The 72,089-nt window shown below is 38.8% G+C and overlaps 1 protein-coding gene and 1 pseudogene across 1 annotated transcript; both read left to right on the top strand.

The window, feature by feature from the left end:
* The first annotated feature begins 21,116 nt into the window (after positions 1-21,116).
* Positions 21,117-21,268, top strand: LOC142356417 (5.8S ribosomal RNA; annotated as a pseudogene).
* Positions 21,269-25,719: 4,451 nt separating this feature from the next.
* Positions 25,720-53,453, top strand: LOC142356416 (uncharacterized). The gene is made up of 5 exons (XM_075408331.1): positions 25,720-25,951; positions 26,023-26,134; positions 28,446-28,597; positions 29,783-29,919; positions 53,048-53,453. The coding sequence occupies exons 1-5, from the start codon at positions 25,720-25,722 to the stop codon at positions 53,312-53,314; spliced, it is 900 nt and encodes a 299-aa protein (XP_075264446.1). The 3' UTR covers positions 53,315-53,453.
* The last annotated feature ends 18,636 nt before the right edge of the window (positions 53,454-72,089 follow it).

Raw genomic sequence — 72,089 nt, 5'->3', positions numbered from 1 at the left:
CGCTCCCAAATGGCCTAACAGTGGCAGCCAATCAGAGTGCGAGAAAAGCGCTCCCAAATGGCCTAACAGTGGCAGCCAATCAGAGTGCGAGAAAAGCGCTCCCAAATGGCCTAACAGTGGCAGCCAATCAGAGTGCGAGAAAAGCGCTCCCAAATGGCCTAACAGTGGCAGCCAGCTAGAGCTAGCTTAAGTTAGCTTGGGTTAGCTTGAGTTAGCTTTAATTAGCTTTAATTAGCTTAAGCTAGCTTAAGTTAGCTTGGGTTAGCTTGAGTTAGCTTGAGCTAGCTTGAGTTAGCTTGAATTAGCTTGAGTTAGCTTGAATTAGCTTGAGTTAGCTTGAGTTAGCTTGAATTAGCTTGAGTTAGCTTGAGTTAGCTCGGGTTAGCTTGAGTTTGACTTCATTAACCCAAGTTAGCTTGGGTTAACTTCATTAAGTTAGCTTGAACTAGCTTGAGTTAGCTTGAGTTAGCTTGAGTTAGCTAGCTTGAATTAGCTTGAGTTAGCTTGAGTTAGCTTGAATTAGCTTGAGTTAGCTTGAGTTAGCTCGGGTTAGCTTGAGTTTGACTTCATTAACCCAAGTTAGCTTGGGTTAACTTCATTAAGTTAGCTTGAACTAGCTTGAGTTAGCTTGAGTTAGCTTGAGTTAGCTTGAGTTAGCTTGAGTTAGCTTGTCTTAGCTTTAGCTAGCTTGAGTTAGCTTGAACTAGCTTTAGCTACCTTGAGTTAGCTTGAGTTAGCTCGGGTTAGCTTGAGTTAGCTTGAGTTAGCTTGAGTTAGCTTTAGCTAGCTTGAGTTAGCTTGAGTTAGCTTGAGTTAGCTTGAGTTAGCTTGAATTAGCTTGAGTTAGCTTGAGTTAGCTTTAGCTAGCTTGGGTTAGCTTGAGCTAGCTTGAGTTAGCTCGGGTTAGCTTGAGTTAGCTTGAGTTAGCTTTAGCTAGCTTGAGTTAGCTTGAGTTAGCTTGAGTTAGCTTGAGTTAGCTTTAGCTAGCTTGAGTTAGCTTGAACTAGCTTGAGTTAGCTTGAGCTAGCTTGAGTTAGCTTGAGTTAGCTTGAGTTAGCTTTAGCTAGCTTGAGTTAGCTTGAACTAGCTTTAGTTAGCTTGAGTTAGCTTGAGTTAGCTTGAGTTAGCTTGAGTTAGCTTGTCTTAGCTTTAGCTAGCTTGAGTTAGCTTGAACTAGCTTTAGCTACCTTGAGTTAGCTTGAGTTAGCTCGGGTTAGCTTGAGTTAGCTTGAGTTAGCTTGAGTTAGCTTTAGCTAGCTTGAGTTAGCTTGAGTTAGCTTGAGTTAGCTTGAACTAGCTTGAGTTAGCTTGAGTTAGCTTGAGTTAGCTTGAGTTAGCTTGAGTTAGCTTGAGTTAGCTTGTCTTAGCTTTAGCTAGCTTGAGTTAGCTTGAACTAGCTTTAGCTACCTTGAGTTAGCTTGAGTTAGCTCGGGTTAGCTTGAGTTAGCTTGAGTTAGCTTGAGTTAGCTTTAGCTAGCTTGAGTTAGCTTGAGTTAGCTTGAGTTAGCTTGAGTTAGCTTGAATTAGCTTGAGTTAGCTTGAGTTAGCTTTAGCTAGCTTGGGTTAGCTTGAGCTAGCTTGAGTTAGCTCGGGTTAGCTTGAGTTAGCTTGAGTTAGCTTTAGCTAGCTTGAGTTAGCTTGAGTTAGCTTGAGTTAGCTTGAGTTAGCTTTAGCTAGCTTGAGTTAGCTTGAACTAGCTTGAGTTAGCTTGAGCTAGCTTGAGTTAGCTTGAGTTAGCTTGAGTTAGCTTTAGCTAGCTTGAGTTAGCTTGAACTAGCTTGAGTTAGCTTGAGTTAGCTTGAGTTAGCTTGTCTTAGCTTTAGCTAGCTTGAGCTAGCTTGAACTAGCTTTAGCTACCTTGAGTTAGCTTGAGTTAGCTCGGGTTAGCTTGAGTTAGCTTGAGTTAGCTTGAGTTAGCTTTAGCTAGCTTGAGTTAGCTTGAGTTAGCTTGAGTTAGCTTGAACTAGCTTGAGTTAGCTTGAGTTAGCTTGAGTTAGCTTGAGTTAGCTTGAGTTAGCTTGTCTTAGCTTTAGCTAGCTTGAGTTAGCTTGAACTAGCTTTAGCTACCTTGAGTTAGCTTGAGTTAGCTCGGGTTAGCTTGAGTTAGCTTGAGTTAGCTTGAGTTAGCTTTAGCTAGCTTGAGTTAGCTTGAGTTAGCTTGAGTTAGCTTGAGTTAGCTTGAATTAGCTTGAGTTAGCTTGAGTTAGCTTTAGCTAGCTTGGGTTAGCTTGAGCTAGCTTGAGTTAGCTCGGGTTAGCTTGAGTTAGCTTGAGTTAGCTTTAGCTAGCTTGAGTTAGCTTGAGTTAGCTTGAGTTAGCTTGAGTTAGCTTTAGCTAGCTTGAGTTAGCTTGAACTAGCTTGAGTTAGCTTGAGCTAGCTTGAGTTAGCTTGAGTTAGCTTGAGTTAGCTTTAGCTAGCTTGAGTTAGCTTGAACTAGCTTGAGTTAGCTTGAGTTAGCTTGAGTTAGCTTGTCTTAGCTTTAGCTAGCTTGAGCTAGCTTGAACTAGCTTTAGCTACCTTGAGTTAGCTTGAGTTAGCTCGGGTTAGCTTGAGTTAGCTTGAGTTAGCTTGAGTTAGCTTTAGCTAGCTTGAGTTAGCTTGAGTTAGCTTGAGTTAGCTTGAACTAGCTTGAGTTAGCTTGAGTTAGCTTGAGTTAGCTTGAGTTAGCTTGAGTTAGCTTGTCTTAGCTTTAGCTAGCTTGAGTTAGCTTGAACTAGCTTTAGCTACCTTGAGTTAGCTTGAGTTAGCTCGGGTTAGCTTGAGTTAGCTTGAGTTAGCTTGAGTTAGCTTTAGCTAGCTTGAGTTAGCTTGAGTTAGCTTGAGTTAGCTTGAGTTAGCTTGAATTAGCTTGAGTTAGCTTGAGTTAGCTTTAGCTAGCTTGGGTTAGCTTGAGCTAGCTTGAGTTAGCTCGGGTTAGCTTGAGTTAGCTTGAGTTAGCTTTAGCTAGCTTGAGTTAGCTTGAGTTAGCTTGAGTTAGCTTGAGTTAGCTTTAGCTAGCTTGAGTTAGCTTGAACTAGCTTGAGTTAGCTTGAGCTAGCTTGAGTTAGCTTGAGTTAGCTTGAGTTAGCTTTAGCTAGCTTGAGTTAGCTTGAACTAGCTTGAGTTAGCTTGAGTTAGCTTGAGTTAGCTTGTCTTAGCTTTAGCTAGCTTGAGCTAGCTTGAACTAGCTTTAGCTACCTTGAGTTAGCTTGAGTTAGCTCGGGTTAGCTTGAGTTAGCTTGAGTTAGCTTGAGTTAGCTTTAGCTAGCTTGAGTTAGCTTGAGTTAGCTTGAGTTAGCTTGAACTAGCTTGAGTTAGCTTGAGTTAGCTTGAGTTAGCTTGAGTTAGCTTGAGTTAGCTTGTCTTAGCTTTAGCTAGCTTGAGTTAGCTTGAACTAGCTTTAGCTACCTTGAGTTAGCTTGAGTTAGCTCGGGTTAGCTTGAGTTAGCTTGAGTTAGCTTGAGTTAGCTTTAGCTAGCTTGAGTTAGCTTGAGTTAGCTTGAGTTAGCTTGAGTTAGCTTGAATTAGCTTGAGTTAGCTTGAGTTAGCTTTAGCTAGCTTGGGTTAGCTTGAGCTAGCTTGAGTTAGCTCGGGTTAGCTTGAGTTAGCTTGAGTTAGCTTTAGCTAGCTTGAGTTAGCTTGAGTTAGCTTGAGTTAGCTTGAGTTAGCTTTAGCTAGCTTGAGTTAGCTTGAACTAGCTTGAGTTAGCTTGAGCTAGCTTGAGTTAGCTTGAGTTAGCTTGAGTTAGCTTTAGCTAGCTTGAGTTAGCTTGAACTAGCTTGAGTTAGCTTGAGCTAGCTTGAGTTAGCTTGAGTTAGCTTGAGTTAGCTTTAGCTAGCTTGAGTTAGCTTGAACTAGCTTGAGTTAGCTTGAGTTAGCTTGAGTTAGCTTGAGTTAGCTTGTCTTAGCTTTAGCTAGCTTGAGCTAGCTTGAACTAGCTTTAGCTACCTTGAGTTAGCTTGAGTTAGCTCGGGTTAGCTTGAGTTAGCTTGAGTTAGCTTGAGTTAGCTTGAGCTAGCTTGAGTTAGCTTGAGTTAGCTTGAGTTAGCTTTAGCTAGCTTGAGTTAGCTTGAACTAGCTTGAGTTAGCTTGAGCTAGCTTGAGTTAGCTTGAGTTAGCTTGAGTTAGCTTTAGCTAGCTTGAGTTAGCTTGAACTAGCTTGAGTTAGCTTGAGTTAGCTTGAGTTAGCTTGAGTTAGCTTGAATTAGCTTGAGTTAGCTTGAGTTAGCTTTAGCTAGCTTGGGTTAGCTTGAGCTAGCTTGAGTTAGCTCGGGTTAGCTTGAGTTAGCTTGAGTTAGCTTTAGCTAGCTTGAGTTAGCTTGAGTTAGCTTGAGTTAGCTTGAGTTAGCTTTAGCTAGCTTGAGTTAGCTTGAGCTAGCTGAGTTAGCTTGAGTTAGCTAGCTTGAGCTTGAGCTAGCTAGCTAGCTTGAGCTTGAGCTTGAGCTAGCTGGCTTGAGCTTGAGCTAGCTAGCTTGAGCTTGAGCTAGCTAGCTAGCTAGCTTGAGCTTGAGCTTGAGCTAGCTAGCTAGCTTGAGCTAGCTATCTAGCTTGAGCTTGAGCTAGCTAGCTAGCTTGAGCTTGAGCTTGAGCTTGAGCTAGCTGGCTTGAGCTTGAGCTAGCTAGCTTGAGCTTGAGCTAGCTAGCTAGCTTGAGCTTGAGCTTGAGCTAGCTGGCTTGAGCTTGAGCTAGCTAGCTTGAGCTTGAGCTAGCTAGCTAGCTTGAGCTTGAGCTTGAGCTAGCTAGCTAGCTAGCTTGAGCTTGAGCTTGAGCTTGAGCTAGCTAGCTTGAGCTTGAGCTAGCTAGCTAGCTTGAGCTTGAGCTTGAGCTAGCTAGCTTGAGCTTGAGCTTGAGCTAGCTAGCTTGAGCTTGAGCTTGAGCTAGCTAGCTTGAGCTTGAGCTTGAGCTAGCTAGCTTGAGCTTGAGCTTGAGCTAGCTAGCTAGCTAGCTTGAGCTTGAGCTAGCTAGCTTGAGCTTGAGCTAGCTAGCTAGCTTGAGATTGAGCTTGAGCTAGCTGGCTTGAGCTTGAGCTAGCTAGCTTGAGCTTGAGCTAGCTAGCTTGAGCTTGAGCTAGCTAGCTAGCTTGAACTTGAGCTAGCTAGCTAGCTTGAGCTTGAGCTTGAGCTAGCTAGCTAGCTTGAGCTTGAGCTTGAGCTAGCTGGCTTGAGCTTGAGCTAGCTAGCTTGAGCTTGAGCTAGCTAGCTTGAGCTTGAGCTAGCTAGCTAGCTTGAACTTGAGCTAGCTAGCTAGCTTGAGCTTGAGCTAGCTAGCTAGCTTGAGCTTGAGCTAGCTAGCTAGCTTGAGCTTGAGCTTGAGCTAGCTAGCTTGAGCTTGAGCTTGAGCTAGCTAGCTAGCTTGAGCTTGAGCTAGCTAGCTTGAGCTTGAGCTAGCTAGCTTGAGCTTGAGCTAGCTAGCTAGCTTGAGCTTGAGCTAGCTAGCTAGCTTGAACTTGAGCTAGCTAGCTAGCTTGAGCTTGAGCTAGCTAGCTAGCTTGAGCTAGCTAGCTAGCTTGAGCTTGAGCTTGAGCTAGCTAGCTTGAGCTTGAGCTAGCTAGCTAGCTTGAGCTTGAGCTAGCTAGCTAGCTTGAGCTTGAGCTAGCTAGCTAGCTTGAGCTTGAGCTTGAGCTAGCTAGCTTGAGCTTGAGCTTGAGCTAGCTAGCTAGCTTGAGCTTGAGCTAGCTAGCTTGAGCTTGAGCTAGCTAGCTTGAGCTTGAGCTAGCTAGCAAGCTTGTGCTTGAGCTAGCTAGCTAGCTTGAGCTTGAGCTTGAGCTAGCTAGCTTGAGCTTGAGCTAGCTAGCTTGAGCTTGAGCTAGCTAGCTTGAGCTTGAGCTAGCTAGCAAGCTTGTGCTTGAGCTAGCTAGCTAGCTTGAGCTTGAGCTTGAGCTAGCTGGCTTGAGCTTGAGCTAGCTAGCTTGAGCTTGAGCTAGCTAGCTTGAGCTTGACCTAGCTAGCTAGCTTGAACTTGAGCTAGCTAGCTAGCTTGAGCTTGAGCTAGCTAGCTAGCTTGAGCTTGAGCTAGCTAGCTAGCTTGAGCTTGAGCTTGAGCTAGCTAGCTTGAGCTTGAGCTTGAGCTAGCTAGCTAGCTTGAGCTTGAGCTAGCTAGCTTGAGCTTGAGCTAGCTAGCTTGAGCTTGAGCTAGCTAGCTAGCTTGAGCTTGAGCTAGCTAGCTAGCTTGAACTTGAGCTAGCTAGCTAGCTTGAGTTTGAGCTAGCTAGCTTGAGCTTGAGCTAGCTAGCTTGAGCTTGAGCTAGCTAGCTAGCTTGAACTTGAGCTAGCTAGCTAGCTTGAGCTTGAGCTAGCTAGCTAGCTTGAGCTTGAGCTAGCTAGCTAGCTTGAGCTTGAGCTTGAGCTAGCTAGCTTGAGCTTGAGCTTGAGCTAGCTAGCTAGCTTGAGCTTGAGCTAGCTAGCTTGAGCTTGAGCTAGCTAGCTTGAGCTTGAGCTAGCTAGCTAGCTTGAGCTTGAGCTAGCTAGCTAGCTTGAACTTGAGCTAGCTAGCTAGCTTGAGCTTGAGCTAGCTAGCTTGAGCTTGAGCTAGCTAGCTAGCTTGAGCTTGAGCTTGAGCTAGCTAGCTAGCTAGCTTGAGCTTGAGCTTGAGCTTGAGCTAGCTAGCTTGAGCTTGAGCTAGCTAGCTAGCTTGAGCTTGGGCTTGAGCTAGCTAGCTTGAGCTTGAGCTTGAGCTAGCTAGCTTGAGCTTGAGCTTGAGCTAGCTAGCTTGAGCTTGAGCTTGAGCTAGCTAGCTTGAGCTTGAGCTTGAGCTAGCTAGCTAGCTAGCTTGAGCTTGAGCTAGCTAGCTTGAGCTTGAGCTAGCTAGCTAGCTTGAGCTTGAGCTTGAGCTAGCTGGCTTGAGCTTGAGCTAGCTAGCTTGAGCTTGAGCTAGCTAGCTTGAGCTTGAGCTAGCTAGCTAGCTTGAACTTGAGCTAGCTAGCTAGCTTGAGCTTGAGCTTGAGCTTGAGCTAGCTAGCTAGCTTGAGCTTGAGCTTGAGCTAGCTGGCTTGAGCTTGAGCTAGCTAGCTTGAGCTTGAGCTAGCTAGCTTGAGCTTGAGCTAGCTAGCTAGCTTGAACTTGAGCTAGCTAGCTAGCTTGAGCTTGAGCTAGCTAGCTAGCTTGAGCTTGAGCTAGCTAGCTAGCTTGAGCTTGAGCTTGAGCTAGCTAGCTTGAGCTTGAGCTTGAGCTAGCTAGCTAGCTTGAGCTTGAGCTAGCTAGCTTGAGCTTGAGCTAGATAGCTTGAGCTTGAGCTAGCTAGCTAGCTTGAGCTTGAGCTAGCTAGCTAGCTTGAACTTGAGCTAGCTAGCTAGCTTGAGCTTGAGCTAGCTAGCTAGCTTGAGCTAGCTAGCTAGCTTGAGCTTGAGCTTGAGCTAGCTAGCTTGAGCTTGAGCTAGCTAGCTAGCTTGAGCTTGAGCTAGCTAGCTAGCTTGAGCTTGAGCTAGCTAGCTAGCTTGAGCTTGAGCTTGAGCTAGCTAGCTTGAGCTTGAGCTTGAGCTAGCTAGCTAGCTTGAGCTTGAGCTAGCTAGCTTGAGCTTGAGCTAGCTAGCTTGAGCTTGAGCTAGCTAGCAAGCTTGTGCTTGAGCTAGCTAGCTAGCTTGAGCTTGAGCTTGAGCTAGCTAGCTTGAGCTTGAGCTAGCTAGCTTGAGCTTGAGCTAGCTAGCTTGAGCTTGAGCTAGCTAGCAAGCTTGTGCTTGAGCTAGCTAGCTAGCTTGAGCTTGAGCTTGAGCTAGCTGGCTTGAGCTTGAGCTAGCTAGCTTGAGCTTGAGCTAGCTAGCTTGAGCTTGAGCTAGCTAGCTAGCTTGAACTTGAGCTAGCTAGCTAGCTTGAGCTTGAGCTAGCTAGCTAGCTTGAGCTTGAGCTAGCTAGCTAGCTTGAGCTTGAGCTTGAGCTAGCTAGCTTGAGCTTGAGCTTGAGCTAGCTAGCTAGCTTGAGCTTGAGCTAGCTAGCTTGAGCTTGAGCTAGCTAGCTTGAGCTTGAGCTAGCTAGCTAGCTTGAGCTTGAGCTAGCTAGCTAGCTTGAACTTGAGCTAGCTAGCTAGCTTGAGTTTGAGCTAGCTAGCTTGAGCTTGAGCTAGCTAGCTTGAGCTTGAGCTAGCTAGCTAGCTTGAACTTGAGCTAGCTAGCTAGCTTGAGCTTGAGCTAGCTAGCTAGCTTGAGCTTGAGCTAGCTAGCTAGCTTGAGCTTGAGCTTGAGCTAGCTAGCTTGAGCTTGAGCTTGAGCTAGCTAGCTAGCTTGAGCTTGAGCTAGCTAGCTTGAGCTTGAGCTAGCTAGCTTGAGCTTGAGCTAGCTAGCTAGCTTGAGCTTGAGCTAGCTAGCTAGCTTGAACTTGAGCTAGCTAGCTAGCTTGAGCTTGAGCTAGCTAGCTAGCTTGAGCTAGCTAGCTAGCTTGAGCTTGAGCTTGAGCTTGAGCTAGCTAGCTTGAGCTTGAGCTAGCTAGCTAGCTTGAGCTTGAGCTAGCTAGCTAGCTTGAGCTTGAGCTAGCTAGCTAGCTTGAGCTTGAGCTTGAGCTAGCTAGCTTGAGCTTGAGCTAGCTAGCTAGCTTGAGCTTGAGCTAGCTAGCTAGCTTGAGCTTGAGCTTGAGCTAGCTAGCTTGAGCTTGAGCTTGAGCTAGCTAGCTAGCTTGAGCTTGAGCTAGCTAGCTTGAGCTTGAGCTAGCTAGCTTGAGCTTGAGCTAGCTAGCTAGCTTGTGCTTGAGCTAGCTAGCTAGCTTGAGCTTGAGCTTGAGCTAGCTGGCTTGAGCTTGAGCTAGCTAGCTTGAGCTTGAGCTAGCTAGCTTGAGCTTGAGCTAGCTAGCTAGCTTGAACTTGAGCTAGCTAGCTAGCTTGAGCTTGAGCTAGCTAGCTAGCTTGAGCTTGAGCTAGCTAGCTAGCTTGAGCTTGAGCTTGAGCTAGCTAGCTTGAGCTTGAGCTTGAGCTAGCTAGCTAGCTTGAGCTTGAGCTAGCTAGCTTGAGCTTGAGCTAGCTAGCTTGAGCTTGAGCTAGCTAGCTAGCTTGAGCTTGAGCTAGCTAGCTAGCTTGAACTTGAGCTAGCTAGCTAGCTTGAGCTTGAGCTAGCTAGCTAGCTTGAGCTAGCTAGCTAGCTTGAGCTTGAGCTTGAGCTAGCTAGCTTGAGCTTGAGCTAGCTAGCTAGCTTGAGCTTGAGCTAGCTAGCTAGCTTGAGCTTGAGCCAGCTAGCTAGCTTGAGCTTGAGCTTGAGCTAGCTAGCTTGAGCTTGAGCTTGAGCTAGCTAGCTAGCTTGAGCTTGAGCTAGCTAGCTTGAGCTTGAGCTAGCTAGCTTGAGCTTGAGCTAGCTAGCAAGCTTGTGCTTGAGCTAGCTAGCTAGCTTGAGCTTGAGCTTGAGCTAGCTAGCTTGAGCTTGAGCTAGCTAGCTTGAGCTTGAGCTAGCTAGCTTGAGCTTGAGCTAGCTAGCAAGCTTGTGCTTGAGCTAGCTAGCTAGCTTGAGCTTGAGCTTGAGCTAGCTGGCTTGAGCTTGAGCTAGCTAGCTTGAGCTTGAGCTAGCTAGCTTGAGCTTGAGCTAGCTAGCTAGCTTGAACTTGAGCTAGCTAGCTAGCTTGAGCTTGAGCTAGCTAGCTAGCTTGAGCTTGAGCTAGCTAGCTAGCTTGAGCTTGAGCTTGAGCTAGCTAGCTTGAGCTTGAGCTTGAGCTAGCTAGCTAGCTGGAGCTTGAGCTAGCTAGCTTGAGCTTGAGCTAGCTAGCTTGAGCTTGAGCTAGCTAGCTAGCTTGAGCTTGAGCTAGCTAGCTAGCTTGAACTTGAGCTAGCTAGCTAGCTTGAGTTTGAGCTAGCTAGCTTGAGCTTGAGCTAGCTAGCTAGCTTGAGCTTGAGCTAGCTAGCTAGCTTGAGCTTGAGCTTGAGCTAGCTAGCTTGAGCTTGAGCTTGAGCTAGCTAGCTAGCTTGAGCTTGAGCTAGCTAGCTTGAGCTTGAGCTAGCTAGCTTGAGCTTGAGCTAGCTAGCTAGCTTGAGCTTGAGCTAGCTAGCTAGCTTGAACTTGAGCTAGCTAGCTAGCTTGAGCTTGAGCTAGCTAGCTAGCTTGAGCTAGCTAGCTAGCTTGAGCTTGAGCTTGAGCTTGAGCTAGCTAGCTTGAGCTTGAGCTAGCTAGCTAGCTTGAGCTTGAGCTAGCTAGCCAGCTTGAGCTTGAGCTAGCTAGCTAGCTTGAGCTTGAGCTTGAGCTAGCTAGCTTGAGCTTGAGCTTGAGCTAGCTAGCTAGCTTGAGCTTGAGCTAGCTAGCTAGCTTGAGCTTGAGCTTGAGCTAGCTAGCTTGAGCTTGAGCTTGAGCTAGCTAGCTAGCTTGAGCTTGAGCTAGCTAGCTTGAGCTTGAGCTAGCTAGCTTGAGATTGAGCTAGCTAGCTAGCTTGTGCTTGAGCTAGCTAGCTAGCTTGAGCTTGAGCTTGAGCTAGCTGGCTTGAGCTTGAGCTAGCTAGCTTGAGCTTGAGCTAGCTAGCTTGAGCTTGAGCTAGCTAGCTAGCTTGAACTTGAGCTAGCTAGCTAGCTTGAGCTTGAGCTTGAGCTAGCTAGCTAGCTTGAGCTTGAGCTAGCTAGCTAGCTTGAGCTTGAGCTTGAGCTAGCTAGCTTGAGCTTGAGCTTGAGCTAGCTAGCTAGCTTGAGCTTGAGCTAGCTAGCTTGAGCTTGAGCTAGCTAGCTTGAGCTTGAGCTAGCTAGCTAGCTTGAGCTTGAGCTAGCTAGCTAGCTTGAACTTGAGCTAGCTAGCTAGCTTGAGCTTGAGCTAGCTAGCTAGCTTGAGCTAGCTAGCTAGCTTGAGCTTGAGCTTGAGCTTGAGCTAGCTAGCTTGAGCTTGAGCTAGCTAGCTAGCTTGAGCTTGAGCTAGCTAGCTAGCTTGAGCTTGAGCTAGCTAGCTAGCTTGAGCTTGAGCTTGAGCTAGCTAGCTTGAGCTTGAGCTTGAGCTAGCTAGCTAGCTTGAGCTTGAGCTAGCTAGCTTGAGCTTGAGCTAGCTAGCTTGAGCTTGAGCTAGCTAGCTAGCTTGAGCTTGAGCTAGCTAGCTAGCTTGAGCTTGAGCTAGCTGGCTTGAGCTTGAGCTAGATAGCTTGAGCTTGAGCTAGCTAGCTAGCTTGAGCTAGCTAGCTAGAGCTCGACCTATGAAAAGCTGCGCAAACACTTATTCTATAATAATTGCGAAAATTAAAAATTTCACAAGTGAAAAGCTGCATAAACAGTAATTCTATGTGTGGGGCATTATTAGGGGGAGGTGTCTTGTCAAAATATGGCTGGACTAAAGACCTCAACCCAGATAGGGTGGAAGGCCCTATGATCGGTCTGTTACTAATCGGTGACCGATAAAGACCTGACCAAGGCCTGTAGTAAGCTTGGTTAGGCATTACAGGAGATAACACTAAGACCGAGGGGTCTTAGAGAGCCCTCTAGCGGGGCGAATAGAGCTAGATCGAGCCTTGGGAAAGCTAGATCGAGCAGGACTGAAGCTAAAGGATAGACCGAGAGGTCTGTCTGGTCCTCCTAGAGAGGCCAAGAGAAAGTACGAGAAGCCAACTAAAGCTTGATCGGGCCTTCAGCAAGCACGACCGAGCTGTACCGGAGCTAACACTAAGACCGAGGGGTCTTAGAGAGCCCTCTAGCGGGGCGAATAGAGCTAGATCGAGCCTTGGGAAAGCTAGATCGAGCAGGACTGAAGCTAAACGATAGACCGAGAGGTCTGTCTGGTCCTCCTAGAGAGGCCAAGAGAAAAAACGAGAAGCTAACTAAAGCTTGATCGGGCCTTCAGCAAGCACGACCGAGCTGTACCGGAGCTAACACTAAGACCGAGGGGTCTTAGAGAGCCCTCTAGCGGGGCGAATAGAGCTTGATCAAGCCTTGGGCAAGCTAGATCGAGCAGGACTGAAGCTAAGCAAGAGACCGAGAGGTCTGTCTGGTCCTCCTAGAGAGGCCAAGAGAAAGTACGAGAAGCCAACTAAAGCTTGATCGGGCCTTCAGCAAGCACGACCGAGCTGTACCGGAGCTAACACTAAGACCGAGGGGTCTTAGAGAGCCCTCTAGCGGGGCGAATAGAGCTAGATCGAGCCTTGGGAAAGCTAGATCGAGCAGGACTGAAGCTAAACGATAGACCGAGAGGTCTGTCTGGTCCTCCTAGAGAGGCCAAGAGAAAGTACGAGAAGCTAACTAAAGCTTGATCGCGCCTTCAGCAAGCACGATTGAGCAAGACCGGAGCTAACACTAAGACCGAAGTGTCTTAGAGAGCCCTCTGGTGGGGCGAATAGAGCTAGATCGAGCCTTGGGAAAGCTAGATCGAGTAAGATTGAAGCTGAAAGAGTGTCAGAGGAGCAAATGAACCTCCAAAAAGTGAAAATCAAATTTTAGAAAAAACACAAGTTAAATACTGCATGGACAGTATTTCTATGTGTGGGGCATTATTAGGGGGAGGTGTCTTGTCAAAATATGGCTGGACTAAAGACCTCAACCCGGATAGGGTGGAAGGCCCCATGATCGGTCTGTTACTAATCGGTGACCGATAAAGACCTGACCAAGGCCTGTAGTAAGCTTGGTTAGGCATTACAGGAGTTAACACTAAGACCGAGGGGTCTTAGAGAGCCCTCTAGCGGGGCGAATAGAGCTAGATCGAGCCTTGGGAAAGCTAGATCGAGCAGGACTGAAGCTAAGCAAGAGACCGAAAGGTCTGTCTGGTCCTCCTAGAGAGGCCAAGAGAAAGTACGAGAAGCTAACTAAAGCTTGATCAGGCCTTCAGCAAGCACGACCGAGCTGTACCGGAGCTAACACTAAGACCGAGGGGTCTTAGAGAGCCCTCTAGCAGGGCGAATAGATCTAGATCGAGCCTTGGGAAAGCCAGATCGAGCAGGACTGAAGCTAAACGATAGACCGAGAGGTCTGTCTGGTCCTCCTAGAGAGGCCAAGAGAAAGTACGAGAAGCTAACTAAAGCTTGATCGGGCCTTCAGCAAGCACGACCGAGCTGTACCGGAGCTAACACTAAGACCGAGGGGTCTTAGAGAGCCCTCTAGCAGGGCGAATAGAGCTAGATCGAGCCTTGGGAAAGCTAGATCAAGCAGGACTGAAGCTAAACGATAGACCGAGAGGTCTGTCTGGTCCTCCTAGAGAGGCCAAGAGAAAGTACGAGAATCTAACTAAAGCTTGATCGGGCCTTCAGCAAGCACGACCGAGCTGTACCGGAGCTAACACTAAGACCGAGGGGTCTTAGAGAGCCCTCTAGCAGGGCGAATAGAGCTAGATCGAGCCTTGGGAAAGCTAGATCGAGCAGGACTGAAGCTAAACGATAGACCGAGAGGTCTGTCTGGTCCTCCTAGAGAGGCCAAGAGGAAGTACGAGAAGCTAACTAAAGCTTGATCGCGCCTTCAGCAAGCACGATTGAGCAAGACCGGAGCTAACACTAAGACCGAAGTGTCTTAGAGAGCCCTCTAGTGGGGCGAATAGAGCTAGATCGAGCCTTGGGAAAGCTAGATCGAGTAAGATTGAAGCTGAAAGAGTGTCAGAGGAGCAAATGAACCTCCAAAAAGTGAAAATCAAATTTTAGAAAAAAACACAAGTTAAATACTGCATGGACAGTAATTCTATGTGTGGGGCATTATTAGGGAGAGGTGTCTTGTCAAAATATGGCTGGACTAAAGACCTCAACCCGGATAGGGTGGAAGGCCCTATGATTGGTCTGTTACTAATCGGTGACCGATAAAGACCTGACCAAGGCCTGTAGTAAGCTTGGTTAGGCATTACAGAAGATAACACTAAGACCGAGGGGTCTTAGAGAGCCCTCTAGCGGGGCGAATAGAGCTTGATCAAGCCTTGGGCAAGCTAGATCGAGCAGGACTGAAGCTAAACGATAGACCGAGAGGTCTGTCTGGTCCTCCTAGAGAGGCCAAGAGAAAGTACGAGAATCTAACTAAAGCTGGGTCGGGCCTTCAGCAAGCACGACCGAGCAGTACCGGAGCTAACACTAAGACCGAGGGGTCTTAGAGAGCCCTCTAGTGGGGCGAATAGAGCTAGATCGAGCCTTGGGAAAGCTAGATCGAGCAGGACTGAAGCTAAACGATAAACCGAAAGGTCTGACGGGTCCTCATAAGAGGCATGGAGAAAGATCTGATACTAAAGTACCTCTCGGAAGTAATAAAATATGCCTGATGAAGCCGGGTATGATGTTTGTTGTTTGATGGCATTCATCGATTAGGTCTGGTGGATTCCCCATTACTCCGAGTGGTACTAGTAGAGGCTCCTACAGGGGTGAGCAAAGCGAGATCAAGCCTTAGGCAAGCTAGATCGAGCAGAACTGAAGCTGAAAAGCAAAATAAATGACAGGTCTGTCCAAATCAATAAACTTGAAATCCAGTGTGGTCACCACGGGTCACGAGGTGAATTCCTAGCGATTGTCTGCTGAACGTATAGGAAGGCCCGAAACGAACGATAATTTCATTGCACAGTGGAGATACTATACGTTCAGGAGTAGCATACATCGGGTTTGATCTATGATCATGTCTGGTCTCCGAGGATCCACCGGGTTACCAACTGGCACCGCTGTACTGGGTGTAAAACTGGGCCACCTGAAGTCCCGGGTGTAAAACTAGGTGCCTCTGTGCCAAAGTAGCGGCTTGCGTAGTGCATTATGCCTCCGGCTTGCGAAATGGTTATAAGCAATAACAACAGGACGCCGCGGGGTGTTCACTTAAAGGAGTAACGTTCTCTCAAGGGAGGGGATCTAAAAATCTTGATAAAACATTTATTCTATGCAAAATTTGTGCGCAAATTTTGCAAAGTAAAAAGCTGCACTGTAGCAAATTCTATGTGTGTAGCATTATTAGGGAAGTGTTGTTTGATGGCACCTCTCTACTTGATGCACCAAAGAACTACCTTGATGGCTCATGACCGCTGGTAATCTGTCGTCGCTAGTAGTTCGGAACTGAGAACAAATATGTTCGCAAATTACAACAATTATACAGCATATTGCTGAATAAAGCAGAACCGAATAATACTCAGTGACTTTACACCAAGACTGACTAATGTCTGGATTGTATCGTCCTACTCGAGTAAGGCGAAGAAAAGCTAGAAAGATACGCTTTTCACAAAGCAGGCTTAATGCATGCAAACCAAGGAGGAAGGAGTGATGCCCCTCCTTATAATAAGCAGAACCAAATAAAGAACAGACAGCATCATCTGTACAGTGACCAAGAAGAGGTGAAACTTCTGTATGTGAAAAGGCAATTTGAGCGAGATTTATTAGCAGACTAGTATTATGTTGTTTCTAGTAGGCGAAAGCCGAAACATCAACATGTGAAAATCTGATATTAAATCCTCAATCATTTTCCCTAGTATTATACAGCTATGAGTAACCTTAATTGGACACGGCAATTATTGCTGACCGGTGAAACTTTCGCATGGGAAAGACACACACACTTCTTGACAAAGCAATAAGTATTATGCTGTTTCTAGTACGCGAAAGCAGAAACATCAGCATGTGAAAGTTGTGAAGTTGAAGAATTTTTGTGTTGAGTACGATGTTGTTACTAGTAACCATGTCGACAGCTGAGAACTGTTCTCTAACCAATAGAAGGTGAAACTTCTGTATGTGAAAAGGCAATTTGAGCGAGATTTCTTAGCAGACTAGTATTATGTTGTTTCTAGTAGGCGAAAGCCGAAACATCAACATGTGAAAATCTGATATTAAATCCTCAATCATTTTCCCTAGTATTATACAGCTACTAGTAGCCGTAATTGGTCAGGGAAACATTGTTGACCGGTGAAACTTCACATGGGAAAGACACACAAATTACTTGACAAAACAATAAGTATTATGCTGTTTCTAGTATGCGAAAGCAGAAACATCAGCATGTGAAAGTTGTGAAGTTGAAAAGTTTTTGTGTTGAGTACGGTGTTGTTACTAGTAACCATGTCGACAGCTGGAAAGCTGTTCTCTAACCAATAAAAGGTAAAACTTCTGTATCTGAAGAGGCGGCGTGATTGAGATTTTTAACAGACTAGTATTATGTTGTTTCTAGTAGGCGAGAGCCGAAACATCGACATGTGAACATCTGGTTTTTAAATCATGAGTCAATTCTCCCTAGTATGATACAGTTGTTAGCCGGTATTGGTAACAGTAGAACAGAGATTTGGAGGGCAAAACCTGCTCATGGGAAATGCTCACAGAGCGCTATCTACCAGTACACATAGTATTATGCTGTTTCTAGTACGCGCGAGCCGAAACATCAGCATGTGAAATGTGTAATCGTGGGTAACTCTAAGTGTGTAGAGTACTGTGTAGTAACTAGTAGCCATGCCAAAGCATGCATTGAAACTCTTCGTGATTTAAAAAGCTCAAAGCAAGATTGACGAGGCCGCAAGGCTATGTCTTTCTAAATTCGAACAAATCGAAAGATTGTTCAAAGTACAATTAAACTGATTGATCCTGTCAGTTGCCATATGCTTGTCTGAAAGACTAAGCCATGCATGTGCAAGCGAAGCTTGAAAAAGTGGAACCGCGAATGGCTCATTAAATCAGTTACTATCTATTAGTTGATTTGCAAGCTAAATGAATAACTGCGGTAACCCTGCAGCTAATGCATGCTGATTGTCCGACACTGTCGGAGACTTTTACAAGACTACACCGGGTGATTTGCTAAGTACAGACACATCCCGTGATGAGTCCTAGTAACTGAAAGATCCCAGATAGCTTCGGCTTGGGGACGGAACTTCCGAATTTCTGACCTATCAACCTATGATGGTAGTGTAACGGACTACCATGGTTGTGACGGGTAACGGGGAATCAGGGTTCGATTCCGGAGAGGGAGCCTTAGAAACGGCTACCACATCCAAGGAAGGCAGCAGGCACGCAAATTACCCACTCTCCGCACGAGGAGGTAGTGACTAGAAATAATGATATGAACCTTTATGGTTTGTAATCAGAATGGAATGGACTTAAAAGCTCCATTGATGAACGAGTAGAGGGCAAGTCTGGTGCCAGCAGCCGCGGTAATACCAGCCTCTACAAGCGTATGCAATAGTTGCTGCGTTTAAAAAGCTCATAGTTGGATCTGTTTGAGTAGAACGGCAACATGGTCTTCAGTTAAATCTGTTGACTCGTTCCGCTCATCCTTCGCATCGAAGAAATAGTTTGCACTTAAATGTGACGAACTGTGGAAACGGTGTTTTCACCCTGAGAAAATTAGAGTGTTCAAAGCATCCTTTGGGATCGAATAATAAAGCATGGAATAATGGAGAATGACCCGCTACTCGATTGATGCCGGTTGGCTGAGTGCGGTAATGATTGAAAGGAACAGACGGGGGCATTTGTATTGCTACGTTAGAGGTGAAATTCTTGGATCGTGGCAAGACAAACTACTGCGAAAGCATTTGCCAAGAATGTTTTCATTAATCAAGAACGAAAGTCAGAGTATTGAAGAGGATTAGATACCCTCGTAATTCTGACCATAAACTATACCAACCTACAATTTGTCAAAGTCGATCTTGACTTGGCAAGAGATTAACCGGGAAACCAAAGTTTATTGGTTCCGGGGGAAGTATGGTTGCAAAATCGAAACTTAAAGGAATTGACGGAAGGGCACCACCAGGAGTGGAGCCTGCGGCTTAATTTGACTCAACACGGGAAAACTCACCCGGTCCAGACATCTTAAGGATTGACAGATTGAATATCTTTCATGATTATATGGGCGGTGGTGCATGGCCGTTCTTAGTTAGTGGAGTGATCTGTCTGGTTAATTCCGATAACGAACGAGATCTTCTCCATCTAAATAATGAAATTCACTATATGTGAATTCAAACACTTCTTAGAGGAACTATGCGGAATTAAATACCGCAGATGAAGTGAGGCTATAACAGGTCTGTGATGCCCTTAGATGTTCTGGACTGCACGCGCGCTACACTGTGTACTTTTAGATTGAGTACTCAGCCCTTGGTCCGAAATGGACTGGGCAATCAGAGAAAAGTACAGCGCTTCAAGGGGATCGTCTGTTGTAACTTGCAGACGTGAACCAGGAATTCCTGGTACTTATGAGTCAACAACTCATAGGGATTACGTCCCTGCCCTTTGTACACACCGCCCGTCGCTACTACTGATTGGATAGTTAAGCAAGAATTGCAAATTCCTACTGTTGGGACTTCGGTCTCCGGCAACGGGATGAAGCGGATCGAGCTTAATTGTCTAGAGGAAGTAAAAGTCGTAACAAGGTTTCCGTAGGGGAACCTGCGGAAGGATCAGTGATTGATTCCTTCGGGCATGGCTGCTGGTAGAGGCCATGTCTGTAGTGCGCATGACGCTCTGTCGCTAGAGATTGCTTGGCAACCAATCTCGAATTATGTATCGAGCTCAAAAACTACTTGTGTGGATACATAGTTCAGCAGTCATGGCAAGGGACTGCTTAAAGGGAGACTAGTTAGCAAAAGCAGCCTAGCAGAACTGCAGCTATCTAGATCTCAGAAGCTGGGTTATAGAAGCCCAGCTATAGACTTGTGAATGAGAAAGGCCTAAAAAGGTCCACAAGTCGCGTGGTTAGAACCGACACGCAAAAATCCCAGCGAGTGACAGAGCGTTGCGCTGTTCAGTGGGAAAGAGTTGAGCTACTCGGGGCGCCCACTGAACTTGCTCCGAGCCAAAGGCTCGAAAAAACACAGCTTAGCCTCAGATCCTTTACATAGAAGGCTAGCTAAAATAAACTTACCTTGGACGAGGGTAGAGTTTAGTCAGTTCTTAGGGGAGAGTAATCCACAGCTTCTCGCCCTCTGAACATTCTCCCAGATATGTAGGTCTGGGAGAGTCTCCTCCTGTTCTTCGGAATCTGGAGGTAGACAAAGACAGTACGATACGATCTTGCATCGGGATGACTAACCGATAATGATCATAATCTGACAATTTTTCCGACTTGAGGCACCGGAGTCAGATTAAAGACACATACTGAACTAAAGGCGTATGTGCAAAGCTTGTCGGAGTGTAGAGAGTCAAGCTGAGTTGACTCGTCACGTGGTGATGACAACAGCCATGTGCAAAACACTCACAACTTTATCGTCTATGTGGAAAAGGTTGCTAACAGCGCTCTCTATGAGAGGCCCTCGCATATAACTATACGAGGAAAAGGCGATAGAGTTGTTTGAATGTGGGGCAGGTTCATCGACAAGCTAAGTTGATCACATTCTTGTTGTGGCATCCTACTAGAATTGGTCACGGTCTGCACCAACTCTCCCCAAGTTGGCCAGACTTAAAACTAGAAATAAGGTTTGCAGCTATGTGAACCTAGAAACTGTAAAGGAGTTGAAAGAACTTAAAGGAATTGAAAGAGGCCTTGAGGTATATCCTCTTGGTAAAGACCCACAAAAGCTCACAAAAGTGGCTTCGAAGGGCAAAACTGGTTCATCCAAAACAATTGGAGAGCTTAAAGCAGAACCAATTCGAATGAAACACTATTGGTGAAACTTCATCATGAGAACGTCACAAGCTGATCACGCTCTATGATATGACTAGTATTATGTTGCTTCTAGTAGGCTAAGCGCAAGCCGAAACATCAACATGTGAAAGTCGTAGAATTTTGCAATCAAACTGTGGCTAGTACTGTGATGTTACTAGTAACCTGGTGTTCCGTCATATGGCCAAGAGAGCATTTGAAGGCGAAACTTCTGCATGGGAAAGCTGCATCATGATCAAAATTTTATATCGAGTATTATGTTGACGTTAGTAGGCCTTGGCCGAAAACGCAGCATGTGAAAGGTATAGATAAAAGTTATTGTTGCAGTCAGTACTGTGTAGTTACTAGTAGCTGGATTTAAGCTCAAAATGAGACACTGTTGGTGAAACTTCATCATGAGAATGTCACAAGCTGATCAAGCTCTATGATATGACTAGTATTATGTTGCTTCTAGTAGGCTAAGCGCAAGCCGAAACATCAACATGTGAAAGTCGTAGAATTTTGCGATCAAATTGTGGCTAGTACTGTGATGTTACTAGTAACCTTGTGTTACGTCATATGGCCAAGAGAGCATTTGAAGGCGAAACTTCTGCATGGGGAAGCTGCATCATGAACAAAAGTTTATATCGAGTATTATGTTGACATTAGTAGGCCCTGGCCGAAAGCGCAGCATGTGAAAGGTATAGATAAAAGTTATCGTTGCAGTCAGTACTGTGTAGTTACTAGTAGCTGGATTTAAGCTCGAAATGAGACACTGTTGGTGAAACTTCATCATGAGAACGTCACAAGCTGATCACGCTCCATGATATGACTAGTATTATGTTGCTTCTAGTAGGCTAAGCGCAAGCCGAAACATCAACATGTGAAAGTCGTAGAATTTTGCGATCAAATTGTGGCTAGTACTGTGATGTTACTAGTAACCTTGTGTTACGTCATATGGCCAAGAGAGCATTTGAAGGCGAAACTTCTGCATGGGGAAGCTGCATCATGAACAAAAGTTTATATCGAGTATTATGTTGACGTTAGTAGGCCCTGGCCGAAAGCGCAGCATGTGAAAGGTATAGATAAAAGTTAGCGTTGCAGTCAGTACTGTGTAGTTACTAGTAGCTGGATTTAAGCTCGAAATGAGACACTGTTGGTGAAACTTCATCATGAGAACGTCACAAGCTGATCACGCTCTATGATATGACTAGTATTATGTTGCTTCTAGTAGGCTAAGCGCAAGCCGAAACATCAACATGTGAAAGTCGTAGAATTTTGCAATCAAACTGTGGCTAGTACTGTGATGTTACTAGTAACCTTTTCTTACGTCATATGGCCAAGAGAGCATTTGAAGGCGAAACTTCTGCATGGGGAAGCTGCATCATGAACAAAAGTTTATATCGAGTATTATGTTGACGTTAGTAGGCCCTGGCCGAAAGCGCAGCATGTGAAAGGTATAGATAAAAGTTATCGTTGCAGTCAGTACTGTGTAGTTACTAGTAGCTGGATTTAAGCTCGAAGTGAGACACTGTTGGTGAAACTTCATCATGAGAACGTCACAAGCTGATCACGCTCTATGATATGACTAGTATTATGTTGCTTATAGTAGGCTAAGCGCAAGCCGAAACATCAACATGTGAAAGTCGTAGAATTTTGCGATCAAACTGTGGCTAGTACTTTGATGATGCTTGTAGCCAACCGAATTGGTTGAAAAGCCCAATAAGTAAGCTAACTTGGGAGAGCTTGTTGGAAACCAAATGCTACTAGATTGGTCCAAATACATCCTTCAACAGGGGATCACTTGGCTCGCTTTACGAAGAGGAGCACAGCTATATGTGTTAATTCGGTATGAATCGCAAGATTTGTTTACCGACCTCTCTAACGCAAAAGGCGGTCTCGGCTTCGGCTGTTGACTGCGTCCGATTCAGGGTTATATAACTCTCGATTGAACACATTGATGTTCTATTGTTGGTGCTTCCAATAAAATTGGAACACTTAAAGCAGAACCGATTCAAATAATAGCATTCTGATCAATGATTGCATTCCTTGATCAAGAACTGCTGGAGTCATTGTGATGGCGAATTTTCTTCATAAGAAAATTGCAAAGAGACGGAACTTAATGAGACTAGTATTATGTTGTTTCTAGTAAGCGGAAGCTGAAACAGCAACATGTGAAAATCAAGTTTTGTTCAATGATCTCGAGGCGATAAGTACTATGAAGCAACTAGTAGCCTAAGCATGACTCAGATTTGAGACAGTCAAAAAGACTGGCGAAACTTCTTCACATGAAAGTTACATAGAGAACTACAAATGTATACAGCGAGTATTATGTTGTTTCTAGTAGGCGAAAGCTGAAACATCAACATGTGAAAGTTGTCTGCAAACTGTAGAACGATATGTGATTAGTACTGTGCTGTTACTAGTAGCCAGTCTGACTGTAGAAGCCAAGACAAAGGGAAACTAATGCATCTGAAAAGGACAAGTTATGGAAAGGTATGCACGATAAGTATTATGTTGTTTCTAGTAAGCGGCAGCTGAAACATCAACATGTGAACGTCGTTGTGTACAGTAACCTAGAACTATATAGTCCTTAGTAACGTGCATTTACTAGTACCTGTAATTGGTATTCAGACTCAGGCAGTTTGGAATAGTTTGGCAAAGATGCACCAGAGAAAACTGGGATTTGATACAGAAATTGTTGAATACAAGTATTATGCTGCTTCTAGTAGGTTGAATCCGAAACATCAGCATGTGAAAATTGAAAACATTTCTGGTTCGAATTGTCACAAGTATTTGGTGATCTGAGTAGCCAAACTCACTACAACGCCAATTGAAGGCAAAAATTCTCAACGGGAAAAGCTATTCTCATTGAATGAGCTAACAAGACGAGTATTATGTTGCTTCTAGTAGGCGAAAGCCAAAACATCAACATGTGAAAGTCTTGCTGAACAAATTTAATGTTGTTGAGCTCAGTACCGTGTGAATTAGTAGCCATAATTGGCGAGCGAAAATTGAACTGGCGAAACTTCGTCTTTGGAAAATTGCAGATGCCGAGCACTTATTTTGCAACGAGTATTATGTTGACTGTAGTAAGCGAAAGCCGAAACAGCAACATGTGAAAGCTGTTGAAATTTGTGGTCATTTTGCAATAAGTACAAGGAGTGTAACTAGTAGCCAGGTCAAAATTTGGGATAAGAATGAGCAAAAATTCTGCATGAGAACAGTTGAAATTATGAAACTAAATTACAAAGACTAGTATTATGTTGTTTCGAGTACGCGAAAGCGGAAACATCAACATGTGAACGTTTGTAACGAAGTTTCGTTAATTTTCAGCCTAGTACTGAGCAAGAACGAGTAGCCTCATCTCCAATCCCACGCAAAATGTAGTGAAATATGTGAGTGAACCTTATTCACGGTGAGGGTTTCCCGAGGTCTGTATTGCAGCGAGTATTATGTTGCTTCTAGTAAGCGAAAGCTGAAACAACAACATTTGAAAGTTGGAATTAATGACTGAATGGAAACTTCGACCTGTGTTTGATAGTAGTAGCGAACAAAACTGCTGAATCGGTTTCTGTCTCATATTGGTCAGTGAACCAATTAAGAGACAATCAACTACATAACCTGAATTGGGCGAGAGAACCCCCTTAACTTAAGCATATCAGTAAGGGGAGGAAAAGAAATCAACTGAGAATCCCTTAGTAATGGCGAATGAACAGGGAAAAGCTCATCGGGAAGAGAAATGGCAACATTTCTCGGTGTCCGGTATGGTTTGATGCTAGACTGGTGAATTTGTCCTGATGTCTACTGGAAAGTAGCATCAAAGAAGGTGAAAATCCTGTAAAGGTCATTTTCGATACCAGTCATAATGGCTCATTCCTATGAGTAGAGTTGTTTGAAAGTGCAACTCGAAGCTGGAGATATGTCTCTCCAAAAGCTAATTATAAAGCGAGACCGATAGTAAACAAGTACCGTGAGGGAAAGTTGAAAAGCACTCTGAAGAGAGAGTGAAAAGTACGTGAAACTGTTGAAGGGGAACTGGAGTGAGCGTTACCATACTCAATGCCTTGATATTATATTCTCGGCTACCGAGTAGTGTAGTTGTCGTCTTTTGGCAAATCTTGTTAATGAATCGAGCAGAAGTTTTCCTCGGAATTCTTCTTGTTGATTCTAAACAAAATGAGATAAATTGATCTTGATTGCCTGTCTGACCTCAACTTCCTATTCAATGCTCTCTACAGCCCGTCTTGAAACACGGACCAAGGAGTGTGAGTTGCTTGCAAGTGTTGTCGCTCATTGAAAGCGCACACGCGAAATGAAAGTGAACAGTGTAATTTTTATGAATTGCACTACTTTGTGTGGTGAGGGCGCCGATTCGGTGTCCCGCAACCACGGACGGTTTTGCTCTTATTGCATGACTGATCCAGAGCAAGTAGCACACGACCCGAAAGATGGTGATCTATGCTTGGGCAGGGCGAAGCCACGGGAAACCATGGTGGAAGCCCGAAGCGGTTCTGACGTGCAAATCGATCGTCTGACCTGAGCATAGGGGCGAAAGACTAATCGAACCATCTAGTAGCTGGTTTCCTCCGAAGTTTCCCTCAGGATAGCAAAAGCTTGAGCAAGATTGAAAAATCTTCGCAAAGCAATTTCATCGGTTAAAGCGAATGATTAGAGGAATGGGGGAAAATTTTTCCTTCACCTATTCTCAAACTATAAATCGGTGAGATGTCCTTGTGACTTAATTGCACTTGGACTATGAATGCAAGCTTTTTGTGGGCCGCTTTTGGTAAGCAGAACCGGCGATGTGGGATGAACCAAAAGTTGGGTTAAGGCGCCTAACTACTTGCTCATGAGTCACCACAAAAGGTGTTGATTGATACTGACAGCAGGACGGTGGTCATGGAAGTTGAAATCCGCTAAGGAGTGTGTAACAACTCACCTGCCGAATCAATCAGCCCTGAAAATGGATGGCACTAGAGCTCGTGGCCTATACCCAACCATGAATATCAATATCTAACGCAAGTTAGATTAGAGAAAAAGAGCCTCACCAGCTCAAAAATGATATTCATGTGTAGGAGGACACATTGATTGCGCTAAAGTATGCACGCAAGTGTATGCGCGAAGCGATCAATGGAGCAGATCTTGGTGGAAGTAGCAAGTACTCAAATGAGAACTTTGAGGACTGAAGCGGGAAAGGCTTTCATGTGAACAGCGTTTGCACATGAGTTAGTCGATTCTAAAAGACAGGCTAATGCCAAAGTCTTGAATAGTGGTTTCTTGAAAACTGCTGAGTCTCGAAAGAGCATCGGGTTAAAATTCCCGAACTTACTCTCCTGGCATTGAGACGGCAACGTCATTGAGGTCGAACTTTGTCATTGGGACCTTGGGGAAGAGTTATCTTTTCTTTATAACACGTTGTAGAGTCCTTGGAATTGATTCAATCAGAGATAAGGCTCGAAGCGTGCAAGAGCACAGCAGCATTTGCTGTGTCCCAATTGTTCCTGGTGGCACATAAAAGTTTGGCTTAGCAGATGTCAGGAGAGTGAATCGTACCGATTACCGCATCAGGTCCCCAAGGTGAAAAGCCTCTGGTCTTGGAACAGTGTAGATAAGGGAAGTCGGCAAAATAGATCCGTACCTTCGGAAGAAGGATTGGCTCTGAGGAGTGGGTGTAACAAGCCTTTAGTTTGACGCTTCGGTCTGCTAAAGCGTGCGATGGCCTTCGGGTTGTTGGCGTTTGGTTTGACTGCTAGCTGATATGCTTTAGGTCTATTCTGTTGCACAAAAAACACTCGAACTCTGAACTGGTTCGGACAAGGGGAATCCGACTGTTTAATTAAAACAAAGCATTGCGATGGCTGGTGAAACGGTGTTGACGCAATGTGATTTCTGCCCAGTGCTCTGAATGTCAAAGTGAAGAAATTCAAATAAGCGCGGGTAAACGGCGGGAGTAACTATGACTCTCTTAACGGCGGGAGTAACTATGACTCTCTTAACCGGACTGTGATGATTAGTTGACTGTGTGCAACCTCCACGAGGTCTCGCTGGAAACTGCCATTCGTGGCTGAGCTAAGCACACCATCAATAGTCCCCGGAATGGACAAACCTTAAAAACTTGCCCAGTGGAAGGAAAACCACTCAACAAACCACGGTTTCGGAGTCATACCAAAACAAAGACTGTCCGTGGAAGGCAAACCACTAAAACCACGGTTTCGGAGTCACACCAAAACAAAGACTGTCCGTGGAAGGCGAACCACTAAAAACCACGGTTTCGGAGTCATACCAGAACAAAGGCTGTCCGGTGAAGTGTGCTGACCACCTTAAAAGTTCGCCAACCACTTTGGGTAAAACCAAAGTCTGTACCTCGGTACAGTAGTCCCAACGATGAAGACAATCAATGAGAAAGATCTGGCCTCAGCCAGACAAGACAGTGTGAGCACCAGTAGTTGTGGAGACGTGGCCTCCAAGTGGACCTGCGACATCTGCGGACAGGGTCCGTTCAGGAGTGAGCTCGGCCTGAAGCAGCACAAGACCAGAAGTCACAAGTCAGGGGCATCACAGACGAAAGCATCACAGGGAGCACATGCGGGCAGGGCTCCCACCCAGGAACCCGTGAGTGGCCAAGCAACAGCCCCCAAACTGGTGCTGCTCAATCTGTGGTGCTTCTAATTTTTAAAATTTCTTTAGAATTGAAGAACTCGATTATAACTCTGCCCAATTCCGAATCTGATCGACATTCTCTGGACTTCATCCTTCCCGATCCAGGAGATGAGCTGGGTCTACAATGCCGGCAGTTCAGGTGAGCCAGTTGTTTTAAATCAAGTCCCCCACTTTTTTGAGATAACGAAGTTTCAATTGACAAAAATGACACTGAGAAGACTCCTTATGGTCGGCTTCAAATGCTAAAGAAATTTGGCACAAGTTTTTGGGGCTTGAACTTATGAAAAGACCGTGCTCAGCCCGGAATTGGTACAAAAAGACGATGCTCGGCACAATTTGACAATGAAAAGACCTATCCTATTGTAATCGTAATTTTATCGCTATCTCTATTTGCAACTGGTCTTCTGCATTACTTCGCTAATCCTACAAACTCAGTAGAGTCCTCGTTTGCGAAAAGGGGTGACGACATTTGGTCACCCATTCTCTCATGGGAGAAAAATGGTTAAATTGCTGAAAACAGTGACAGCAAAATTGCGGACAGTCCTTACAAAATTCCGTAACTGATCTCGGAATAATCACGTTTTTATGTCATCAATGTCCGCAATTTGCGAGCAAGGGTATCGTTATCACTGCACTTCAAGAGGGTGCTGGTTTCTTCCAAACCAAGTTTGATGCTTGGCCATTTCAGGAGCCAAATTTTTTGACAGACTTTAATTTTAATTTCACCCAAATCAATCATATGACTTGGAAAAGTCTTTCGCTTAAAAAAATCTGATCCCTTTATCAATTTCGCGCTGAAAATTATAATATATTCAACAAGTCTGATTTTTTTTCTGCTGCAATTCCGAAGAAACAATACTCATACTTTTCATTAGTCATTAAAATTTCATTCAATCAAGAAGAATGGCAAACTAATCCAACTGCGGCAATTGATTTATCTTAAATTAGCAACAGCGAATTATTAAAGAAAAGAGAGATTTTCAAAAAAATGGACTAACCAATAAAATTAACTGATCTGTTCTATTGATATACTATTTCCCTAACCATGCTGAGCCTATGTAAAGCCTTTCTCCTTGACGTTGGAAGTTCGATTCCTTAGCCTTAACCAATAAAAAGCCCACTGCTAGATTTTTTTGAATTGATTTCTAAACTGGGGTATATTTTTTGTTTGTGTTGTCGATTTTTTCATTGGAAAGCAAAGCATTAGATTGTAGTAATGAAAATCGCCAAAAACTTAAGCGTGGTTAGATTATACAAAACCGGCAGATTAATTGTTGTTTTCCCTGAAACATATCAAATGACAGGACTCTACTCGGCGACGTAATCTAAGCTGGAAAGTAGGGACAGACACAAAGCAAAAAGAGAGTCGATAATTTAAGAAAAAATAAATATGGCGCTAATTTCCACTCTGTGATGCTTTCGAAACAATAACCTATTGTTGAGAACAATCAACACCAATATCAAAGAAATCTAATTTTACTCATAAAACGTAACTAGCTCATAAATTTTACTCATAAATTTCTAGCCCAAGTCTCATAAAATTAGCTCTAGTGTACTATTTTTTGCCTTCTGATTTGCATGCATCTTACAGTTGTATAGGACATCATGTCACTTCGTAAAAATAAACTTGCGATTTGCTGTTTTACAATAGCACTATGCTATGCTAGGGGTTTTACTATAGCACTATTCTTTACAAATAGCACTATGCTAGGGGTTAGAATAGATCCGAGTACTTTTGTGTGAATGTTTAAAAAATCAGTTAACTCAGTCATTTTTTGTCAATTTTGATTGTAATTTCTCGGACTTGAGTGTCAGAGCATTTCAGCGCTTAACTTAATTCAGTTCTGAAATTTTGCATCCCCAGAATATTTTTAGTTTCTTTATCTAGATTTTTTCTTTTTTCGATTATATTGATGTCATCAAGTTAGCCCAGTTAAAACGTATCCTTTAAATTCTGAAAATTACTCACACCTTATAATTAAGTGTGAGCAGAGAAATGTCGTACTTTGTAGCTTTTAACTGGTAATTACCATAGTAGTATAAGTATTGTTTAAATACAAGCTAGTTTTCAGGTAATTACCACAAAGCCCATTAAGCTTATTGGTTACGACTTGCTACGCAAATTTAATGTTACAAGTACCCACTCGGAAATTCGAATCGCAACAAAAGCAAACGTTGTTGGCGGGAGTTAGGCTGAGCATATTATTTTTCATGCAGTAGGTTTTTACTCGAAAATAAAGACTGACCCGTGTAAATTGGGATATGAACAGAGTACTGGTCATCTTAAAGAGCAGAATGTCTCTAAACTGACGCAGCGCTAATTTACTCTGTCACCAACCTGAAAGTTCTTCAGGAAAATCGCAAAAAAATTCATCCAGTCAGAATTCAACTACTTTATTCACGTGTCTCTTTGATGCCCATCACCTGTTTCTGAGATGAAACTGTTTTAGTGCCTATTTCTGCATGATGGGCTACAGGCTCTACAAAAAAGAAAGCGTTCGTGAACCGCAGCAAGATGACGCACAACAATTTGAAGTTTTGGTTCGTGATAAGACGCATAGACTCAATTGGTTTTCCTTCAAAGAACAAGACAAAAGAACAGGTAGGAACAGAAATCTTTATTGTATGGAGTAATAAGTATCTTTTTTTTCCAGTTCATGCAAAAAAATGGGGATAAGGGTTAAATTGATTTTAGGGGTCTCTAAGCAGGCGAAGATATTTTGCAAAGAAACCAGTGCTGCATTCGAATCATCATTTCGTACTTGCAAGCGTAGTCTGCTAACCATTACGCCAAATGATCTTATACTCTTAAACTTGGGCATCTTTTGTAACCCCTCCCTTATGTTCTTTCCCGTCATTCAAGGTTTTATATCTCTAACTATACGCTGAACAAGTAGAGTTTCTTACCAAGCTCTGTCAAACTTATTTGTTACACAATTTACATTAGGTTGTTCTCTCTTAACCGTCTAACATTTAAAAACAGAACTTAGAATGAAATTTTCGAAGTATGATTTAAATGGCTCAGAGAAAAAAAAGATTCGTCAGACGTTTCACCCAATAGATTGGGTACGGCTCGAATTTGTTTGAAATTGCGCCAAAGTAGTAAAAGTGCTAAATTATGTGTAAACGAAATCGCCATTTGAGGATTAGGTCTTTGTGAAATTGTACATTGTGAATTCATTCCGAGTCACCGACAGTTAATTTTTTGCAGCATGCATGATTTTACTGGTTTTGAGCCGGCAGTGAAATATCTGCAATATTGGGTTGTAATTCCCAAACTGGTTGTTACCAAAATTGAGTTGATGACAAAATTAAAAAAGATTTGCACTTGTTGTTCACTAGTACTCTTTTTTCAATTTAAGTAAAAAATTCCTACCGATTAAAAAGTCCCAGAGCGCAGTTAGAAAAAATAAACAATATGTTCTATAAATTGGATAGCTATAAAAAAGGGTTTAGTAAAAAAAAGTCTGAAACATAATACTGTTCATTTCTTTCCACCTTGTGAAGAAACTTAATGAAAACGATTTGCCTGTTTTAAAAAAAGAAATACAGAATAATTTCTCGAGGTGCACTTTTTCTGGACATTTTTACTGCAAATTTATCAATTGATAAATGAAATTATTTTTGCAGGTAATCTATTTGAACTGTGTGCAGGTCAACAATTTTGAGGAACATTGTGCATGCAAATGTTGAGTTTACCTATTCATTATTCAGACTGTAATGCGATATCAAATGAAAAGGGATAAATGTCGTTGAGTTTTTTCTGATAGTCAAGATCCTATTTCAGGTCTCTGCTGTACGCATCAGATTAATATGTACGTCGAAAATGGACAACGAAATGGTCTTTCTCCTCAGAAATACCTTGACAAAATATTTGAGTTCCCCAAACCATCCACGACACAAAGAGAAGTAGTTTTTGTGAAGGTAAGTCGAAACCAATTATCCGATTTCACTTTCAGTTTCCTGGTGAAAACTAGAACCAGTTATTAAGACGCCCATCTTGAAGGTTTTTCGGGAGCTTATATTTACTGTCATCTCACAATAATTTTGCATATATGATGAATTTCTTGTAAGATATGGCCGTTGGTAGTGCACTAGAAAAGTTACAAATTAGAGCCATACCAAACAAATTGACCAGTTGGTTCATTTTCTGTATTAAAGATATTTTTAGAATCTAGGACCACTCAATTGTAACCCAGTTGCATTAAGTAGTTTTTCGCTATTTTGGGGAAAAATTAATCCGTACCCGGACCGAAACCAGGTCTATATCAGTACTAGGCAAGTCTGAATACAAGTCCGATATCGTTTTTCAGTACTGGGCAAGTCCAATTACAAGTCCTACAAGTCTGACATGTCTCGGTCAAGACTTGGCTAACACTTGCAATTTGATTCCCAAATCAAAAGCGACTTTTCAAAAAGTTTTTGTCACGTGCCATGTTTTCAGGATTATTTTTTATAGCCACTTTTGGGGTGTTGTAGAATAATGCAGGGTTGCGGTAAAATTATGTCGGGGCATATCAAAGGGTAAATTAGCACACCGTGAGTCAGTGGACTAATATTGGGCCGATTTCAGGTCATTCTAGGCCGTTTGCAGTCGTTTTCGGCCGTTTCAGCCCAACTTGACGAAAATGGACTTAATTTGAAACATTTTTCTGATCCTGTGATTGTGTCTGGAATTTCTAATCGAGGAATAATTGTGAAGATATTAGTAGTATAGTAAGTTGCCTAGTGCTTGTAGGGGGGGGGGGGGGTCCGAACCCTCCCCTACAAGAAATTTTACCTCTGAAAAAGTGATTTTCTCTAAGTCAAATCAAGTTTTTTGGTTAACTTTTGCCAGCCTGGGTGCATTCTCACCCAGTCTGGCAAAAGTTAGCCAAAAAATTTGATTTGACTTAGAGAAAATCACTTTTTCAGAGGTCAAATTTCTTGTAGGGGTGGGGTTCGAACCCACCACCCTACAATCACTGGGCAACTTACGGCTGTTCCAATATTCACTACAGAATAACTGGATAGATCCTAAACTCATAGAATATCATAATATGATTTTTTTTAAAAAAATCGAAAAACCCTATATGAGACACCTGATGCCTACAACTTGGAAAAAAATTCAAAAATTTTCAAAAATTTTTTCGAAAATTTTTCAAAGTTTTTCAAAGTCCTAAAATGGTCTGAAATGGATTTTGCGCTATGAAAGAGCACTCAAAAGTGATTTTTTGTGGACTTCATTCTTTTCAAACAACTAGGACCGGAACAAGTCAGTTTCTGAAATAGTCTGAAATAAGTCAAAGAGCAGTCAGAAGCAGTTTTTGTTGACAATACTTTTGCAAATGTGCAGGATAATGTGGAAAGCATGTCTTTTTTTATATACATGTTTAACTATGTATGTTTCTATCAAAACAAGTCCGTATATTTGCTTGCATGTGTTAAAAAATGTAATTTTATTGTCTGAATGAATATTTGAAAGAAATGAAAGAATAAAAATTTTATGTATAAAATAATGCATATAATAATGAAAGTATATATGAAAGTGTATATTTGTTTAAAAATAAATATAACTGTGCTTAAAGTTAGTAATATGTTTGTATGAGTATAAGCTGAAATGTAGGTTTGTGTGTAGAAATTGTAAATGTCTCAATATGTCAAGACGTTCTTGGTTTTATGTGTGTATGTTTTTTTCTATATGTATACAGTGGAATTTATGTATGTATTTCTGAATGTGTTTATGTATTTATGTATTTATATGCTTGCAAGTCAGACGAGAGAGAGGGGATAAGTCCCTGGAGGGTAATTTGTTGCCAAGAAGAACGTTGTTATTTGTCTCCACGATCCAATAATATTATATCTTGCAAACAGATTTTGACCTTCAGCGTTGATAAACTCTGACCTTTATACATTGGCAAGCAAAATGTTACAGCCGAAGACGACAACAATTTTTGGATGTTCTGATCATGCTTTTTTAAAAATTGAATTTTCTACATCTATCTAGCTACATATTAAAAACTATCAAGATTTTTTACAGAAAAAAAATTGATGCTCTTTGTCTTTTAATCCTTGGCAAGAAAATGATAAAGTGTTGCAACACAGAAGACAAAAACAACTTTCTGATGTTCTGAGCATGCTTTTTTGACAACAGATTTCTCTACACTTATTCAGCCGGCCGTCTAGGAATGAGCAAGATTATTTACAGGAGAAAAATATATGAGATGAATTGTTGAGAGATAAACAATAAATTGAGCTAAGTAAAAAGAATAAGCTCTGTTAAAAACCGAAAATGTTGGTGGGAAAACTATGATATGCGGGGAGCAGCTGAACTTTTTAGTTATATAAAGTAGAATGATAGGAATTTATCAAGAGCTTGAATCAGACAAAAAAGTGTAATGATGTACAAGAAGAGTAGTTTGCACTGGAACTGTAAAAAGCGCTAAAATTTTCTAAAGTTAATTACTCACTTTATCAATTAAGCAAAGACGAACACTAACTATTTATCTGTGGGTGGTTGCTAGAAACAGCTTCGGAAATGTATGGGTCTTGTTTGCGTACTGGTAATAGCAATAATGGATATTGCGTGCTGGGACTGAAATATTAAACAATAGCGAAACGCATCTTCAGTAAATGCTTCCAATAAATTCAACTATTGAGCACTGCAAGTAAGGTACCAGAGAAACTCAAGCAAACAGAAATCAAAAGCGTTCATAATAGTGTCTTCTTGGATCAAATTTACTGCGTTCAGTAACCCTGTGTTAAAACTTTGGATTACTTATTGTTCTGTTAACGTTTTAAAATGAGATTACCGTAACGATATTTCATAGAGCATCGGAAAGAGGTAAATACAAAGGAATCTAAAATTAAAAGGAGCAGAGTCTTTATAACATATAATTGGGTTAAGCAGTCTGGCGAACATATTGGAATTTAACACAACACTACTGCTACCTACTACTGCTACTGCCTACTACTACTACCTACAACTACTATCTACAATTAGTACCTACTACTACTGCTACATACTAGTACTACCTACAACCTCTACTAGATACAATTACTAACTACTACAACTACTTATTGGTTCTAAGTTACACTAGTACCTACTACTACTTCTTTTTAATGCCTTCAAATATTACCTATTGTTTACTAACTATCTACAACAAAGTGTTTCTGTTTTTCTAAAAAATGAAAACAATTCTTATCTCTAGAGACTTGTTGAGCATAAACAACAGAAGCTTTTATCTATCTCAAAGTAATATGCCCTGACTGACACAGACCGATAGAATTTACCCGCCAATATTTACAACAAATCATTAAGTGTTTGAAGTTTTTTCAAAGATATAAAAAACTCTGAAGCTTTGTCGTACACATTAACCCAGTAATTTTCAACTCAAAGTTAGTTTGTTAATTAACAAGTAAGAAATCCATGGTATGATATATCAGGTCGATATTTAATTAAATAAATCAATGTAACGTTTTACTGTTTAGCGAACCAGTCTAATTTTTAGAACTTCAAATAAGTTTTATTGCTATGTTCTTTTTTTGGAGTGAAAATTTTGTATACTTTTTTTTTCTTATAAGGGATCAGTCATAAACTTAAGTCTTTTGTTCAAATGCTGTTTTTTTGTTCATTCAATGTATGACGTCTGATTCCATTTGCAATTAATTGATAGATATGAAACGCAAACTTTTTAAAATTTCTTCTATGAAGGATTGTATAGCGTAAACATTTACTGGTTCACAATATCAACTTTAAAAAACATGCTTGCTTCCAACACTCCATAGTGTGAACCTCAATGGAAACAAACAATTTACAACGTACATACATTATCCAAAAAACTGAGGTTTTACTCTATATAGTTGTTTTCGTATGTTTATTCAGAGCCACCTGTTGTTTCAGTTATCATGTATTACACAATTTTTTCTGAACCCTTACGTTTCAAAAATTTGTAGAGACTGAAAACTGATGGGATAGCTTGTCAGAAGGACATGTGTTAGTTGAGTTTCATATTAACCTTAGCTTCGGCTCAGGATGTGTTCACAGCTAAGACTGTAATTGTGAACTTGCTAGTAATCAAAAGTTTAGCGCTACATGATTTTGCAATTTTTGTTATATTAACTTCCTCCTTTTTTATTGAATTTCATTTGGTCATTGTTTATCTGAGGAAAAAGTAAAGATAAATCAACCTCATGAAAAGTTTCTCAGCAAAATTAAGTGAAACAGTCATGTTGAAATTGAGAGCTCAAACAAACACCTTAAATTTAAGTGTTTAGATGAACAAATTTGGTTTGTTTTCAACGTCTGCTTACACTCAAAGGGCACCAATTGGTTCCCGAGAAGTACTTTTCGCGGAATTTGAAACAAAATTCTTCTTTATTGGTGTTCAAAACTCAAAAAACCGGAGATGGTATGGCTTTGGATAAGCAAGTATAATAAAATTGTGAAACATGGCCAACCACTTTACCTAAATGTTGAACCATTGAGTTCGAATTCGAGTTTGTGATCTAAAAATAGTATTCAAGGATAATTGACTTTTTTAAAAAAAAAAAGAAAAAAAAAGACTTCTTTTTTTAGTATTCAAAACTCAACAATCGGAGGCGGTATGGATTTCGATAAGCAAGTCTAATAAAATGGTGATGCTTGGTCAATCGCTCTACATTAAAATGGAAGTTTTGAGTTTGTGTCTGAATTTGTGATTTAAAAACACTATTCAAGGATAATTGACTTTGAAAAAAGACTACTTTTAGCGCTAAAAACACAATAATCGGTGATCGTGTAACTTGGAATTACCCAATATAATGAAATGTGATAACTTGGCCTATCGCTCTATTTAAAAGTCAAAGTTTGAGTTTGAGTTTGAGTTTGTGATCTAAAAATAGTATTCAAGGTATAATTACGTCATAATAGTTGAGTTGTGTTATAAAGTTGCGACCGCAAAACAATTGAAACACGTTCTCACAATCTATTTAAACTACAGCTACATATGTGTCAAGAAAGCGAAAGAGACCTTTTTGGTTTTACTAAGCTTTCTGATACAGTTTACTATATTATATAGACTATATTCACATGGTCTATTATGTAATCTTTACTGCACGAGTTCTACAAGCATTCCTGAAGACTATAATTTTGCATTTTTCTGTAGAAAAGAACAGAAAAAACGCATGATTTTCCGAAACCAGCAGTGTTGACATATTTTACCATTAGTTTTTGAGAAGAGCGGTCAGTGCAACTTCTTAAATGATTAATTTTCTCTGAAGAATGTCCGGTTAATGAACTTTAAATATTGCAAAAAAACTAATATGGAGATATTTTAAGTCATGACTATATTAGGTAACAGTTAACACAACTAACTGTGATTTTTTGCTATCATAAAAACCGTCAACACAGAGAAATCAGGTTAGGCGCTTTGATTCCATCGCCAAACAAGTAAGTTTCTACAATATTTTGGTCAATTTGGAAAAGGTTCCAGTGTTAAAACCCTGCTATCCATAGTACATTAAGTTCAAAGTTTAAAGTATTCAAATTTTTTGGAAATTAGTGTTTTATTTTTCTATGTGATAATAAGTATTCTTGGCATTGTGTACCTCGTTTTGATGGTATCTTTCCGAATGTGTTTTTAAGTTTTCAAACGTTTGTTTGTTATGGATCGTATGAAGAGTCGATTTGAGTTAAAGACAAAAAAACAACTGTCAAAATAGAAATCATGATTATAGAGGCAATTAGGCTAATTTGATTTCCAGGTTTTTTAGTGCAGTATTTTAGTCTTCACTGAGTTTAAACAATGTGAGAAATGTGTAAAACTGTCTCTTCGAAAAATTTTCCGTGTGGAATTTCACTACACCACTTTAAATGCCACTACTGTCAATAAAAACCATTGTAAATTAACATGATTTGAATCTTCATAAAGGTTTGTATCCTCTATAACAATAAATGGTAGAATCATTATGTACAAGAAAAAGTGTTTTTTCAAGATTAATCATATAGCAAAACCTTAATCTTCAATAAAGCTTTTTTGATCCGCAATTTACGCTATGAATCAGTGGTCTCACAGGTAGTATGAAAACATTTTTTTCGTGGCGCTCAAAAAGAAAACCCCTAACGGAACTGCAAAGTTAACAAAGGTAAGAAAAGAAACGGTTTCCACGTTAAATTTGTTTCTTATTTGAAAGACTGAAAATAAAACAATGCCTAGCTGACATAAAAAAGTTTTAGATTATGCGAAACAAAGTTTTATAAGACTTGACTGTCAAATAAATGTTTATGAAATAGCTGATTTTTCATTACTACTTTATTAATTTTGTACATTTAGAACCTCAATGGTTTGTCTGGAGGACACTCATAAGAGAACGGACAAGTATTGACTTCCTGCATTTATTGGAAATTTCGTTCGGATACGTTAAATGCTTACTATTCTTGATACTATAGCTTTATGGATTAACGAAGTTTTGCGTCCGCGTTAATGAATACTTAGGTTTGAAAATTTTATGAATTACTTAAGTAACATGCTGAAATACTTCATATTGACACATAGCTTTAAAAGCTACTGGTTGAATTCTGTGAAAACCAAATGTTCCATGACATACACAAGTTGTTGCACATGTATACAGAAAACACTAGTGCTTGCTTACGTCTATGGTTTAGATTGAGCCTTTGAGCAAAACATGTTTTTTATATACTGACAGAAAAGGTGAGCAGAGGTTTTATTATCGTTCGTCAATATAAACCACGTCAATACTAAGCAAAATCAATACTATTGTACAAATAATTTGATATTAAACCTACGACTTAGAACCAGTTACTATATAAGCTAGAAGCAATTGTAGACGTAAAAGACAAACAATAAGGTCAAAAGGTGAATTTAAATGAATTTGATTTGTCCTGTTTATTCAATTGCTTTATTTAAGTTAACGTTACACTGGAGCACACTGTGGGTCGAAATGTATTCCGTAATAAACATTTGCAAGCCTATGTACTCACTCTCCTTTTATCTCAACGTTATCTTTCAATAGAGTACATTTATATACGCCTTCTTGATCACAGACTAGAGAATACTTTAGCAAACTAATAAAAGTGCTTTTAGTCGAAAATATTATGCAAGCAATTTGCAGAGCAGGCTGAACTTCTCACACGCACAGTGCAATTCTTCTGCTTTATGCCTAGCAATCAGATCAAAACCTTAAAATGTCAATATCCGAGGTACTTAGGAGAAACTTCAATCTATTTTACAAATGAAAACGAATAAGAATTAGTCTAACAGGTATAACAACTGTGGCCTTCTCGAAATGTTATAGATATTCATTGGAAACTATTACTATTTGGCCAATTAAGCTAAAAGAACGAATGCTAACATCTCAGCCAAAAGTTTGAGTTTACTTTTAACTCAATGACTTGCTTCTCAAAACAACTTTTTAGCTTTTCATTTTTGACTTGTATTTCATTCAGTTAGTGTATGCCAAAACCTAAACTCAACTGCCGGTTTATAACTTATAATGTATCATATCCTAACGCAATTTGAAGGCTCGTTTCAGCGCACAATTGTCTATCAAACTCGATATGAAAACAATATTGCCTTTATACAACAAAGGAAGGACAGTTCAATTTCAAGCTGGACTACCTTCGATCATTGCCTCATACCCAAAAAATTTATTGACTTTGTTACTACATTACCTAATATAACCGAAGAAGAAGACTTTATAAACAACTCAACCCCCTCGGAAACTGAAATAACTTCTCAGCATATACCCAATCCTTTGACTTCTGACATAGGATCACTTCCCATGGACACCAAGAGGATTTTGCGCAGTTACGATTTCGAAAGTATGCCACTCTTCAGGAGCCAAGAAGAATACTTCGCTGCTTTAGAAGATTTGGAAAATCTGTGGAAAAAGCTCGAATTATGCAGAAATGAAACCAAACTAACCACTATTCACGATAAAATTGATCATACTACATCATCCACATCCGATGATAACAGAAAGACTGTGATATCTTCCATATTAGAACGATTCCCTAGCCTTCTTGAAGAAAACTCAAAAATTGAAGAAAACTTCCAGAAATTTAGCACTGAGCCATCGTCTAACAATGCTCTACAAAAGAAGAGCCATCGTGTAGTTCGAGGATGTGTACTTCACAGTGGAAATTTTCCAAAAAAGAATGAGATTTGATGAAAATGTGAGGTGTTCATGTGACAATAACAACTAGAACTGAAAAATTCTTGTTGATTAAAGCTTATTAAATAGACGTTGGCTTTCAGTATTGAATTGTTTCCATTTATAACCTGTTATTTTGAAATGCTGTGCATTATTAAACTTCATTGTGTATGCTCATTATCCAAAATTTATTAGTTGCAAAACCACTCCTTTAAAATACAGTTTGTTGATTCAACATTATCCACGTCAGAGAAACAGGAAACGGTGTTCGGCATGTTCAAAGGAGTAGAAAGTCAGAAATTTGTTGTAGAGTAGGATCACCAAACCCTAAATTGTTGTTCTGAAAATGTTGAAACGGATACGCGCAAGAGATTCGACATTATAAACCGCCGCATTTTGTTTTGATTTATGGAGAACCGAAATCAAAAAGTTGCTGTTAATTACCCTAATTTGTTAGTTGATTACTAAAGAAGTACCTGAGTGGGTTATTTGGTCTCATGTTCGGTTATGATAGTTTCATATCAAGTCCCAAGAGCCGCTGAAGCATGGCCATGGTCCGCGATGGTTTCAAGATAATTAATTTTTAATTTGCTTTCAGTGTCTATACTAGGAGATACTAAGTTTTCTTTTCTCAAATACTCGGTTATGATGGGTGAAAAATTTATTAGTCTCATTTGAGAAGCCAATTTAATTGGCCACAAAATTTATCTTAAATTATCAAACTAATAATTTAAATAAAATGTCGCCTCTCTTTTAAATCGGCTCTCTTACTTCAGTTCTCTTACAAGTCACCGGTTGAAACAAAAATCCAACCTGACCACTTGATTTTTATGAGTAAAAATACCTGTATTGTGAGAAGTTCAGTCTGCTCTGCAAATTTCTTGCATAATATTTTCGACTAAAAGCACTTTTATTAGTTTGCTTAAGTATTCTCTAGTCTGTGATCAAGAAGGCGTATATACATGTACTCTACTGAGAGATAACGTTGAGATAAAGGAGAGTGAGTACATAGGCTTGCAAATGTTTATTACGGAATACATTTCGACCCACAGTGTGCTCCAGTATAACGTTAACTTAAATAAAGCAATTGAATAAACAGGACAAATCAAATTCATTTAAATTCACCTTTTGACCTTATTGTTTGTCTTTTATGTCTACAATTGCTTCTAGCTTATATAGTAACTGGTTCTAAGTCGTAGGTTTAATATCAAGTTATCTGTACAATAGTATTGATTTTGCTTAGTATTGACGTGGTTTATATTGACGAACGATAATAAAACCTCTGCTCACCTTTTCTGTCAGTATATAACAAACATGTTTTGCTCAAAGGCTCAATCCAAACCATAGACGTAAGCAAGCACTAGTGTTTTCTGTATACATGTGCAACAACTTGTGTATGTCATGGAACATTTGGTTTTCACAGAATTCAACCAGTAGCTTTTAAAGCTATGTGTCAATATGAGGTATTTCAGCATGTTACTTAAGTAATTCATAAAATTTTCAAACCTAAGTATTCATTAACGCGGACGCAAAACTTCGTTAATCCATAAAGCTATAGTATCAAGAATAGTAAGCATTTAACGTATCCGAACGAAATTTCCAATAAATGCAGGAAGTGAGTACTTTTCCGTTCTCTTATGAGTGTCCTCTAGGCAAACCATTGAGGTTCTAAATGTACAAATTTATTAAAGTAGTAATGAACAATCAGCTATTTCATAAACATTTGTTTGACAGTGAAGTCTTATAAAACTTTGTTTCGCATAATCTAAAACTTTTTTATGTCAGCTAGGCATTGTTTTATTTTAAGTCTTTCAAAAAACAAACAAATTTAACGTGGAAAACGTTTCTTTTCTTACCTTTGTTAATTTTGCAGTTCCGTTAGGGGTTTTCTTTTTGAGCGCCACGAAAAAAATGTTTTCATACTACCTGTTAGACCACTGATTCATAGCGTAAATTGCGGATCAAAAAACTTGATTGAAGATTAAGGTTTTGCTATATGATTAATCTTGAAAAAACACTTTTTCTTGTACATAATGATTCTACCATTTATTGTTATAGAGGTTACAAACCTTTATGAAGATTGAAATCATGTTAATTTACAATGGTTTTTATTGACAGTAGTGGCATTTAAAGTGGTGTAGATAAATTCCACACGGAAATTTTTTCGAAGAGACAGTTTTACACATTTCTCACATTGTTTAAACTCAGAGAAAACTAAAATAATGCATTAAAAAACCTGGAAATCAAATTAGCCTAATTGCCTCTATAATCAGGATTTGTTTTTTGACAGTTGTTTTTTTGTCTTTAACTCAAATCGACTCTTCATAGGATCCATAACAAACAAACGTTTGAAAACCTAAAAACCCTTTCGGAAAGTTACCATCAAAACGAGGTACACAAAGCCAAGAATACTTATTATCACATAGAAAAGTAAAACACTAATTCCCAAAAAATTTGAATACTTTAAACTTTGAACTTAATGTACTATGGATAGCAGGGTTTTAACACTGGAACCTTTTCCAAATTGACCAAAATATTGTAGAAACTTACTTGTTTGACGACGGAATCAAAGCGCCTAACCTGATTTCTACTCTCTGTGTTGACGGTTTTTATGGTAGCAAAAAATCAAAGTTAGTTGTGTTAACTGTTACCTAATATAGTCATTACTTAAAATATCTCCATATTAGTTATTTTGCAATATTTAAAGTTCATTAACCGAACATTCTTCAGAGAAAATTAATCATTTAAGAAGTTGCACTGACCGCTCTTCTCAAGAACTAATGGTAAAATATGTCAACACTGCTGATCTCGGCAAATCATGCGTTTTTTCTGTTCTTTTCTACAGAAAAATGCAAAATTATAGTCTTCAGGAATGCTTGTAGAACTCGTGCAGTAAAGATTACACAATAAACCATGTGAATATAGTCTATATAATATAGTAAACTATATCAGAAAGCTTAGTAAAACCAAAAGGTCTCTTTCGCTTTCTTGACACATATATAGCTGTAGTTTAAATAGATTGTGAGAACGTGTTTCAATTGTTTTGCGGTCGCAACTTTATAACACAACTCAACTATTATGACGTAATTATACCTTGAATACTATGTTTAGATCACAAACTCAAACTCAAACTCAAACTTTGACTTTTAAATAGAGCGATAGGCCAAGTTATCACATTTCATTATATTGGGTAATTCCAAGTTACACGATCACCGATTATTGTGTTTTTAGTGCTAAAAGTAGTCTTTTTTCAAATTCAATTATCCTTGAATAGTGTTTTTAAATCACAAATTCAGACGCAAACTCAAAACTTCCATTTTAATGTAGAGCGATTGACCAACCATCACCATTTTATTACACTTGCTTATCGAAATCCATACCGCCTCCGATTGTTGAGTTTTGAATACTAAAAAAAGAAGTCTCTTTTTCTTTTTTTTTCAAAAAAATCAATTATCCTTGAATACTATTTTTAGATCACAAACTCGAATTCGAACTCAATGGTTCAACATTTAGGTAAAGTGTTTGGCCATGTTTCACAATTTTATTATACTTGCTTATTCAAAGCCATACCATCTCCGGTTTTTTGAGTTTTGAACACCAATAAAGAAGAATTTTGTTTCAAATTCCGCGAAAAGTACTTCTCGGGAACCAATTGGTGCCCTTTGAGTGTAAGCAGACGTTGAAAACAAACCAAATTTGTTCATCTAAACACTTAAATTTAAGGTGTTTGTTTGAGCTCTCAATTTCAACATGACTGTTTCACTTAATTTTGCTGAGAAACTTTTCATGAGGTTGATTTATCTTTACTTTTCCTCAGATAAACAATGACCAAATGAAATTCAATAAAAAAGGAGGAAGTTAATATAACAAAAATTGCAAAATCATGTAGCGCTAAACTTTTGATTACTAGCAAGTTCACAATTACAGTCTTAGCTGTGAACACATCCTGAGCCGAAGCGAAGGTTAATATGAAACTCAACTAACACATGTCCTTCTGACAAGCTATCCCATCAGTTTTCAGTCTCTACAAATTTTTGAAACGTAAGGGTTCAGAAAAAATTGTGTAATACATGATAACTGAAACAACAGGTGGCTCTGAATAAACATACGAAAACAACTATATAGAGTAAAACCTCAGTTTTTTGGATAATGTATGTACGTTGTAAATTGTTTGTTTCCATTGAGGTTCACACTATGGAGTTTTGGAAGCAAGCATGTTTTTTAAAGTTGATATTGTGAACCAGTAAATGTTTACGCTATACAATCCTTCATAAAAGAAATTTTAAAAAGTTTGCGTTTCATATCTATCAATTAATTGCAAATGGAATCAGACGTCATACATTGAATGAACAAAAAAACAGCATTTGAACAGAAGACTTAAGTTTATGACTGATCCCTTATAAGAAAAAAAAGTATACAAAATTTGCACTCCAAAAAAGAACATAGCAATAAAACTTATTTGAAGTTCTAAAAATTAGACTGGTTCGCTAAACAGTAAAACGTTACATTGATTTATTTAATTAAATATCAACCTGATATATCATACCATTGATTTCTTACTTGTTAATTAACAAACTAACTTTGTGTTGAAAATTACTGGGTTAATGTGTACGACAAAGCTTCAGAGTTTTTTATATCTTTGAAAAAACTTCAAACACTTAATGATTTGTTGTAAATATTGGCGGGTAAATTCTATCGGTCTGTGTCAGTCAGGGCATATTACTTTGAGATAGATAAAAGCTTCTGTTGTTTATGCTCAACAAGTCTCTAGAGATAAGAATTGTTTTCATTTTTTAGAAAAACAGAAACACTTTGTTGTAGATAGTTAGTAAACAATAGGTAATATTTGAAGGCATTAAAAAGAAGTAGTAGTAGGTACTAGTGTAACTTAGAACCAATAAGTAGTTGTAGTAGTTAGTAATTGTATCTAGTAGAGGTTGTAGGTAGTACTAGTATGTAGCAGTAGTAGTAGGTACTAATTGTAGATAGTAGTTGTAGGTAGTAGTAGTAGGCAGTAGCAGTAGTAGGTAGCAGTAGTGTTGTGTTAAATTCCAATATGTTCGCCAGACTGCTTAACCCAATTATATGTTATAAAGACTCTGCTCCTTTTAATTTTAGATTCCTTTGTATTTACCTCTTTCCGATGCTCTATGAAATATCGTTACGGTAATCTCATTTTAAAACGTTAACAGAACAATAAGTAATCCAAAGTTTTAACACAGGGTTACTGAACGCAGTAAATTTGATCCAAGAAGACACTATTATGAACGTTTTTGATTTCTGTTTGCTTGAGTTTCTCTGGTACCTTACTTGCAGTGCTCAATAGTTGAATTTATTGGAAGCATTTACTGAAGATGCGTTTCGCTATTGTTTAATATTTCAGTCCCAGCACGCAATATCCATTATTGCTATTACCAGTACGCAAACAAGACCCATACATTTCCGAAGCTGTTTCTAGCAACCACCCACAGATAAATAGTTAGTGTTCGTCTTTGCTTAATTGATAAAGTGAGTAATTAACTTTAGAAAATTTTAGCGCTTTTTACAGTTCCAGTGCAAACTACTCTTCTTGTACATCATTACACTTTTTTGTCTGATTCAAGCTCTTGATAAATTCCTATCATTCTACTTATTATAACTAAAAAGTTCAGCTGTTCCCCGCATATCATAGTTTTCCCACCAACATTTTCGGTTTTTTACAGAGCTTATTCTTTTTACTTAGCTCAATTTATTGTTTATCTCTCAACAATTCATCTCATATATTTTTCTCCTGTAAATAATCTTGCTCATTCCTAGACGGCCGGCTGAATAAGTGTAGAGAAATCTGTTGTCAAAAAAGCATGCTCAGAACATCAGAAAGTTGTTTTTGTCTTCTGTGTTGCAACACTTTATCATTTTCTTGCCAAGGATTAAAAGACAAAGAGCATCAATTTTTTTTCTGTAAAAAATCTTGATAGTTTTTAATATGTAGCTAGATAGATGTAGAAAATTCAATTTTTAAAAAAGCATGATCAGAACACAAAAAATTGTTGTCGTCTTCGGCTGTAACATTTTGCTTGCCAATGTATAAAGGTCAGAGTTTATCAACGCTGAAGGTCAAAATCTGTTTGCAAGATATAATATTATTGGATCGTGGAGACAAATAACAACATTCTTCTTGGCAACAAATTAACCTCCAGGGACCTATCCCCTCCCTCTCGTCTGACTTGCAAGCATATAAATACATAAATACATAAACACATTCAGAAATACATACATACATTCCACTGTATACATATAGAAAAAAACATACACACATAAAACCAAGAACGTCTTGACATATTGAGACATTTACAATTTCTACACACAAACCTACATTTCAGCTTATACTCATACAAACATATTACTAAACTTAAGCACAGTTATATTTATTTTTAAACAAATATACACTTTCATATATACTTTCATTATTATATGCATGAATACGCATTATTTTATACATAAAATTTTTATTCTTTCATTTCTTTCAAATATTCATTCAGACAATAAAATTACATTTTTGAACACATGCAAGCAAATATACGGACTTGTTTTGATAGAAACATACATAGTTAAACATGTATATAAAAAAAGACATGCTTTCCACATTATCCTGCACATTTGCAAAAGTATTGTCAACAAAAACTGCTTCTGACTGTTCTTTGACTTATTTCAGACTATTTCAGAAACTAAGTTGTTCCGGTCCTACTTGTTTGAAAAAAATGAAGTCCACAAAAAATCACTTTTGAGTGCTCTTTCATAGCGCAAAATCCATTTCAGACCATTTTAGGACTTTGAAAAACTTTGAAAAATTTTCGAAAAAAATTTTGAAATTTCTGTGTTTCGACCCCTAAACCGCTTAGGTTATAAAAAATAAAGTCAACAAAAAATCACTTTCGAGTGCTCTCTCATAGCGCAAAATCCATTTCAGACCATTTTAGGACTTTTAAAAATTTAGAAAATTTTTTTCAAAAAATTCGAAATTTTTATATGTTTTGACCCCCATACTTCATAGGTGACAAAAAGTGAAGTCAACGAAAAATCACTTTTGAGCGCTCTTTCATAGCGCAAAAACCATTTCAGACCATTTTAGAACTCCAAAAAATTTTGAAAATTTTTTTCAAAAAATTCGAAATTTTTATGTTTTGACCCCCATACTTCATAGGTGAAAAAAAGTGAAGTCAACAAAAAATCGCTTTTGAGTGCTCTTTCATAGCGCAAAATCCATTTCAGACAATTTTAGGACTTTGAAAAACTGAAAAATTTTCGAAAAAATTTTTGAAAATTTTTGAATTTTTTTCCAAGTTGTAGGCATCAGGTGTCTCATATAGGGTTTTTCGAGTTTTTTTTAAAAAAATCATATTATGATATTCTATGAGTTTAGGATCTATCCAGTTATTCTGTAGTGAATATTGGAACAGCCGTAAGTTGCCCATTGATTGTAGGGTGGTGGGTTCGAACCCCACCCCTACAAGAAATTTTACCTCTGAAAAAGTGATTTTCTCTAAGTCAAATCAAATTTTTTGGCTAACTTTTGCCAGACTGGGTGAGAATGCACCCAGGCTGGCAAAAGTTAGCCAAAAAACTTGATTTGACTTAGAGAAAATCACTTTTTCAGAGGTAAAATTTCTTGTAGGGGGGGTTCAGACCCCCCCCCCCCCCCCCCCCTACAAGCACTAGGCAACTTACTATACTACTGGTATTTGATTCCCATAGCTCTGAATCAGTAATGAAATGAGACTTGCAATTAGACTTGACCAGTACTGAAATTGACCTGGCGTTAGGTCCGGGTAAGCCATAAAATTTGCGACAGAGCTTACAAGTCTTATTTCAAAATTTAAGTCGCCTCAATTCACTACATTATAGCAGGCGCGTTGAGTATGTTTTAGTCATTTCAGTTCTTTTTGTTTCTAAAATTGGATAATTTGGATTTTGATAGTTTGGCGGTACAAAAAAAGGGCGGTTTAAAATGGATATTAAATTAGGACGTCTTTTCAAAAGAACCAGTTTGAACATATCACACGTGATTTATGGCATAAAATACAAGTATTAAATATGTTCTACCAGAAACACAAAACGACAAAAGCAGAAAAGCAAAAAAAAAAACAAAAGTGAAAAAGTGAAGAAAACGCAAGAGCCTGATTTACTGAGATTTTTCATAAACCTAGAGATGCTGATAGGACAACTGTCTTCGAAATAAAAAACTATACTTCCTGATGTTGCAACATTTAGTTTGATAAGCGCAGTTTGAAATAACGGGTTTCATAGCCCGTGCAATACATTTTTCCATGATCAAGTTGTTTTCCAGCATTGAACATGGTAAAAAAAAGTTGCCACCCAAGTGGGTTTATCGTTTATAAGAGATAGTTTTCTCTTTTTTGTCATGAAAAATCCTGCCATTGTTTTTTTCCTGCAATTCACAGCCACCTTTTAAACTTCCAGCAGAAAAAAAAAGGGGTGCATTAAATATTGTGGATACGCAAATTTTCTCTTTTTTGAACAAAAACCCGGGTCAATGATCATACAACTTTCTTTGATTTCGTACTAGGTCCTATATGATTCTTAGTAATCATACTAGGTCATATATGATTTGTATGAATTCTTGGTAGTCATACAAGGACCATATATGATTTCCTAGAAATCATACAAGGATCATACAAAAAAAATCAAAGACTAAAAACTGTATAATTTTGATTTTCCATTGAAGTTGAGAAAACTTCTTGGATTTCATACAAGGTCATATATGACACATAATACATTGACTGGTGCCACAAATTCTCGTATAATGTAGTCAGAGGACTTATTAATTTAATATATTGAATTTGCACTCCACATTTGATTCTTTGTGTGCGCTAAAAGAATAACTTTGTGGTTTAAACGTATTCAGAAAACAAATTTGACGTGATATCCAATTTTTTTCTTGATTAATTTTTTTTATAAATGAGCATTTATATGTATAAACTGGCTTCAGAGTATGTCAAAAATTTTGTTATTTGATTGGACTTACTCTTTTATTTTGTGCCCAACTTGCAATTGTTAGCCTAATTGTTGTCCATGATGATTAAACCGCTATTAATGTCACTTTCGGATCAGTACCTCAAAGTCTGATAGGAAAGCCACAAGCAAAAACTCCACTTTGTGTAGGAACGTCCTTTGGGAGTGAGTCTTTTATAAAAAGAGATTTTTCACTAAAAGTTGCTTTTTAAAATCCTGACTTTTAATTGGCTTTTTTTCACTTAGTCTCTACGCTTCAAAAGTTGTTTCAATTTCTTATCTTCGTCGTTCTGCTAAGCAATAGCCCTCAGTGGGGCCCTGGCCAAAATGAGCCAACTGAGCGCTCTCCTATCAGAAGCAAGAGCAACCGCTGATGATACTTCACATCATGAACAAGATTTTATTCAAGTTCAAAACAAACGTGAGCGTTTTCAAAATCAAAACGAGAGGAATTCGATATCAGAGACAGTTATACCAATAGTTAAAACATTCAATTCGAGACCAATTCAAGTGCAATTTGCCCGAGCTATGAAAAAAAAATTCCCACAATTAAAAATACAACGAATTAGAGAATTGCCAAACTCTTCCGACTTCTTTATCCAACCGGAAAACAAAGCCTCCAGAGATAGTCTTATGTCAAATACAAACCTGCAACAAGTATTCCCTAACGCTAATGTGATCACGAGAAATACACTGCCAAAAGCCGAGTCCAAATCAAGCTTTGTTACAGTCAATGTGCATCACACTATCCAAGAAAATGAAATAAAAGAAGAACTCTTGAGCAATAACGGAATCGATGTAGTAAAAGTGTCAAGGTTTATAAGCCGAGCTAATGGCAGACCTACAAAGCTGATCAGAGTAATAACAGATTCAACAAATCATGTTTTAGCAGCACAAAACCACGTGTAAACATTGGTTGGCTAATCTACAGATGTGAACCAAACAAAGAGCCGCCACATGTTAAACAATGCTTCAAGTGTCAGAAATATGGACACTCCACCATTGAGTGTAGAACGAGCAGCGTTGCCTGCAATGCTCAGGCCAGCACACAGTAAAACAATGCGCCGAACCAAAAGACAATGCCAAATGTGCAAATTGCGGTGGATCGCACGCATCTGTGTACAAAGGATGCTCCTATCAAAACGCAGTTGTTGAAGCGACAAAGAGAAAACAAGATATCAAGTACTCAGCAGTGGCAAAAAGACAAACCGAATTGCTACAAACAAACTCAACTGTCTCAGCAAAAAACATAAGTGTTCTGGTTGCTGAAGTACTCAGCAAAATCCGTTCAACCTTCAAATCAATGTCTTACAGTGATATCATCAAAGTTGTCAATATTAGTGCAAGCAGAATATTCGGTGATAAAATAAAAGGTCAAAAAGTTAATGATAGCATCAAAAATGCTAACAACAATTTCACGAATGTTCCAACGCAACAAATTTCAACAAATAGCCATCAATTCAGCCAACATGGATAAAATTAAAATTTTGCAATGGAACTGCCGAGGCTTATCCAACAAAATATTAGAACTTCTCGTTTTTTGAAGGAAAAAGATATTGATATTGTGTGCCTGAATGAAGTCAAGAGCTGGCAAAAAGAAAATCTAACCGATGATTATTTCGTAGTTACGGAAACGAGAGCAAGTAAGTCACTTGGCTCAATCATTTTAGCAATGAGGGGAACGACAATAATAGAAGTTAAACCAGAAAAGTTCGATAGAAACGAGCGAGGAAAAACTTTCGAAATAATAAAAGCATGCTTTGAAGTACCTGTTATAGGTCATCTCTGGGTTATAGCATTTTACAACTCACCAGGTTGCGATTTGAATCCATCAGAAGTTTTTGAAACTGAAACGAAGAACGTTTTTATCTGTGGAGATTTCAACGCTCCACATCAAGAGCTGAATTGCACATATAACACTGAAAATGGTGAAAAAATAATCGAAACTATTGAAACTGGGAAATTCAAGTTTTTAAATAACGGTTACCACACATATCAATCATATCAAGGAGAATGTCGAAATATGCTTGAATTCGCCGATTAATCAGTCTTCAAATTTTTTGACACATTTTATGTTCCCGATGACTTTGGTAGTGACCAGAGCTCAACCATTACTACCCTGAACATAATGACTCAGAGCAAATTCGATTTGAAGGCAAAAGTCAACTTCAAAAAAAATCAACCAGATTGTCAGACAAGAATACGAAAACTCGGTGTTATACCCACCAGTCTATCCAAATGCAGAAGAACTAAATCAACTAAATGAATTACTGTACAGATCATTCAATTCTCGCGACAGAAGTCGTATATCCAACAAAAAATATTTCCCTTTGGACATGAAACTACTAAACTTATCCGTGAAAAGAAGAAAAAAAGAAGAGAGCTGAAAAGAACAAACGGAGAACAGCACAAATTCCTGTAAAAGGAAATAATTTTCCTCCAAAGGGAAACAAAGGGGTCCATGAAACGATAGGAAAAAATCAAGCAATCGAAATTGATCGCAAGTGCTCAAAATAAGGGAAGCAAAAGCTTTTGGAGAGCAGTTAAAGCCTTATTTGGTGATTCAAAAAAACCAAATGAAACTGAACAAAGTGTGGAAGTCTCATATAAACAACTAAGAGCGAACACAGACATTGAGAAAAGCGAAATCTTCAAAACTCTTCTACAGGATACAATGAAAGATCATACATACGAAAACTTGGAACTAAATGAGAACTTCGAGAAAGTCGAAAACGAAACAAAAATGTTTCTCAAATACGAAAATGAACCAAATAACTACTGCATTATAAAAGTAGACGATTATGAAGAAAATTTGAACAAAACAAGAAGATCAAGTCCAGGACCAGATAAAATCAGCTATAACATCCTGAAAAGGTTACCTAAATGCCTCGAAGCATATATTTGTCTCCTGATAAATAGCTCAATAAACAATTCTTATGTTCCAACTACATGGAAAGAGTCAAAATGTTATCAAAACCGAACAAAAATAAGAAGATGCAGAAAATTACCGACCGATCAGCCTAATCAATTGCATTGCAAAAATTTGTGAAACAGCAGTAAAGAATTTTGTCCTAGCGCACTGTGAAGAAAATGATGTCTTCGGTGAAATGCAAAGTGCGTATAGAAGGAATCGTTGCACAACTGATAATTTGATCAAACTTACTCAGCACGTAACAGAAGCATTTCAATAGTCCGAAATGGCCGGATTTGTCTGCCAAGATATTGAAAAAGCGTTTGATGCAGTGTGGAGACTAGGACTTTAAAACAAACTGCTACAAATTGGTGTGCATAAACCTCTGACAAAATGGGTTAACTCTTTTCTCTCTCAGAGAAGCATCTTCGTGAAAATTAATAACTCAAAAAGTAGCACATTTTCAACACTAGCTGGAGTACTTCAGGGCAGCGTCATTGCACCAATTTTCTTCCTGGTTTATGTCAGCGGCATTCCTGAAATAGCGGCACAAATTTTTCAATTTGCTAATGATTTTGCCCTTTACTACAGGTCGCGCTCCTGTAGAATAAGTCAAGAGAAACTTCAGTATTCACTAGACAAATTGATCAAATGGTGCGAAAAACTAAAGATAAGAATAAATCCAGGCAAAACAAATTTTATGCTTTTTAAAAATCCGTCAAAAAAAGTTTCTAGTTTAGACCTTTTTATGAATGGTACAAGAATTGAATGGTACAATTTCAATCAAATTTCTTGGCGTAAAGTTTACCCCACATCTAAAGTGGAACCAACACTGCAAAAGTTTGGTGGCAAGAGAAAAAAAAAGAATCTACCAACTATGGCGGCTCAGTCAGATCAACATTGATGAAGAGTGCTTACTGACCTTGTATAAATCATGGATTCGACCTCTATTTCTCTATGCGAATGCCTGCTGGATAGACCAATCTAATTCAATTGTCAACAAAATACAACTGACCCAAAATAGAGCACTAAGAATTTGTATGAGGAAACCCCGCTGGTACAGTGTCAAAAAACTCCTTGAAGAGGCCAATATACCTGCAGTAAGAGATTTTCAGATTAGATTAGCAAATGAGTACCTGAAACGGGCAAAAGAAGACAAGATCGAATTAATACTTTAACCTATCCAGAAAAAGAGACAACGTCCAAAAAAACAATTATCAATGCACACTGGACCATCTGTCCTGCTAATGTTCTTTACCAGTTTCAATATCGTAGAAAAGCTAGAACAACCATCATCCAATGAATTATTGCCAGCCGCTTGCATAGTTAATTAGGGGCAAAATTCGAACCAACAACGTCCTAACCAAACAGCTAAGCCAGCCGCTCACCTAGTAAATTCGGGGCTTAGCTGTGTGAAATTAACATCATTTTAAACCTAGAAAATGTTTTCATTTTTTTTATATTCACTCCACTGATATCTTTATCAAAGTTAAGTTACGGTTATACAACTAACGACATTATACAGTGCTATGCGCGGTTTGGTTCAGTGGTTTTAAGGTTTAGGTTAGCATAGCACTTTTAACTTATTATTCCTTCTGTATTTTACTTCATTCTTCAAAACGCTTCCTTCCCTCAATTTATTTCAACGCGTCTTAACGCTTGCCTTCCTGAACAAAGTTACAAAGTTACACTAATTACATTTTTTACGACTGGCGCAGCCCTTTAATTCTCTGATCAAATGAGGCTCAGTAATTCATTCCCTGAAGCGAGCGCAGCCCAATTTTTATTTGTTTATTTATTTTTATTTGTTTATTTATTTTTTTATCTACTTTTCCCACTCTCAATATTTATTACTTCTTCAATAAATTTTTCTTAATAATCGACTTTTTTAGTTTGAACAAAAAATTTATTGATATCTTACCTCGCATTGAAATACAATGAACTAATCAACTTCTACGAGGCTAGCCAAGAACACCAAGAAAAAGAGTAAAAGCAAGCAGAGCCAGCAAAAGCCCTTCCTGGCGCTTGAAAGGGCTCCCAGCAACAAGAGCAATCAATTGGTTTTAAAGGAAAAAACTCTGAAAAAACAGGAGCATAAACTCATCTTTCCGGAATTTCGAACTTTCTATTTTAATTATTGATGCCTTTTAAATTGATTGAACTTGATTGTAAATACATTAATAATAAGTGAATTATTTTGTGCCCAACTTGCAATTGATATTGTACGTTAGGGTCTTTTTGCGGATCACAATGTGATGCCGGTGTATCATATAGGTGATGCCCTACCGAATAAAAAAAGCTAAATGGTTAAAGATTTTCAAAAAATAGTACTAGGATCATATATGATTTCTTGGTAATCATACAAGGATCATATATGATTTCTTTGATTTCATACAAGGATCGTACTAAGAAATCAAGTATGGACAGTATGAAATCATATATGATCCTTGTATGAAATCGAAGAAACTTCAACCCGGGATTACACTTCACAAATTTTTTTGAGGGTTTTGCATGCGGGTTTGTGGTTTGCATGTGCGTATGTGGGGAATCACTTCCAAATTCTTCTGGTTGGAAAGGATTTCTAAGTTGAATTAGCTTTCTAAATCATCGAGCTAAATCGATCGAAATCTAGTTCGAAGCTTGTTCGTGTTCCAAAATTTTAAAACTATCAGCAAAAAAAGACTATTCAGGAAATAAATTGTTACTTCGTGACAATATTCTACAATGAAAGGCCTTTTTACAAGTGCTGAAAAATGCATATTTGAACAGGTTTGCTGGACCAAATGGTCCCATTAATTGATAGGAGCGCTGGCTCGCAATGAAAAGTTCTAAGGAAATAGTGTTTCTTTTTTCATCGGCTCAGCACCTGATACTGAAGATCCCAAATGCTATTCAAGCCCGGAAGAGCAAAAAATCTATTTTTAAAGTTATGTTGGAATCCCGCTGAAGTTTTGCTTTCGGCACGAGATCTTTCGATATGGCTTGCTGCATCTTTAGGTGCGTTGGGTTGCACAATCTTGCACTCACGTGATCAGCCAGATTGGTTTCGGTCGGGGCAAACTCAGGATTGTGGGAGGAAGGGGACTGACGAAGAAATTTGCCATACCGCCAGTGGGCAAAGAGGCAACAATGTACGTACTGACGGGTTATCAAATTAAAACTCAATTGGCATTCCCCTGGTTCATGCTCTGGATTATTTGTGGAGAAAAGCCTTGGATGTGTCCGGATGCGGATGGCCAGACATCAAGCAGTGGAATCAGATGATTTACAAATTATGAAAATAATACTGTTGACTCCTTTACATTACAGTTCATTGATCATTTTTCCAACCCCGCCCACTGCATGAACAAAATTTTGGTTATATACATATGTCAGCTCTAAACACTCTATGAGTTTTTGCATTGTTACCCAGGTCTCGGTGAATTAATGATCAGACAATTAGAAACGCACGGGGGGGGGGGGGGGGGGTGCGTTTTTGATCACATTGAAATTAACGCGTATGTGAGAAATGTAAGCGGCAGTTGAATAATCCGTGTTTTTGTAAATTTGATATATCTTGTCCAAGAACAGTTTTATCAATCTATTTTTTTTAATGTAATCGAGAGCAAAAATCCCTTCAATTTAGCTCTGATGACGACATATTACCGATATTAAAACAGGTATAGATATGTAAGAAAACTTGATTATCTGGGGGGGGGGGGCAAACAGATTGGCTATATAAGGCTGGAGGCGGGCTATAACAGAAAAAAGCCGTCTGATCATGGCTGATTATCGTCTGATTGGTTCTGATCATTAACTTCTACTTCAAACTGGGTAATAATTCTTTTGTACCCGGGTCCTGAATGTAGCCTAATAATGTACCCGGGTCGCCACTTCTTAGTAGTCATACAAGGATCCAATCCCAGGTTGAGGTCCAGACCCAAATTCGTTTATGATCAGACCCAGTCGAGCGCACACCCGTGTGTTCCCAGTCCAAAATTACAGGGTCTGGAAGGAAGTTCGAGCGCACTGCAGTCTGGACGATGGTCTGGTCAGAGGTCAATTTGGTCTGAAAAGTCTGATCATAGGCGGATTCGAGCGCACTTGGGTCTGATCAGAGGCGACTTCGAGCGCAATTGGGTCTGATCATAACCTCTTCGAGCGCATTAGTTTTTCATTTTGTTTTGTTTTTTTTTTCACTCAGAGATGTTGGCTCTGTCAAGAGGGAGCCATAAAGAAGCATTATGATCAGAGACTCATCTAAAATCCGATAACTCAGATCAGAAAAAATGAGTCCAGCTGATAGCAGAGGCCGGTCCCCTTCAGAAGAAATTTTTATCAGCTGGAGACCACGATGTTTCTTATGGAAAGCTGTCTAAATTCATCCATTGAGTCAGAAACATACACTAAACGGTACATTAAAAAAATTGTTCTCAACAGTTGGGTTTCGTTTTTTAGCAATGCTTTTATAAGTGATTTTCCTTAGATAAAATAAATACTGCAAACATCAGTTTTTATGAAATCAATATATTATAGCAAAATTAGGAGATTTTTTCATAAGTAAAACCTTTCTCTGATCAGACTATTTTGAGCGCACTTGAGTCTGATCAGAACCGGTTTCGAGCGCACTCCAATCTTATGATAAACGGCTGCAATTGCAACTGGGTCTGACCATAAAGGCTTCGAGCGCAACTGGGTCTGATTATAAACTCTTCGAGCGCACTTGAGTCTGATCATAGTCTGGTTAGAGTCTGGGCAATAGTCGAATTTGAGTCTGGACCATGGTCTGAAGATGGTCTGATCAAAACACCTTCGGTCTGAAAAGTCTGATCAGAGACCTCTTGTGTCTGGAAAGTCTGATCAGAGGTAATTTGGGTCTGGAAAGTCTGATCAGGGTGAATTTCCGTCTGGAAAGTCTGATCAGAGATAATTTCGATCTGGAAACTCTGATCAGACAAAATTTGGGTCTGGACCTCAACCTGGGATGTGATGTCATGCAAATCGTAACGTATTTCCTAGTACGATCATTGTATGGCTACCAAAAAATCATTCATTATCCTTGTATGATTACCAAGAAATCTTAGATGAACCTAGTATGATTATCAGGAGTCATACATATATTTCTCAAAAATCTTTTAACCATTTGTTTTTTTTAATTTTATTTAGTAAGGCAACCCCTATGTGGTTCCCCGGCATCACATTATAACCCACAAAATACCCTAACGTACAATATCAATTGCAAAGTTGGGCACAAAATAAAAGAGTTAGTCCAATAAGATTAGTAAAGTTTTGATATTATCTGAAGCCAAGAAACATTTATAAGAAACATTTTAAAAAAGTTGCAGACAACCTCAAATTCGTTTCGTGAATATGTTCAAAATTGCAAAGTTATCTTTTTAGCGCATACAAAGAGTCAAATGTGGATTGAAAATTGCGATACAATGATTTATTATGTCGTCTGACTACATTATACAAGAATTTGTGACGCCAGTAAATCTGTACGTGTCATATATGACCTAGTATGGTTTCCAACAATTTTTTCAACTTCTTTTGAAAGAGTCATACATATATTTCTCGAAAATCTTTTAACCATTTGTTTTTCTTTTTAATTTTATTTAGTAAGGCAACCCCTATGTGGTTCCCCGGCATCACATTATAACCCACCAAATACCCTAACGTACAATATCAATTGCAAAGTTGGGCACAAAATAAAAGAGTTAGTCCAATAAGATTAGTAAAGTTTTGATATTATCTGAAGCCAAGAAACATTTATAAGAAACATTTTAAAAAAGTTGCAGACAACCTCAAATTCGTTTCGTGAATATGTTCAAAATTGGAAAGTTATCTTTTTAGCGCATCCAAAGAGTCAAATGTGGATTGAAAATTGCGATACAATGATTTATTATGTCGTCTGACTACATTATACAAGAATTTGTGACGCCAGTAAATCTGTACGTGTCATATATGACCTAGTATGGTTTCCAACAATTTTTTCAACTTCTTTTGAAAGAGTCATACATATATTTCTCAAAAATCTTTTAACCATTTGTTTTTTTTTTAATTTTATTTAGTAAGGCAACCCCTATGTGGTTCCCCGGCATCACATTATAACCCACAAAATACCCTAACGTACAATATCAATTGCAAAGTTGGGCACAAAATAAAAGAGTTAGTCCAATAAGATTAGTAAAGTTTTGATATCATCTGAAGCCAAGAAACATTTATAAGAAACATTTTAAAAAAGTTGCAGACAACCTCAAATTCGTTTCGTGAATATGTTCAAAATTGCAAAGTTATCTTTTTAGCGCATACAAAGAGTCAAATGTGGATTGAAAATTGCGATACAATAATTTATTATGTCGTCTGACTACATTATACAAGAATTTGTGACGCCAGTAAATCTGTACGTGTCATATATGACCTAGTATGGTTTCCAACAATTTTTTCAACTTCTTTTGAAAGTGTAAATTTTACAAATTTTAGGCTTTGAAAATTTTTGTATGATTCCTGTATGAATTCTAGGAGATCATGAATGATCCTTGTATTGCTACCAAGAAATCATACAAATCATATACGACCTATTATGACTACGAAGAGCTTTGTATGATCAACAACCCGTGTATGGGGGATAACATGAGCATAGAGCAGTACTCAAATTTATTAAAATTATAAAGTCTACACAGATGAGTATTTTATCCTAGGTGGGGAACAGTTCGCTAATAATTTTTCGCTGGGACAATATTTGTAACTATAGCGTTAAGTTGAGTTGAAATTAACGTGTACGGACAAAACAGTCCAAGACAAAACAGTCCCACACAAAATAATCCTAAATTGCAAAAAAGTCCAGACAAAAGAATCCCAGATAAAACAGTCCCCAGAAACAGACAACACAGTCCCAGAAAAAAATAGTATGAGCGGATTTCCTTCTTGATTAAGTTATGAAGCAACAGGTGCCTTGGTTCAGCAAATTGTTTGGATAGAAATTTGAAATTTAGACCCTGTTGGTCACACTGGTCTTGATAATTGGTCTCTTAAAATGATACATAAGTTCCTGAATATTCATTTCAAACAAGCTATTATGTAGAAACTTCCATGAATAACTGTTATTATATTTTAGTAACAGGTATCGTGTTACCTCAGATTTTTAGATAGACAGTCGGAGGTTGTTATGACGGCAAAAGTGAAGGAAATACAATAGTTTTGAAAATTATTTCAAACTAATCTAAACAGAGCTAAAATCGAAAACATAAAAACATGGCATTGCTTTTTGTAAAAATTTTTCTCAACATCTTTTAATAAAAGATCATCAACATTTTCTTTACAGTTTTTTTAACAAAAGCACAGAAAATGAGGTTAGTTGCATTTTTCTGTGCTCAGTGTTCACTCGGTAAGGATTTACTGATGACAAAAAGTTTTCTGCAATAATATTTGGTGTGTAAATTTAATTTGATGACCATAATTCAATTAAAATAGGTAATTGTTATCTTATTTGTGTTCATCAGATATGTATGTTGTCAGAAACGCCAAGTTCGTTCAAAAACTAATCTTGGTATACATATTTAATTTATCTTTTTTACCTGAAGCTTTATAGCGATCACTTAAAATCTGAAAGTCTACAAATTCTTTTAAACATTTTGTTATAATATTTTAAACGTTGAATTGACGTATTCCTTAAAAATTTATCTATGTCTCCTGACTATAATTTAGCACGAAATAACAGTTGTCAGAAAATTGATGCTACATCAGATACATCTAGCTTAAGTTTCAGAAAAAATAAATGTGTACTGTGTCCTTTAGACAATAACTCTTGACTTATGTCTACTTTAGACTAATGTTGTGTCAACTGAATTAATGTTGAGACAATTTAAACTAGAAAAAATTTAATGTTGAGTCAAATTTCTCGTATTTTATTAACTGTGGAAACAGACTACGTAATAGCACCACCTAGACTGGGCGATTTAAATTTTTGCAACATAACATATTAGTATCTTCAGTATAAAGTTATTTTTTTCTGTGCAAAAAGTGAACTCGAAAAAATGAAAAGATCGCGTTTGTGAAAAAAATACGCCCAGAAGCTCTGGACCAATTTTTCTCCATATGTGGGTATTCGCCTACTGCTTTGGTCAAGGGCTCGTGTTGGTGTTTTAGGTTTTGTCTTTCAGCCTAAAACTCCTTTGTCCTGATAGCAATCCTGATCAATTACAAGTCAGTAGTAAGATAATAGGGTACTAAGATAGGGGGGGGGGTTATCCTTCGAATTAATACGTGTGATAATAGGGGGTTATCCTTGGCGGCGCTACATGTAAAACAACGGCCGTGCGTGATACATGTAAACTAGCTTTCATTCCGCTTTTATTCCTTTCCCTTTGCGCCTTTCTCCGGTTTGTTAGATTTGTAAGAAAAGATTGAATTGAAACCAAACTAAACACTCCAAACAAATTAAATATTTACACTGTGTATTACTACACGCAGTTTCACCAAAATTGCATGCAATTAAATTGGCATTAGCGCCGTCTTATTTTGCGTGCTGGTTCTTCTTCGCTGCTGCTTGCTTCTTCAGCTTCAAAGTTTATGAACGGGTTGTCAGGAGAGGAGCTTTCACTGGAACTGGCGTCAATATCTGCAATATCGTCAGTATCAATATCAGATTCAGTTATCTGCTCAGTTACTACTAATCCTGGGTCGGGAGTCTCCCAAGAGCTGGTGGTGGAGTCTGGCACTGAGAGAGCGGCTGTTGAGGAAGTTTGGGACACTACAAAGTCATTATCCCATTCTGGACTAGAGCCGAGAAGTAAGTTTGAGTAACTGTCATTATCCCACTGAATATCATCACTACCCCAATCAATTTCATCCACACCACAATCAACGGTCTCATAATGTCCAAAGGGTAGAGTTTTTGTTCCGCAGGGTAGAATAAACCTTTTGTTCTCGAACGCTGAAAGGCATATTTTGTTGGTAGTAACAGTTTCCAATACATGATGATCGGACATTATTCGTGTGTTTTCAGTGCGAAACACGTTCCCTGTCGTCAGTGTGCTCAAGAAATCATCATGCCGGAGACGTTGTTGAGCGGCCTTTGTTACTCCTTTAGCCGAAAGTTTTCGACAACCTAAAAAGAAAAAAGCCTTTAATCAAGTTTTTATATGTTTACTAACCCCTATGTATATAATAATAATAAAACTAATACCATTCAGGAGCTTACTAACAACCTTTGTAATTTAAAGATAGAACTAACATGCATTAGAAAAGACAAAGAATACTTACTTTTTGAGAGTATTGAGTATAGTTTCGGCTTTAAACACACAAACTCCGTAATAAAATCTCCTGCAAATTCGTCCTTAAACTTGAGGACTACCCGTTTATTTTCGGTACTGTATAAATAGTGATCATTCGGATAATTGGAGAAATCGAATTCACTAACAACTGAAGCGGGCTTTCTTGCTAATTCCTCATAAAAGTCTGTACTCCGGATTTTATATAGTAAACTATCCGTGTCACTATATAACAAACGACAATCAAAATGAGCGCGCATTGTGAAGTAATGGAAACTGTACATTTGATACTTGGCCAGATCAAGTATAGTTGCTCCAATTATTGTTGGGGTATTCCAATAAATCTTTCTAGCGCGGAAGGACAATGCGGCCAGGTTATCTCCGAATATCATGAACCGATCAAACTCAAACTTTGAAATGGAACTCAGAACTTGATCAGCATCTCGTGCAATGGTAAGCTTACTTCGTCTGCGTTTCGATTCGCAATTCTTACCATATACTGCATTGTTCATGAGCTTATAAAAGTTCTCTTCGAATTTATTGCTGGCGGCTTGACGTTTATTACTGTTGAGTGTTATATAGGGTGCTAACCAATTCGCTTGTTTGAACTGTAGGACACGGTGTACTTTGGCAACAATTAATCCAAGACTAACGTATAATTTGAGCAGTTTGTAATGCAATACATAGTTCTTTTTGTCGAATAGCGTTTGAAGCAACTTTTTAACATTCGAGCTGGGTAATCTGTGTTGTTCTTTTAGCTCAAGTTGATATTCGCCCAACCAATCATCTTGAACAATTTCTTTGGTAGGGGCAAGCGGAAAGTCTCGGTGGTCATCGTGTAAGTGGACAGGGTAATTTAAGTCTACTTCAAAAAAATAACCAACTGAAGCGTCGTTAGGGGTATTGAGGATTTCGTTAAGGGTAATTTCTACGTTGAAGGCGAATTCCCCCACTGGTAGCATGTCCATTTGCATGACACCTCCATAGAGATTATTTGCGTCTACACAGAGCGCAAACGTTGACTCCTCAGAGGGCCGGTAATCCGATAAATACTTATTATTTGTAACAAAATGACGCTCCTCGTAAACAGATGTTACTCCTCCTCGTATTGCCGGTTCAATCATGTCCAAATGTTCTCGTTCTGTCATCAGCTCAATGTTTGCCCTGCATATCTTTAGTGACGCTTCTTTTGCCATATTGGGGAGAGTGTAGAAATGCATGCAGTCGAGTTTGTATGTTCGAAAGCTAAGTTCACGGTGAAACTCACATACACAAGCTAATAATGCGCAGTCAAGTTTAAGGTATGCGTCATGATAGTCTTGTAAAGTTTTGCACCCCAATAACGTCCACATTTGGTTAGCATGACCTAAATTTTCTTCACTAACAGCCAATTTTCCGCCTTCTAATGTATTGCGCCATTCTGAGAGGGGTGGTAGAGATTGCTCAGAAAACTTTGTTCGATCACATACATAAGAATAAGGATAATATCCTTTTTGTTTGAGTAAGTGTGCGTTTGATTCGGAAACCGAGGGGAACATTGCTTTCATGATATCGAAATGTGTGTCAGGTAAAATTTCTACAAGTTTTTCCAGCGAACTGTTCATCATTTTGTACGAATCGATGAACCTTAAATACTCGTAAATTTTTTGTGTTCTTCCTTCTTGAGTTGTAATAGTATCAATCAGAACTCCGAATGTCATTGATATGTATTTCTCATCTGTTGACGGAATGATTTTTATTGTTGTGGTAGACTCACAGTTGTTCAGAGCAAGACAAATATGATGTAAGTCATAGTTTTGTATGTTATGACCGACCACAGGCGTAAAATTGACATACCGTCTCGCTCGATTACACTTTTCGTGTGCCCAGCCCAAGAATTGGCCACTAAAATGACAATTGTCTAAATCTATGCTCTCTTCGGGGTCAAGCTCGCTGTCAAATGGTTCTTCGCATATCCAACAGTGTGTAGCGCTCTCTTTGTCCAAGCTTCTCCGACTTCCGTTGTAGAAAGGAAACTGTTTTTTGCGTTCATGTATGTCCCTTGCTAACGAATGCAGCATTCGAACAAAGTTGCCCATGCAATCTTCTGAGCTGTCCACATGATGAAAATAGGGAACGTTCGAGTGATGATCAACAACTGCCAAAGCAAATCCACATGGCTTGTGCTTTTCAATCACGCGTGTTGATGATTGGTCAGTTGCTGCATCACATCCAGCGACGGGTAGGAGAAAAGATTCAAAGTCAAAATAAATGACCAGAGGAACAAACCACGTAGCTGAAAAATTTGAGAACTTGTATTCATTTTTATCTGGTGATGGCATTTGAATAACTGCAGGGGCATTTAGATAACAATTTTCAGTATGAATATTATAGCTTTCCAGTCCATCACGACACAACCAGAAACAATTACGACAAATGCGATAACCAAATCTGAATTTCAGGTCTCTAACTTTACAAACGACTTTCACAAGGTCAGTAATGAGAACATAGTGATAAATGTCAGCATCATAAAGAAGTAAAAGATCCATAACAAAATCTGATTCAAAAGTAGAGACTCGTAGAGGGTAAAGTTGTCCTTTATCATAACCAAAGACGTTGATTGCCACATCATTGAGGGTTTCAAAGGCTTTCATTTGCTCAAATCCCATTGGCATTTCAAATTCGCCTACAGGTTGGTGAATGTTCTCTTGCTGATATGTTGCTGGGGATGTTTTGTCAATATGATAGTTCCTGTCATCTCTATCAAGACTGATTCCATGATGCGCATGATACGCTGCCACGAAGCAATAGTTGAAACAATTGGCATCGTCGTGGTTTCGAATGTTGAGTAATCCGCGACAGTTTGCGAGCTTATGGGGTAAGGCAAGATAGGATGAGCCGCGAATTGGTCGGTAGCGGGCAAATTTGATGTCAAGTTTGATTATTTTTTCAACAACCCAACCACTTCCAGATGAAGCAAACGTAGACAAGACAGCCATCATTTTCTCCACCATGCTCCAGTACAACTCGTTTGTTAGACCCTCTACGTAAATGGGCGTCATGAGGGAGTTGGTATAAATTTCAATGCGCTCCTCCGTTTCGGTTGCGTTTTCATCTTGATGCAGCTTCAATAACTGTACTTTCACCGCAAATTGTACTTTCTGTGGTCCTTGGCTCAGCCTTTGCTCAATTAGCGTTGCAATTGCAGATCTTTGATTGAGCATGAAGCTCTCAAGATCTCTGTCAGCTGTGTTATTGACAATTTCATAAGTTTGTAACACACCGTTGAAGGCTGTCTCCGCTGTAGCCTCTTTCGGTTGGTATTCAGGTCCAAATACGGGCAGCGAGTGAAGGGAGTTCATATGCTGCGCAAACAAGTGCGCATCATTGTATCCCATGAAGCACGATCGGCAGCAGTTTGTAAACTTCGAGTGGCAAGTTCGCATATGCTGTTCCAATTCAGACAGTTTCCGTGAATTGAACACACATAGGGAGCAGTTGTAAACAGGAAGGCCAACATCGTCTGGATGGAATTTATGTTGATGTCTTGAACGGTTACCACGAGTGCTAAACGTAGCGTCACAGAAGTTGCATGAATAGACCATTTCTAATAGTTTTGATGATTTTCAAATTCTAACAGAACTTTGATAACAAGTAAATAACTCGGAAATGACTAAGCTCAACAAAACTGAAACACGAATGTAATTTCTGTGCGCGAAATTCAAAATTTCAAAATGCTGCAATCTGATTGGTCGGTTTTGGCGGTTACCTTTATTTCGAAATTTTGTTAGTTATGAGAGAAAAAAGATGTGTTTTCAACTCTCCATTGCAATCCTATGCCAAAATATATCACCATAAGGAACCCTACAGAGTATTGCTGATCATTTTTTTTCAAAAAAACGTTTTTGGAGAAGCTGGAAAAACATGATATTTTTTAAAATTGTAATAAAATGCGCTATTTTATTCATTTTCAATTACGGGTGGTTAGAGTTGTCCTACGTTCTTAAGTGTGATGAGCAAAAATGCTCCCCGTGCCCAAAAACATAGGACCCATATAAAAAAATTGCTCAAAAATAAACAGAAAAAAAGTTTATTTTTCTGTCAATCAAGTCATTAATTAACAATTACATGACATAAACATGTGTCTTTTTTCTGAGGCCTTTTTTGATGACAGCTGTTATGAGATAAATTTGCACTGAGGACCCTACAAGTCCAAAAATGTGAAGAAAGCCGATCTAACATCTTTCCTTTGGGTACTTCCTACGCTAATTAATGCCAGATGTTAATGTGACATTGATTGCCAGATGTTTTGAAAATCGGTGAAGGAGCCATTTTTTGATGATGATGCTTATGAGCAATAATGTCAGGCATCAAGCAGTGATTACAAAACCGTTGCAAAAATTTCAAATTTTTTTTCTAGTAATTAGTAATTAGGTTAATTAACCCTTAATTAGTCGCTAATTAGGGGTTAATTATCTCCATAACGGATGAGTAAAATTTGACAAGTGTGATGAGATGTTTTGTACTTCAGAGTATGCTGAGGCTTACTGAGCAATCAGTTTCATCCCAAGTATTTTTTGGAACCGTCTTTTTTGGGGTCAAAGGTCAGAGGTCATGTGTCAAAAAAAAATTTTTTTTTTAGTTTTTTTTTGTTTTTTTTAACAAACATGCTCTTTTTCTTTCACTTGATTCCCAATAACAAATGGGAGGTGATTCTAGTGTAAGCTGGAGAGCGCATCTACTGAAATAAGTGTTAAAAATTGACGTCTGAAATGCATTTTTTCAAAATTTTTCTCTTATTATTTTTCAATTTCTGAAAATTTCTTCAACTTATGAATTGAATTTGGAAATCAATCCATGCTACAGCTGTGGTATGGAGTTTGCATTTCATTAGCGTCAATACCGCTTACTCTAACCTATGGCTATATCTCTTAAATTTCATTTTTAATATAATGCTAACAAAAATTTCGTAGATTGAGAAGTGTATTTATGGATATAGTTCACACAACACGTCATATTAGTTGCAATAATTGAGTGTTTGTTAGGAAACGAATGTTTACGTCATAATGAAAATCCTTTCTGAACATGTTCGAACTTGATCAGTTGCGAAATTTTAATTTCTTTAGCTCAGCAAATTTAAAACTACAAAAACAGATATTAAAAGTTAAATTCAAAAAGTTGAAATCACACTTTATTGAAACAAAATCAAGTTAGCGTCTCACTATATAAAATGGTGGCGATTCATCAAAGTTTTTTAAGTCAATCAAATAAGTCCATTAAAGAATTCTCAGGTAGCCGTTTCTTTGGTGCGTTGCAAATCTTTGGAGTGTTTGTAACGCCAAAAACACGTGCTGGTTCTGGTGTTTGAAATTGTGTAGCTGAAAGTAACGCTGTATCAAACTGGTTTTCACTGAGCAGAGCGGTAGAATTGTTCTTGTGAATTCCCGCAAAGAAAGATGGACTAGATGTCGGCGTCAAACTGGGACTCGGATCAACTGCTGGTGTTACTGGCAAGCTGGCTGAATCCAATTGTGATTGATTTTCTGGGGAGCAAGGTGATGACTTTATGCCCCACATGTCAGCTAAGTTTTCGCAAGCTTGATAAGCCCCTAACTGGTTTTCAAACAGAGGCACACAGTCGCAATCGTAACGAAACAAAATTCGTTTAACGTCGTTAGGTAATGACTCCATGTCAAAATGTTGAAATGTTGGCAAAGCTTTTGGAGGTAAATGTCCCCCTGATGTAATAACACTGCATTCTGCTGGTTCTGTCTTCTCAGGTAAAGAAGCAATTGCGTTAATGAAAAGCTTAGGTATCAAACAGTGCTGGTAAGTTTGCCAAACATCACCTTGTCTCTTCTGTTGAATCAGCACAACAAAGTTTTCGAACACTGTCTGATAAACCAATGTTCGCTCGAAAGAAATAACAGATTCAGCAAGTATTTGAACTGACATAATTTTTTGCACAAATTTTAAGAAAGAAATTAAAACCAATTTGATAAAAGACGGTTGAAAAATAATGTTTGTCTGGTAACGAACTCTTGAAAGAAAGCAAAGTGCACTGAACGCAAGGTTTAAAGAAAATGAATACCTAGTTCTAAAGTTGTATTGTACAACGCGTAATTCAACAGTTTATGTCTGGGGTCATAATTGGTTTTAATTTTGGTAGTGTATATGCTCTGTTACTTGCTCTAATTTATTATACATGGGTTGATACAGTCTATAGTTTGTACTAACTCAATTCTTATCTAGAACGTATTTTATTATTAGCATTTCATTGTACACTGGTAAATGTTTGTTCTTATCAGAATTTCCCTACTGCTGTAGGTTCACATGTGTCTGCAATTTTAATACACACCTAGGGTCACATCTGTTCAACATATGGTCAATTCCAATAACCAATGTACACTACAATGCGTCAAATACACACCTAGGGTCACATGTGTTCCAAGTTATAAACATATGGACAATTCTAATAAACAGTGTACACTGCACCGTTGGTCCAAGTACACACCTAGGGTCACATGTGTTCCAAGTTATAAACATATGGACAATTCCAATAAACAGTGTACACTGCACCGTTGGTCCAAGTACACACCTAGGGTCACATGTGTTCCAAATTATAAACATATGGCCCACATATAATAAACAGTGTACACTGCACTGCTGGTTCAAGTACACACCTAGCGTCACATATGTTTTTTGTCTTATCTAAGGTCACAGCTGAAGTTAATTATACAATACTTGAACAACAGACAGACTCAAGTACGCCATAGGCGTACTTGAGACTGTATTCACAAATCATTTGGATTTAATTAGGCAGTTTGACGACACTTGTTTAATCCCAACTTGCCGCTCCCATTGAATTGTACTTTTACACATTATAACACTTGAAAGTAATAAAACAAGTTGCACACTATGCCTTTCACGTCCACTAAAGACACTGAGTTTGGAGATTGTTATTTCGATATTTCCAAAACTGATAAGCGCTTAATCAGGGCAACGCTGAAAACCTATGAAAGGACAGGGACATATGTATTTCTGAAATTGTTCAAAAAAGCAACAGACGATTACGAGTTTGAACAGAGAATTTCGTTAACTCTTGGAGAATTTGAAAGTTTGGTCAGTTCAGCTAGCAAAATAAAGAACTCAGTGGCTGATCAGCAGTCATCGCCAAAACCACCACCAGCGAAGAAACCAAAAATTCAAAAAGAAGTTGTCAACAACGATGGTTGAAGCGATGTTTGAGCGTTCTCCAAATTACTTTAAACAATTTCAGAAACAGTTCAAATTTCTCATTGTGGAAGAGAAACCTACCTTTTCTATTGGAAATTGTTATGCAGTGTGTGCACATTTTGATTCCGAATTTTGCAATTTAGTAAATAGCCATTATCACGTTTTGATTGATACAACTAATTTTGAAAACGAAACATTGAAACGATTTCAAAGCTTTCCTGTGCCTTGTGTTTATACAGCTTTTAAGTTCCTGTTTTGGACTGCACCAAATTTGGAGACTAATGGAGATGTGTTTTCAAAGCTTAAATTAGCAATCGATTTCAACAGTTCTGCAGAAAAAATTGATTCGCAGTCAGTGCGCAAACGACTACCAGCTTTTGCTAACAACAACAACAATTTATCGAAAAGCAGCTCTGCAAAACAAACAAATGTCAATCCCAAAACGAGTGCCAAGATGCCAGTAGTTGCCCAAAAGACTCTCTACAATTGCCGGCCTCCATCAAAACAAATTCAAACTGATTTTGTCAATAGTGAAACTTTACGCAGAGTTGAAACAATTTTGTATGCTCCTCATTCTGGTGCTTTTTGTCAAATTATGGATATTTTTTTGAGTGGATATGGAAAATTGAATATTGATTCTGATTTATTGAGTGTTCGCTTTGTGTATGAAGAAAAAGTAAAGTTTTGAAAAAAAAATAAATTTTTCAACTTAGTAAGGTTAGAACATCATATGAAAAGCAAAACGAATCAATTCATTATCGCTAATATTTACAAATTTTTGAGCATTGAAAACAAAATGAGCAATATAAATACAAAACAGTCCACAAAGTTTAGAGTTTGCACTTTGAATTGGTTGATTCTCCAAGAGTTGATAGATATTATGATTGTTGCCAACAGAAATGATTCTTTGATATAGGTGCTTGTACGATGAAATGGGCCGACCAAGGGAATCGGCAAGCAGAAGTTGATTGTTCTTTCTGCATAAAAGTAACCAGTGGGTGCCAATATTTTCAGCAGTTGCTGCATTAACAATAAGGAAGCTGTTTCTGTTCATTTTTTCCGGAAAGTTGTTGGCCGCAAACACGCCATGAAATTTGTATTTAAGAGTTTTGCAGCCTTGTATTAAATCATTAATATCATCTTCATCCATCATTAATTTGTCAGAATGTGATTCTTTGATACTCTTCTTGCACTATCAACAAAAATTGTGCTCGCTTTTTCGCCAATAATGAAAATCTCTATATTGTTCGGTAGGGCCGCAGAAAATTTCAACTCAATAGAAATTGACGAATTTGTAAGCTCAGGGTGAATAAAATCATGGGATACTTGTTGGGTACTGGTCAAATCAAAAACCATTATGAAATGGTTCGGGTAATCTGTCAAACTTATTCCATGACCATTGTCGATGTAAGCTAAATCCGATATTGTATTAAAGTAGAGACGTTTGCCATCACTTGTTGATATTGGACTGTCTGCCACAGGTAAACCGTTTCGGTAAATATAAATCTGCTCAAGGTCGAATTTGCGGAAATTAAATGGATTTTGTCTGTTGTTACCAAGAAACGCTTCGTTAGTGTTCAGACAAATTGCTAGTCTACGAATCGGTTCTCTGGCAAAAATATCTTCTTGTTTCCAACTGTGGAGACCCGTTGATGCCAGAAATGTTTTTGTTAGAGTCTCCAAGTAGGGATACGAAGCTGGACTTTTTAACAAAGTCTTTTCTATAGCCGATACGACATCATCGTTCAATGTCATCTTGCGCACATATAAATTAGCTTCGACAATTTTTACTTTGTAGTGCTTGGCTGCATCGTCAGACATTATAACAAAATCATCTATTGACCGTCTAAACGCAATGCGAAGTGTCACACCACTTAGCAAATGTCTGTCACAAGTGAAAAAGTCAACTGCAACTTTACCGTAAAATGTGCACTCAGCCGATTGCCTCACTAGGGCTTTCCTTCTGTTCACTTCTACAGTTGACGCTCCTGGATTTTCTTCGTAGGAATAGCCCTGACATGCCAACCAGGTGTTTTTTGCATCTTTGTTATGTGAAAATTCTGTTTCAATAAAACTTTTATGAGCATAGTTTCCGTTAGCGTTTGAAATTTTTGGTCCATTAGCAGACACTGTACAGTCAGAGAAGAGTGAATGTAAAACATTATTGCAAAAATAGGGAGCATCTATCTTCGAAACATCTGTTGCTGCTCCTGCGTCATATCTCAAATCAGCTTCTGATAACTGGACAATTTTACATTTCACTTCCAAGAAAATTTTCTGTAAGTCAATAAAATTATTTCGGTCACCGGCGACTTCAAATTCTAACATGGGTCCATTTGGACTGTAGACTGGGCCCAACTTTTGACAAAAACTACCATCGAAAGTTACTAAGAGAGAAGGTTTTTTGAACAAATCCAAAGAACTGTGAGTTGCCTCTGATTGTAACAAATTAGCGATCATCTTTCACTCTGGCAAAAAAATCTGACCGACTTCTTTTTGGAGCTCTGTGCGTTGAAATGGTTTTTTTGCGTTTGTTGATTGCTTTCTGTGGCTTGACTCGTATTGAATTCCTCCGACGTGAAGTATTTCGGCGAGATCCCCCTGTCTGTTTTTTTGACAGTTTTTCAGATTGTATTTTTAAACGCCTGTTTAGGAGATTTTTTGCTTCCGACTACATCCAAAATCTCTGGAACACTTTGTTTCAATAGCTCTTTCCCGATACGCTTCGCTGTAGGCAAAATGAAACGACGTGCTAAAGGTAGCGCAACACGTCCTATGCCTGCAGCTAGAGCTCCAAAACCACTTCCTCTTTGACGATAATGTCCAGAGAAGTGGGGCAAAGACGTTGCTTGATTGGCATAATAAGAATCCATTTAAGGGGAAAATTTTTTGAATTGTAGTGTTAGAATAACTTTTCCAGTTCCCGAAAAGGGAACTAATTGTCCTGTTTCCGTTCTCAGTTCGATTGAAATCGATTGAATTGTGTTAGTTAGGAGCTTCTTATAGTCTAAATTTGTAAAAACTATCCTATGAGTGGGTTCAAGCTCACAAACACTACCGTTTTTCAGACATTGTTTTGAATCAATGACTCGCAAAAGAGGAGCCTTAGTGTCACCGACGTATTGGTATTCAATTATGTTGGTGTAGATGAAAATTAGATGTTTTCCAGCACAAAGGTCAGCTGGGAACTCCCCATAATAAGCTTTCGTATCATCACTTTTCATAAACCTGTTCGCAGTGGGAATCATTTTGTACCCAATGTGTATTCCATTGCCGTCAGGAATACCCTTAAATCCAATAATGCTGGGAATTTCTTCGCTGGGAAACGTAATTCCCTCATACTTGCCAAATAAAATTTCATATTTCCCAGAGCTCTTCAACTCTCTGAATGAAAAATGGGGCAGGCCAATTGTGCGCTTAATTGTAGCAAGAAGTTGAGCCACTGTATCAAAGGTTCCTGGCATAAAACTAATTTGTTGTCCACTATAAGGTCTAGAAATAACATTGGCTCCCGAAGAAATCTTTTGGGAATCTTCAAAGTCTTTTAAGTTGTACGCAATTAGATTTCCGTTTACTATGTTTTCTATTTTTGTTGGGAATAAGATTTCACTTAGCGCCACTCTCCAATCACCTGCAAGTTGAATTTCATCATTGAAAAAATTCCGAAATGATGCAAGTGTATTTGTATCAAATATTTCCATTGAAGCTGATGAAACAACTTGAACTGTAAACTCGTCTTCAAACCGGTTGGTGGACATTTTAAACAAGAGGGAGCCTGACAAGTTGTAATTCTGGTTGGTAAAATTTTCCTTGAATTGGTTCCTTGTCTGCGTCGGCTAAGGTGTATGTTGGTGGGCTTAATGTCGGTATTCCCGTTATTTCAAAGACTTCGTCTGTGAATGATTGCATATAACTTTTCCTGGATGCTTTATCTTTTTTAACTACTCTCACAAAGTTCCAATGTAAAACTTGGGCTTCTGAGTTGAGCTTGTTTGTGCTGCCAATGACACTAGTCGTGGCACATCCGTTTTTGTAACTTTGTTAGGAGCAGTTTTTGTTATTCGATTGACTCTTGAATTGATTGTTTTCACAAATTGGTCTAATTGGTCAATGTAGCTATAGGTCCACTTTTCTTCAAGATACCGATGAATTATCTTTTTGAGAGATCTAATGTTCCTCTGTGCAAAAGCTGACTTTTTTTCGCTAAAGGTACTATACAAATGAATTCCACGTTTGGTACACAATTGTTTGAATGCTCCAAGAAATTCTGTACCATCGTCAACCCATACTTTTTCGGGTTGTTTGTTTTTGATCATCTTTTTGAATGCTTCAGCTGCTTCGGTTGCGTACTTTGTTTTCATTGGTTCCACTCGTAAATATCTTGACAAACAATCAACCGCTACTAGAAGATACTTTATATTGCGGTTATACTTTGCCAGTTTATCAACGTGTGCCAAATCCAGAGACCAAATTTCGTTGATGTCTTTTACAAAAACTTTAAGCCTGGGAAATTTTAATCGAATTGAACGGTACTTTGTGAAAGACGGCTTTGTCTCCAAATAGGACTGAATTTTACCTAGAGGGAGCTTGCTTTGCGTCTGTAACCGCTTTATGCTTCCATACGATGCTGGTCCTTTTAAATAAAACTGATCCAATTTTTTTACTTCAGGAAAAGAAAGACCACATCTTCTGACTGGTCTCTTCTTTGTCTGTCGTTTGGTCCGGTTCTTCTTTATATCTTTTTTGGGTTGGTTTCGAGCCACTGTGTTGTTCTCTACTAGAGAAGAGCTCTTGCCGACTGGGTTGTTCTCTACTTGGGAAAAACTCTTGTTCACTTTCAGACGAGGCTTCCAAGATTTGCTTGGCATGTGTATTTGCAACAAGATGAGGTGAGATATTAAGAGCAATTAAGATTTTGGAGTATTTTTCAATGTCAATTTTTTTAGTTGGTTGCTGCAGATTGTACAGAAATGTTGAAGCTTTAATGCCCAGTCTTTCTTTATATACGTGAAGAACGTCGTTCGACTCTACAGTTACTGTTTCAGATTGGTTAATCAAGTCACGTATGATTTTTGATCTTTTCTGATTTGGTTTTTATTCATAAAATCTAGCTCTAACAATATGGAGTCGAAATCTTCGCTTTTTCGTTGTTTTTTCACTACTGGTTCAATCTCGCTGTCTTCGCTCATGGGTTCTGTTTTTTCCTCTTCTGCTGTTTCAATCATTTTGTCTGCAGTCTCAACTGGTTCAACTGCTCTCTCTGGTTCTTCCATTGAATTCGACTGGTTTCTTTGCAAAAGAGACAGCTGTGCAGCTTTCTGTTTGTAAAGGGGATTGTCCAAAACTTTTTTTTTACCGGTTGATGTGAAGCAAACATTCGTTTTGGAATTAAAATGAATTCTTCGGTGTGCATTACGATTTTGTCAAATAACGATAACAAGCGAAACCAACAGTTTTGACCAAATCTGTTTCTCTAGCAAAAAGTTGCCTCTTTTCTTTCAAACTTGTTTGTCTAGACAATAGTTTTCTGAATGATTTTTCATAGCCTTGGACAAAACTTTTTCGTATTGGAA

The sequence above is a fragment of the Convolutriloba macropyga genome, unplaced genomic scaffold, assembly GCF_964194025.1.
Source record: "Convolutriloba macropyga unplaced genomic scaffold, txConMacr16.3 SCAFFOLD_441, whole genome shotgun sequence".
NCBI classification, from domain to species: Eukaryota; Metazoa; Xenacoelomorpha; order Acoela; family Convolutidae; genus Convolutriloba; species Convolutriloba macropyga.
The sequence above is the reverse complement of the archived record's forward strand: the minus strand, read 5'-3'. Positions and strand labels throughout refer to the sequence as shown.

Coding starts and splice junctions, on each gene's coding strand:
- LOC142356416 (XM_075408331.1), top strand. CDS start 25,720: ATGAAGACAATCAATGAGAAAGATCTGGCCTCAGCCAGACAAGACAGT. Junction 25,952..26,022: donor TCCCACCCAGGAACCCGTGA/GTGGCCAAGCAA, acceptor AAATTTCTTTAG/AATTGAAGAACTCGATTATA. Junction 28,598..29,782: donor AGAACAAGACAAAAGAACAG/GTAGGAACAGAA, acceptor ATCCTATTTCAG/GTCTCTGCTGTACGCATCAG.